At 43.9% G+C, this 72,089-nt stretch overlaps 1 protein-coding gene across 1 annotated transcript; it reads left to right on the top strand.

Moving 5' to 3' along the window:
- The first annotated feature begins 1,380 nt into the window (after positions 1–1,380).
- LOC109511987 (receptor-type tyrosine-protein phosphatase delta-like) lies at positions 1,381–46,046 on the top strand. The gene is made up of 32 exons (XM_019863422.1): positions 1,381–1,601; positions 3,432–3,440; positions 6,142–6,252; positions 9,089–9,100; positions 10,454–10,723; positions 12,439–13,020; positions 13,341–13,486; positions 13,567–13,711; positions 16,172–16,477; positions 17,117–17,310; positions 17,470–17,496; positions 17,740–17,857; positions 18,098–18,685; positions 19,010–19,107; positions 19,955–20,211; positions 21,559–21,652; positions 23,450–23,552; positions 23,596–23,603; positions 25,556–25,716; positions 26,998–27,110; positions 30,676–30,773; positions 32,163–32,286; positions 33,930–34,105; positions 35,146–35,265; positions 35,352–35,506; positions 39,195–39,480; positions 39,940–40,118; positions 40,202–40,328; positions 40,413–40,538; positions 40,894–41,048; positions 41,906–42,041; positions 43,477–46,046. The coding sequence occupies exons 1-32, from the start codon at positions 1,448–1,450 to the stop codon at positions 43,543–43,545; spliced, it is 5,247 nt and encodes a 1,748-aa protein (XP_019718981.1). The 5' UTR covers positions 1,381–1,447; the 3' UTR covers positions 43,546–46,046.
- Positions 46,047–72,089: the final 26,043 nt, after the last annotated feature.

The following is a 72,089-nucleotide window of genomic DNA, read 5'->3' on the forward strand; positions in this document are numbered from 1 at the left end:
TTGAAAGCCCAAACACATCTCAAAACCTGAGGAAATCAAGTGTGTCCTTGGTGCGCCTGGCAGCAAAAAGCCACCTGCCGTCCTAAGTGAACATCAAAAAGCACTTCAATGGGAGAGTTGGCGTCGCCATAGCGCTCGCCATTAAGAAACAAATTTGGCTTTTAAAGGGGGAATTGGCCGTCTTTGCCGTCTCGTTTCTGGGCTGCGCGCTGGTGAAATGTGCTTGAGAGAAGCTGCTCTCAGGAGATGTTTCTTTGTCTGATGACAGAAAACAAACACGGCTGCATCTTACTGTTCGCGTAAATGGATGGCGGTCCGGAAATAAATTGCACAGGCTGGAACAATTGGGTCTTTGGGGTTCCAACGCTGCAATTTGAGAAAAAGTCCACAGAACCCAGTGTTGTCGTGAAGTCAGAAGCAGAGAATTTTCCAAAGAAGCTCAGTTCAAGAAGTATGAGATGGGCAACTCGGGGTTTTAGTTCGGGTTGTAGCAATCCGTGCGTTCGCTTTAAGGTCACAGTTTTGGGTTTAGTAATGGCACAGAATGGCGGCCCGGGTGGTTAGCGCGTCGACCGCACAGTGCAAAGTTTCGATTCCAGCTCTGGCCTTCCTGTGTGGAGTTTACATGTTCTCCCCATGCCTGCGTGGATTTTCTCCGGGTACTCCGGTTTCGTCCCACAAAAACATGCACGGCAGGCTGATTGAACACTCAAAATCACAGGTGTCAAAGTCAAGGCCCGGGGGCCAGATCTGGCCCACCACACCATTTTATGTGGCCCGCGAAAGCAAATCAATCAGGTCGAGGTCCATGACGCTTGCTGAAGTCTGAACCAAATTTCAAATTGTCATATTTAATCCACAATAACAGTCATTATTCGTGACTTCTGATTGTAAAACTAGTTCTTGATGAATTTGTTGTGCGCTGTGTATGTAATATGCGGACGGGATTAAACATTTATATGGTTTCCCAAAATTCATAACGGCCCTCCAAGGGAAACCGGAACTACAATGTGGCCCACTACAAAAACTAGTTTGACACCCATGCTCTAAATTGTCCCCAGGTGTGAGTGTGAGCGCGGATGGTTGTTCGTCTCTGTGTGCCCTGCAATTGGCTGGCAACGGTTCAGGGTGTCCCCTGCCTACTGCCAAAAGACAGCTGGGATAGGCTCCAGCATGCCCCGCGACCCTTGTGAGGATAAAGCGGATGAGAAAATGGATGGATGGATGGATAATGGCACAGAATATACAAGGCCCAAAACTGTGGCTATCTGTTCAAATGCCATTTCAAAAGAAGCCAAAAAAATAGACCGAAGCAGAGCGCACTAATGGTGAATTCGCTGCACACGTTTTAGTCCCAAGACTTGTGTCTCACCTGAGAATTGTGTGTGTATGTGTGTGTGTGTGTCTCCCAGAGGACCAGCTACCTCCTGGTTTCCCCACCATCGACATGGGCCCACAGCTCAAAGTGGTGGAGCGAACTCGAACCGCCACCATGCTCTGTGCCGCCAGCGGCAACCCGGACCCGGATATCTCCTGGTTTAAAGACTTCCTCCCCGTCAATACCACCAACAACAACGGCCGCATTAAACAGCTGCGATCAGGTAGGTTGCTTCTCCGTCATCAAAGATCTTTTTGATGTCATCTCTGTTCCCCTTAATATGACTTTTAGAAATTATTTTTGTAGGTAATGGCATTTTCCAATATTTCCTGTTCTATTCTGAGTTTACCCCAGTGTGTTTCTTTTGGTGTTGTCATTAGACTGTTGGAATTTTGTCTCCCCTCATGTGTAGGCTAAAACCGATTTGGGGTTTTTCTTTCTGCTATGTTGGTGCAGTGTGTTTGTTTCGTTTTTGTGAGTCCATTCTTTTTTGGTTTTGTATTGATGAAAATCTCTTCTCGGAAGTTCTCGTACCTTATTTTGTTTGTCTGTGGTATATGGACCTTTATTGGAAATCCGATTTGAAGAAAGAATAATGGTCTATATAGCAGCTATGTGTTTTATTTTGTTGTTGTTTTAATCCGACATAATCTACACTCTCAGAAAAATCACGTTTAGGGGTACGACAACTTGTCACTGTGATGCCATCCACCCCTGACACCCTTGGAAACGGAGACGCACCTTTTATGGCCTTGGGAAATTTACATCAGGAGTCAGATGAGTCACTCTTTGAAGGTGCATCAGTACCGTATTTTCCGGATTATACGTCGCTCCAGAGTATAGGTCGCACCAGCCATAAAATGCATAATAAAGAAGAAAAAACAGATATAAGTCGCATTTGGCGGGGGGGAGGGGGGATATTCGATTAAATCCAACACCAAGAACAGACATGTCATCTTGAAAGGCAATTCAAAATAAAAATAAATACTAAATGCTAACGTTTCATGACACATAAACAACGAACTGAGAACGTGCCTTGTATCGTCACGTAACCCATTAAGAATGATTCAGATAACTAGAGCATAAAGAACGAACAAGTTTACCAAACCATCAGTGTCACTCCAAATAACGAAATCCAACGAAATATTCATCGACGGTGTCACTTTTGAACAACTCCGGAGGTAGAAGATGCGGTCCTTCCTCTTCTACGTCGCATACGTCAGACTTATCGTTGACTTATCAACACAGGCCTAGAGCGCCCACTTGTGGTTAAATCTGAAAGTAACATGTGAAAATGATATAACGTGTCTCACACAAAAGTCGCTTCAGAGTATAAGTCACACCCCCCAACCAAACTATGAAAAAAAACCTGCGACTTACAGTCCGAAAAATACGGTCCGCATTGATTCCGACTCCACCTTCTGTATCCAACAATGAGTTTGGGAGTACAGTCTCGACTTTTAGGCTGCATTCCCGCGAGCAGTTCGTTTGAGTGCAATTGTTCGGATGTCATTGACTTCCCACGGTAGCCCAATTTCTACAACCATATCAACTTCCTACATGATGCCTTTTTCCCAGAAAGCCATCGACATCCTGTTAGCCGCATTCCTATCAAACGTATCGACGACTCATCGCCCTCTCCAGACCTGTTCACTTCCGATGGTACCCCTGTTCCTACAAACCCATCAAGTGATTACGATGTCCTTATTTCTACCAATCGATGAATTTGCGATGGTACCCGTACTTCACCAAAGCCATCAACCACCTGCGGTACCCCTATTTCTGACAGTGTACTGACCCCCCCCCTGAAAACAACTTGTGTTCTGCAGCATCTGGCAACGTGTGTTTTTGACCACCTTTGTCTTTTTTCTTTTTATTTTCTTTTATTTTTTTTTGTTTCCAAGAGAACTAACTAACCCCGCGCCATGATGATGATGATGATCAAAGCAATTAACGCCACCTCTTGTTAACCAACAACTTTAAGAATATGACCATATTCTTACGCCTATGTCTTTCTTCTCTCTATATGTGTTTTTTTTTTTTTAATCTACAGAATCCTTTGGTAAGTGCTTAGCTCTAAAGCGCACATCACCCCCTTCCACTAATTCTCATGTTTCCAACAAGTATTAAAATGCATGGCATGCATTTTACTAACAGACGACTTCAGGCTTACAACTACGACGAGTACGATTACTCCAATTTAAGAGACACTTCCCTCACGTAGACAGTGCTCACCTCACATGTAAGGAACGGCAGCTTCCACTGAGCTGACACGTTTTGGGTTTTTTTTTCTTTCTTTTGGGGTTGTTTTAAATGTAAAAATGCGAAAGTCACAAAGGGACACATGTTCAGCAAGCACACAAAGGCCTCCAGAGTTTTTCCCCTTTTCACTAGACGGTCTTCAGAAGCTCCTCCATGTGAAAGTTCCTGTGATTTCGCAAATGCTGAATCCTGCACCGAACGTTCTTATTCTCTCTCTTGATCTCTCTCCTGTCTATTTCCTCCAGAATCGTCTATTTACTGTTGAAATTTTCTTCTTCTTCCAACCCCCCAACCCAAAAAAACAAAAAGCAATCCAGACTTCATTCTTGCTGTCACCGCCATCCACTGAGTGCCATCACTCTTCACGTTTGTCCCGTTTGTCATTCGCCATGGCGTTCTCCTCTTTCTGAGTTGTCCTGTTTTGTTGACTCGATTCCATCCATGTCCCCGTTCTGTTCCGCTTTCACAAGCCCCCGTCGTGATATGCTTGCCCTGGCTCCAACAACAACAAAAAGCATATCCAATGACAATTATTATTATTTTTTTTTATTTTTTTGTCAAGCTCTTTCCATTTTTGTTTGCCATATAGCAAATCATGCGTCCCTCTTTTTGTCCAACTAAAACAACCAAGCATTTTTCCCCCCCTTAGCTGTTCTTGCTGTGGAGTCAACGCCCCCACCCCCCACCCCCCACAAAAATCTATTTTTTCCCCCCATTTCTTCTACTTGCTCTCCTCTCCTGTACCTCTACAAAAAAGCCCAAACAACCACTTTTTTGATAAAGTTTCTACGGTGCTTTTTTACTTCTTTCACACCTATTTTTCTGACTTTTCTTGCCTCTTTGGAACTTTTGACTTTTTTTTGTATTTTTTTTTTTGTCTTCAGGCTTTGGGAAAAACAGTAGAGTCGGACGGAGGGAAGCGGATGCATTGGCTCAATTTTTGGCCATGTTGACCCGGGGAGCCGCAGCAGTTTGTTTTTGTCTGGTCAATGTGACACCACACTGCTGATCCCATTGTGGATTTTTATGGGTGTCTTTTGAAACTCAAAAAAAAAAAAAAGAAAAGAAATAAATAAAAAGCAGTGGTTGGTTCTTGTTGGCTCAGGGGCCCAGCATTTTGAATTTTGTCCTCTAATACACCTGTATTTTATTTTTCAGCTAAGGGTTGTCGCAAGGTTGTAAGTTGTGCTGACATGCATTTCTTGCCAAGATTTGCATGTCAAAAACAAACAAACAAACAAACAAAGTTTTGTTCCGGAGGGTTGTGTGTTGGATTTGCCTTGCATTTTCCTGCAATTGCTCTTTTTTTTTCCCCCACATGTGAGCAGCAATTTTATTTTTTATTTTTGCACAATGCTGCCTTTTTTTTTTTTTTTTTTTGGAAAAGTGAAAAAAATACAAATGGCAGGCGATTTGTGATTGAATATGCTAAAAAAAAAATTCATTTCGAAAATTTCTTTCTTTCAATTGTCCTTTCTTGTTCAGCTGCTTTCTTCGACTGTAAACCTCTTTTGTTTGATCCATGTCTCCCTTAAAGCAGTGCCACTCATCCCCCATATTGACCAGTCAACTTACATGTTGTACCCCAGCCCTTGCGCTCGATAAAATTTATCTACCTGCATTGGCATTATAGGATGAGTGTCTTTTCAAACTCATGATTTTTTTTCTGAATTCTGTTTAGTTTTGTAAATTTCTTCCAAGGTTACTCACAGTAACCCTCCAGAGTCGAATGCCTTAAACATGCGCACCATTCGGGAACAAAAATGTGCCCCAAAGTTGTACAGTTTACCATAGAATTATTCTTTCAATTTTGTTTTTTATTACAACAAATTATGATTTTTCTTGAGGTATAATAAACACGTCACAATAAAAACAAATGTAACTCATGATCAATGGTGATTTTCACATTTTCATATCCAGATGGCTGAATTGTACGTTGAAGTCAGCATCGATGTTCCGCCACGGTCTCGTTACATTTTACATCCCCAAAACTAAAGCCGTTGTCAGGACGGCAACAAAATGATTAAATGGAAGCATCATCTCAGAAGACTTGCTCGGATCTTGCCAGACTGCAACAAACACAATAACGTGTATTATTGCTTGCAGTGGACACTGAAAACAGTTTTGTTTTTTTTTAATCAATAAGTTAAACATTAGGGTGCAGAGGTAGGACTGAGCTCATACAAGAGATGCCTTATCATCCTCCTTGCATGTCGGCTAAGAACGTAAAAAAATGGCCCTGTTTGACCCCGGAACAGACGATTTGAATTGCGAATGATGAGAAGGCGTAACGGACGACGGTGTTGGACTTTGGAGGTTCCGCTGTGTGAGTCTTTTTGAGTCTCGCGCACGATGAGGCTAACTTAGTGGATCAAACAAATGATTCAAGAAACGAGTTCAATTCCTTCATATTTCGTCATTTGCAAAAGAAAAGAAATGCTCGTGATGTTTTTGGCACACTTTAATTCTCCTCTGCCATCCTGTTTGTGATTCCCAAACAGGAGCCCTGCAGATAGAGCAGAGCGAGGAGTCGGACCAGGGAAAGTATGAGTGTGTGGCCACCAACAACGATGGGACGCGCTACTCGGCGCCGGCCAACCTTTACGTTCGAGGTATGATAACAGCACTAAAACTCGTTTGTAAATAAAGCCTACGGAAGGCCGCGTTCTATGTTGTAAGTATCTTTTGAATTGCTTTTAATTTGGATTAAGTGATTGATTTTTTTTCTTTTTTGCACTTTTACCCGCACTGATGTGTGAACCTATACAGATTCCGCTTTTTTTTTCCCCAGCCCTTTCCATTACCTGGCCCAGTTGGCGAGAATTGCTCATTGTTTTAACTTGACTTTTTTTTTTTTTTTTTGCATTCTCTTTTCCTCCCTGTTGATCAACAATGAAAGGGCATCAAGGAATTTACCAATGTTTCACATGTTCTTCTTTCTGAAGGCGACCGACCTATGTCAGTTTCCTATCTATTGAATGTTTAATGCTCAAGTACGGACGTTGCCGGTCCGAAAGCTAAAGTGCTTTGCAGGGGTCATGAAGAGGCTCTAATCGACTCATTCGCTGCCAGCCATTTTTCAATCAGAGTTCCCCCATGTTGCCGGCCGTTTGATAGCATTTTTGACTCATCTTTCAGAACCGATCAGTGTTGACTCTCCTTTCACAATAAAACCAAAAAGCTCAGAAAATGCATTTTATGTGAAGAGAAACAAGCAGAACATTGACTTTGATACTTTTTTTTTTTTTTTTTGCTTTTGCGACGTCTCAAACTATAAAATGATGAAAAGCAAACTGGGAAAGGGCCTTTTGGAGGCAAAATATTTTATTCACAGTGACACTAACTCACTGCATGGCTCCGGTTGAACGTTACTCGCCTTATTACACCGTGTTCACAAAATTACTCACTTTATAAATGATCTTTTGTCACGATCGAGACACACACTTTCTATGACCAAATTCATTGTTGTCCTATACTGATTCATACCGTTAAGTGTCAGGTGCCTAAACTTGTCCATCTTACAGCGTGTTGGCATTTCTCTTCCCCATAATCAACGCGATGAGCCAAGACGACCGCTAATATTTATCTTCAATGCCAAAGCCGTGGTGATCTCAAATCCAAAGTGATGCAATGCCGCCATCGACGGGGATCTGCTAGTCAGGATGCTGATTTGCCATTCTGAATTTCAATGAAAAGCTGGGCCATGCCTCCCTATTAAAAATGTCGTTTCGCTTGCAAAAGAAGCTTTCCCAGGCACCTCTCTGCAACACCACATTTTGTGATGTTGAAATCAGCACAGGCTATTTGATGATTAGTTCACAAATTAGAATACGTAACTCTGGCCAAAAACGTAGCCCCATCCCCATTTTTGGCGAAACACAGTGGACAGGTCTGACACAAGAATAACTCTCTTAAGTCTTATGCCCATAACTGAACAGGAAGTCAGCCATTTTTGAGGGGATATGGGGTCCTTTTCTTGGTGTCATTACTGATCATAAAACCTAAATGGAATTCACCCCGCTGTCACATGATAAATGGCACAACTTGAGTTTTCAAGGAAAGGATTCCACACTGGAGTGTTGGAAAAAAAAATATTGCAAAACTGAGAATAAAACGCCAAGACGAGACAACAGTCGAAAGAAAGTGGGAGAAGAAACACAGACGAGACGGTCCCAAAAAGCTTTGCTGCTTTTACGTCACCCACCACCGGTAGTCAGAGGTTGATGGAAGCTATCTGCTACTTACGCAGAAGCGGGTAGCTAGCAACAACTTCGGCTGGCTACTAGTGCGCCTAAACATGTTACGGAGCCGATCCTAAGTCAGTCATCGTCACCTGCATAGTGGCCAGTGAGCGACTTTAGTTTCGAGAATCACTCTCACGAAGGGATGATGAGAAAAAAATGGAGACGCCACACTAAATGCTAAGCTAACCTAAGAGTGACACGGTGAGTGCATCACGTGATTGGGTGATCGAATACGAGACACTTTTAAGAGACGGCTGGCTGGAACCACGTTCAAGGGGATAACATCCAACTTTGAACAGCAAAATAGGAGAAAAATTAATCAGTGTCGAGATTCTGGAGAGAAAATAAAACATGCTAAAGTGAGCCGGAATGGGAAGTGAATTGCGGTGCGCTACGCCATGCGTTAGCAAGGAGGAGTAGCCCGTAAGGTTCAAAGTAGAAGAATATAGTATTTAATATTTAGGATTTATCAGTCATGTTCTTTTTTGTTTTCACAATAGAGTCCTGCCTTTTAACTTTTGAAGTCTTCCCAATAAATGTTCTCAAAATTACATGACAGCAGTTGTTTACCTTTGCTTCTCGACAAGAAAATAAAGTTTGCTGCTATACATAATGTGAATTAAAGAACTAAACACCGGTGAATCTAAAAAAAAAACAAAAAGAAAACCAGCTGATCGTTCATTATATTGTCCTATTTTTATTTATTTTTATTTGTTTAAGCCTTTGCTTCAGGTCCCTGGGATTAACATACCCCCCAAAAATTGCTCCACAAAATTGGAGAGGTGCTCCTCAAAAGAAGTCGCTGATTCACAAAACTACTCTGCAAAGAAAAAAAAAATATTGAAGTACATTTTTAAATATTGAAGTACATTTTAAAATATTTAGAGCCTGAGTTCCGTCTTCTTCCACATCAAACGAGATGAGGAATTCTAATTAAATCACTTTTTGAGTTTTTTAAAGGGATTGTCTCAACACTTTTGTCTTGTATGTGCTGCTCTGACATGAATATGTGCTTTTTCGTACTTAAGTAATATCTAATGTCAGTGATTTGAGATTTTCAAGCAAGGTATAGAGGGCAAAGTCCTTTGAGATGTTTAATCTGGACGCTTGTTTACTCTCCCCCTTGTTTTTCTCCTTTATTCTTTGTGTTCATTTTCTTTTTTTTTTGTGTACCTTCATAAACAATCCTCCATCTCCCCTTCAGAGCTGCGGGAAGGTTGGTGTGTTTTCTTTTTTTCTCCAAATACAGCAACGCACACTGTTCATTCAGAGAAATGCTCAAGTGGTATTGTTATGATTGTTTCAGTTGTCCGCCGGTGCTCCATATTGGTTCGCGCACAAGACCGACATTTGCATCTCATTTGCATGCTGTCAGTGTTCCTGCTTGGCCTCCAGAAATCCAGGAAAACGAGTCTTGAACGGAACGAACGGAAGCTTCCCGAATGACGTTGATGAGGAATATGTACTTGATAGTAATTGGCACTAAATACAAGTGTTAAGCTGTAAAAGCAACCTTGCCCCCAAGAGACTGAGGGAGGGGGCTCCTTGAAAGAATAGCGGCTTATGATGATGAGCCCTCACAAATGTAATGATATTCAAATGAGCGGGATAATATGATGTCTGCGGGGAAGCGCGCGCAACGCCGTCCGATTGGATATTAATTAAATCTGGATTATTTAATAATGGACGACAAAGCGGGGCCGTTCAGTTTGCGAGTCCGCACAGGAAGCGATGGCCAAAGATGAAAGGCAGCAACACTGTTTATTTTGAGTTGAGTGTGCCGTAAATATTTATTTGGGGTGTTTTTTTGTGTGACCCAAGTTTCTGTCTACAGCTCAGCCTGTTTTTTGTTGTTGTTATTTTTGTCGTGAGTTGCATTCTTCCACAAATGAATAGAATGCAAGGATAAAAGTATCATGAAATAAATCCAGTCAAGTATTATTTTACCATTGACAAAATTGTAAGATGTTAATTTTACTATTATGATCATCGTCATTGAATTACTTCATAAGTACTAACTCACTCATGTGAATATGCTTTGTATCTACGTCCATATTTCCTAGTGAGTTAATGACTTCATCATTATGTTGCGCAAAAGATACTCGTGGCAGTATTCAGCACAAGTGTTTATTGTATTTTATATTTGTTTCTACGATATTGTACAGCATACAAGTATAATTGTAATGTAAGTGTATTACTCGGTGACTTAAGTATGAATTAGTTAACAGCAATTTTTGAATCAGAGATGGCTTTGTGTACCTGGTGTCGGAATCAGAGCATTTTTATTTTTTTTTCTGTAGCAACGTTGACCACCATCTCAGATTTAAAAATTTTGTTCACATTTGTCGACCAGTTTTTTTTTATTTTAATGGCGTCGTGTTGTTACTATTCTCATTCTCGTTCTTTTGGTCCTGATGGTGCTCATCACATGAAGTTGCATGCAGCACTGCATCATGGTGTCGCATCGCTCATCAATCACAACGCGTCCATCGCGGATCAATCATCCCGGCGGTCTCCCGCCCGAGGGCCTCTTTTCAAGCGGTCTCCTTGTCTTTGTGTCCCGTGGCAGTGCGCCGGGTGCCGCCGCGCTTCTCCATCCCGCCCACGGACAACGAGATCATGCCGGGCGGCAGCGTGAACATCACGTGCGTGGCGGTGGGCTCGCCCATGCCGTACGTCAAGTGGATGCTGGGTGCCGAGGACCTGACGCCCGAGGACGACATGCCCATCGGGCGCAACGTCCTGGAGCTGACCGACGTGCGCCAGTCGGCCAACTACACCTGCGTGGCCATGTCCACGCTGGGCGTCATCGAGGCCGTGGCGCAGATCACCGTCAAAGGTACTCCTTTCGCCCTCGCCACTTCGGTAATCCTACTCTCTTATAACAACAATGATACTCATACGTGTTACTACTACCACCTATTAAAACGACTAAGTACTGTCCTTATCATGTCATATTTTTTTTTTTGGGTAAGTCCTATAGTCATGTGACAGTCGAAGTTTTGAAAATAGCAGATTGCAATGAATAAAAATATCCCATTCATGAGTCAATCAAAGAAATGATAAACAAAAGAAACCAATCGGTACATTAGTCATCAAGTTTTTAAGTCCGCATCGTATCTGTGGCTGAGCTCGGAGGGGTCAACACGTCGGGTCAACAGTGTCAGACGGCAGCAAATCGAGTTTGGGGGTTTATCTCGCAGCCGGAGAGCAACGCGGGAGGCTTGCCTGACCATTTGGTGTCCTCTGCAGGCGCGCTACATGTTATCCGAGGCGCAATCATATCGGCGCGAGGACAATCCGGCGAGCGGGCGCCACCGCATGCACACAAGGGACAAGCTTTTCTTGTTCCAGAGACATAACAGAGATATTAGTCACAATATAACAGCCTGACAGCGAGGGCTCCCTGTAGCATAGTTCAGGCGGCGTATAAAGACAATCTATTGCCGGTATATTCCGCCGCGTGAGGAATTAAAGCCATAAATTCCACCGCTAAATTATTCAAGTGATAAGCAGCTCCGTGTCGGAGATGAGCAACGTGGTTTCAAACACGCCGCTTCGTACGCACGAGCGGTTGCACGGGGCTGGCCGGATGAACGCTATTTCCTCATTGTGCAGCGGCTTACCGATCACTGCCCAGTTCTATCTTGCAGAGTTTTGTAGCAAGTATTGTCTGTTGGAGAAATCGAGGTGATATCACGGATTTTACGGTTTATAGCAATCAAGTTTTTTTTTTTCCGTGCCCATGAAAATAAAACATGTTGGAGCAGTTGCATGGAATTTTCGTTCTCTGTGGCTGTCATTGACCGCTGCTAACATCACCCATTCATGGATGGAACACTTTTAGTTTCGTTTCTTGCCAGAGGAAGATCCTGACCATTCAGGAGAAGGTTAAAACTCCTGCATGTGTGCATATGGGAAGGACAGACTTACTTTTTGTTCTCTCGCAACAAAACATTTCACTGGAACTCAATACCCCAGGCTAGAAATGGGCGCGGACCGATACTATCATTATCGGGTCAATATTGGCCTTATTGCAAAATATTGGTATTTCTGAATGACGACAGATACTTAAGGCAAAAAATAAAAAATAAAATAAAAGATATTGAACATGTCTCACTTGTTGGTAATTGGAGCCACACTGTGGCCATTTGAGACATTGGCGAATCATCACCTGATTCATAAAAACAGAAAGGTCTTTGTCTACCATGAACTATCGCTGTGTTAATTTTCAAAATTTATGTCACAAAAGTACGAGTCATATTGGTAATCGGTCTCGGTAAGTACTCAAGTGTGAATACTCCCAACTGGTTTCGGTCTGAAAAAAGTGGGATCAACCATACCAAACTACTGGCAATGACGGGCATTTGCAGCACACAACACGAATCAGCACTGGAGTGCATTTTCTCTGCATTTTATGTCTTTTTTTTTTCATTTTCAGTAAGTTTTAATGTGTGTAAAGCTTGTGCGAGGGTTAAAAGAACAGAAACATTCCATCTCGATTTTCACACATTGCGGTTGGGTCCCTGAATGATAAACATTGCATTTCTGCAGCATTGCCCCGGAATCCCGGCATCCCGGTGGTCACAGAGCGCACCGCCACGAGCATCACCCTGACGTGGGATTCCGGCAATCCCGAACCGGTGTCATACTACATCGTCCAGCACAAGTCCAAGTACTCGGAAGACTTGTACAAGGAAATCGACGGCGTGGCGACCACGCGCTACAGCGTCGGCGGCCTCAGCCCTTACTCGGACTATGAGTTCCGCGTGGTGGCCGTCAACAACATTGGCAGGGGCCCGCCCAGCGAGAGCGTGGAGGCCAAGACGGCCGAGCAGGCGCCCAGCACGGCACCGCGCCGGGTTCGGGGCCAAATGCTGAGCGCCACCACGGCCGTCATCAACTGGGAAGAACCGGAGGAAGCCAACGGGCAGATTATGGGCTACAGGGTGTACTACACGCTGGATTCCAGCCAGCACGTCAACCTGTGGGAAAAGCAAATCGTCCGAGGGGCGAACTTTGTCACCATCCAAGGCCTCATCCCGAACAAAACGTATTACATCAAGGTGCTCGCCTACACGTCGGTCGGCGATGGGCCTCTCTCCCCAGATCTGCAGATCATTGCAAAGACGGGAGGTGAGCTGGCTTTCATTTTCCTCTTTGTAAACCGTTTTAGTACAAACATTTTCGTCACAGACACTTGGGAAAGTCGGTTCCGGTTGTTAAAAGGCGCTGGGAGCATCTCAGTCGGGGCTGTCAACAAACGTCATCCGGAGAACTCCAAGAACAAGGAAATGCAAATAGCTTGTTGTCAACTTGCAGTGGAAAACCAAAACGTAGTCTTTTGACTTAATTAGCTGTGATTTATAGCTGTGGCTATTTTGGATGACAAGATGAGCCTCTCTTGAAATACACTGCGGCTCAACATGTCAACGTGGCTTCATTCCGATGTCTAGTTCCTTCCCAACCGACGGACTTTAAGGGCGAGGCCAAGTCGGAAACCAGCATTTTGTTGTCATGGGTTGCGCCGGTCCAGACGGGACAGGAGAATCAAATCACGGGATACGATCTCTTGTACAAGAAGAGGGATGATCAAGACGAGGTAACGCTCGACGTTCGCGGACCCTTCCGCCTGACTCTTGAATCCGCGCCCATATGACGAGCCTTTCTCTCCTTTTTCAGAGGCGAATTAGCTTCGAGCCCACCTCGACGTACCTCATGAAGGACTTGAAGCCCTTCACCACATACGCCTTCCGTCTGGCGGCCCGTAGCAAGCACGGCGTCGGCGCGTACACCAGCGAGATCTCCGCTGAGACCCCGCAAACACGTAGGTCTTCTTCCATATCCGCGGGGTGACGCCTTTGAAATGTATCCTGCCGAACAAATGAATTGGGATGAAAGGTTTACGCCACGGCTGGCCTTCACCCCTGTTATGTTATGGGTCAAATATAATATTTACGATATTGAAATATTATATTCCGATTCTTTTTATTTTTAATATTTTAATATAATCATTATTTTTATTGTCCTTCTAGATCAGGGGTGTCATACTCATTTTGTGTCGCGGGCCACATTATAGTTACCAGTTCCCTTGGAGGGCCGTTATTACTGTGAAACCATATAAGGAAGTCAAGAATAATGGTTTATTCAACGATAGTTTAAGTTATTGGAATGAGGGTTTTGGTAACAAGAAAACTTACAATAGCTCTCTTATATATTACATGTGAATTTTGAAATTGCGGTCCAAATTTTAGCAAGCATCATGGAAGTCAACATTTGCTTTCACGGGCCACGTAAAATGATGTACTGGGCCAAATCTGGCCCCCGGGCCTTGAGTTTGACACCTGTGCTCTAGATTGAGACAAAGGGGCTAAAGCTTGACCGGAAAATATTTCTAGTGAGCGGTAATCTCCTAATCTTGTTGATGCGCCACCATCAACTTTTTAGAGTTGACTACAATAGTTTAAATGACAAATATACCTGAAGCGATGATGTCAAAACACGTCATTTCAAAACTCATCAAATGAACCGGAAGTGGACGTGCGGCAGTTACTCTCTTGCTAATTCTTGCACGAACAACCCAGGCTAAAATTGGCTCCCCCTTGTTCTTTTAATTTCAAAATAGCCTCCTGGCACAAATGGACGACTTTCCGCTTAGACATCTTCTGGCATTTTAAGGTGTTCAGCAAAAAGCTCAAGATACCTTATCCAGAAAAAAAAAAAAAGTGAACATTAAATTGCAAGCATAGGGGTGGAATTGGTGTCCCAAAGAAACAAACAACTCCAGCTGGTCAGAAAGAGTCTGCATTTTAACACTCGGCGTCATTAAAAGCTCGATTCTCGCTTCTGCACCCTACCGGCAAATAATCGTTCCCCTTTAAATGCACGGTGAGCCGACGAGGTTGAAGAGGGCTTCACTCGAGCGTCTTAAAAGCCAAAGGGCACGCGTGTCCCTTCGGAAGCCTCCTCTCGACCTTGCATGCCAAAAACAGAAGAGAGAATGAACTTTCTGTGAAGCCCAGAAGCAAGTCTACGGACACTAAAACCGGCAGATTCTTTTTTTTTTACTGCTTGTGCACAAATGTTTTTATTTATTTCTTCATTTATTTTTTGTGAGCTCCTTCTTTATAAGGAAAAAATAAATAAAAAATGTCTGTGAGGGAATTTAGCTCGAGTATGACTTAACGTTCGGCTAATTTAAACAGCCTGCAAGTTCCTCTGCCCATGATGTCGTTTTTACACTACCCATAGGCACAGACACGGATTAGCTTCTGATAAACCGTTCAGTAAAATTGGTACTGTGGAGGTCAAGCACTGATGTCCGCACACTATCATTAACAAGTGCAATTTGTTGCCTTGGTGACGATGTAGGCCCGCTAACTGCTGCCTGAGTCGTCATGGTAGCAAAAGCCTTTCGTGTCTTGCTTGTTCGGGGTGAGCGGTAGCTGATTAGCATGAAACATGACCGCCCAAAGAGGGTTTTGACCCAAATTTTGTCCTCAACGTATTGAGACAGTTTGGAACAGTTTGAAATTGTGAGAAAATACTTGATATGCCTCCTTTAAAAAGGTCAGCGATGCTATAAAACACTAACGATAAGGGTAATAATAACGGCCTCACAGAAAGATCAAGTTGTGTCGACGGCTATGTGGCGTTTTTTGTTTTTTTTTTTTTTTTTGAGGCGTCTGTTGTAAACGTGAGGTCTGTAAAAGACAAGACAGCAACTCTCAGGTAGGTATGACAGACGTGAACACACGGCTCGATTGTGTGTTGGGATGCATGCCGATGTTTGAGAATCTACTAAACCAAAGTCATGTCTCCTTGGGAAGCTTCTCTGTCGTACAATCAGGCTTTTACCACAAACCAACAGGCTTCGGAAAGGTTGGTGACGAATGCAGTTTTCTCCTTTCCAAACCCATTTGAACGCATCAACCTTTATGTTTTTGGATTGATGGTAACTGCTTGCCAAATTTGCCTTGACCCAGAAGATGATTGTTAACGGTTACGTGAAGTGTGTATCGGTAGCTTACACAAGGCACAGCTGTCCTCTTTCCAACCAAACACCCTCCATTCATCATCAGTTTTGTGTTACACTTTGTGTTTTTTGGTTCATTCCCATCTTTGGTTGTGCGTTGTCCTCATCTTCCTTTATTTTCCTTTTTTTTTCCCCCTCCATCTGGATATTTCGACAATCACCACCACAATCAAAAAAAAAAAAAAAATACCAAAATGAAAACAAACCACGGCCTCGCCAAACGACAACCGCTCTGAAATTGCACAAAAGCAGAGCCCTCCGGCCCGCCCGCAGAAGTCAGGTGCTCGAGTCCCACGTCCACGAGCATCCTGGTAAGTTGGCGGGCGCCCCCGATGGAATCGCAGAACGGAATCATAACACGATACAGCATCCAGTACGCCGCCACCGACGGGGAGGACAAGACCCCGCGTCAGATCCCGGACATCCCCCCGGAAAGCTCTCAGTACCTTTTGGAACACTTGGAAAAATGGACAGAATACCACGTGACAGTCACCGCTCATACGGATGTCGGAGCAGGGCCGCAAAGTACGCCACAGCTGGTCCGCACCGAGGAGGACGGTACGTGTTCGCCAGTTCCAAAGTTCCTCGCCATGACAGCCATAACTAACAATCCCTTCCGCCTGCTTCTCACAAGACTCTTTGGACTTTTGATCGACTTTTTCCCCACCCTCACCCCCCAACGTTTTTTGCCTCAATTTCAACACATGGTATGGCCTATACTTCCGATCCCACCTGTCATTTTTGAAACTTGGGCGGTGGGATTTTTTTTTTCTTTTCTTATTTTTAACAACAGGCCTTTTTTTGTGAAAAAAAAAAAAGTTTTTCAACTGTGATGTGGTTGAATCATTTTTATCGTCATATATTTTTTTGCTTGCTTCATAGCCAAAAAATTCTTGCTGCGCTTCAAGCTTTGAATCGCTTGAAGCCACTCTTTTGGCTCCACACGTTTTTCCCACTCTACCCATTTTTAATGTTTCAAGATCAGGTCAGGTCAGACCTATTTTTGCTGTTCTTTTTTACCCCCTTTTGCCATTGTTGAGATATTGTCGCTGCAAATTTGTGATTTTTTTTTTTTTTGCCGGGGGGGGTCACTATTTTGCACGACGGAAGAAGATTCGAAACCGCGAGTAAATAGGTTGACTGTTATGTTGACCTTTTTTTTTCCCCCCTCCATTCTATCCCATGGTGTCCCCCCAGTTCCTAGCGGGCCACCTCGTAAAGTCGAGGTGGAAGCTGTCAACTCGTCGTCAATTAAAGTCATCTGGCGCTCACCGATGCCCACCAAGCAACATGGGCAGATCCGGGGGTACCAGGTGCACTATGTCAGGATGCTTAATGGGGAGCCCATAGGACAGCCCGTCATCAAGGATATCCTGATTGATGATGCCCAGGTACGCGCACCAAACCCAACACTCTTTGCTTTATCTCCTTTCGATTCACCGACAAATGGGGAAAAATGACTATTATGAATCATGACTTAGCTGAGTGACCGCAAAAGTGATTAATGATTATTGGCTTTATGTGTTGTCTCTTTCCCCACACCCAATCAGTGGGAATATGATGATTCAACTGATCATGTGAGTAGTCCAAACAGATACGAGTCTTCCTCCCACCCCCGTTGTCGTCCTAAGCATGAATGGCATGTGAATTTTGTGCAGTTGATCAATAAGCAGCCTATCAATATATATTAAGACTCAGCCATCCCTATCCTTGTCCACTGGAAGCATGCCTCCAGCTGCGAGAATGTGCCTGTTCTGCATACACGCTGTTAAATACCGATGGGCTCGTCGACACGTCGTTAAAGTCCCGCGTCTCAACAGGAAATGGTCATCTCGGAGCTGCAGGCCGAGACCACATATTCTGTTACCGTGGCGGCCTATACCACTAAAGGCGACGGCGCGCGCAGCAAGCCCAAACTTGTTACGACCACTGGCGCAGGTACGTTGACTTGTGCATTTACATCAGGCGTGTGATGTCAGAAAGTCACGTTACATTGTGTACAATTCGGTACAAAGTATGAATACTGCACCATAATATGCTGTGTTTGGTATCAAGATTGATTGACCTGTTGTTTTAATTTCTGCGATGTGCCCGGGTACGCATTGAGTAAGTCTTTACCGGTCAGGATGAGCTGCAAGAACGTGCTCAGTAACATTACTCCTCTCTCTACCGCCACAGTCCCTGATAAACCTCGGCTAATGGTCAGTACCACCAACATGGGCACCGCTCTCCTCCAATGGCATCCCCCGGCAGTCACCCACGGGCCTCTGCAAGGTTACCGCCTCCGCTTCGGCCGCAAAGACCTGGAACCGTTGACAGTCATCGAGTTCCCCGAGCGGGACAACCACTACACCACCAGAGAGATCCATAAGGGCGCCTCGTACACGTTCCGGCTTTCGGCGCGCAACAAGGTGGGATTTGGCGAAGAGACGGTCAAGGAGGTGACCACGAACGAAGACGTGCCGAGCGGCTACCCCCAGTGGATCACGGCCGACGCCGCCACCACCTCCACGATTCAGGTCAGCTGGCAGGAGCTGCTGCTGGCCGAGCGCAACGGCCACATCGTCAAGTACGCGCTGCAGTACAAGGACATCAACAGCCCGCGCAGTCCCTCGGAACTCTTTATCACCGCCCCCGAATCCACAGTGATCTTGGACGGCCTTAAGGCAGAAACCACTTACGATATTAAAATGTGTGCCTTCACCAGCAAGGGTTCTGGTCCCTATAGCCCAAGTGTCCAAATCAGGACACAGCCTTTGGATCAAGGTATGACCAGTCCCTCAGCCGTCTTAGCTCTTGCTTGCTATGTCCCCTATGCATCTAACAACAAGCTCCGAAAGGCAGCTCTTAACCACAAGAAGGTATTCGGATTTAGTCGTCATCTCCTTCGAGCTGTTTATTACCTCCCATGTGTTCGTGTCTTAAAAGTCAGTCATTGCATATGATGGTCGGTGTTAAGGTAAGAGGACAGTGTTCAGGGTACGGTAGTCTTCTTTTGGGGGTGTTCCGAAGGTAAGTCCTGGCATGGCAAGGGAAGCGGCAAGAGGACGTCACGAGTCTAAATCAGCTGCTCCCCCTTTCTTTTAGCAGTGTTTGCAAAGAATTTCCACGTGAGAGCTGCCATGAAGACGTCCGTGCTGCTGACGTGGGAGATCCCCGACACCTACAACGCCGCTCAGCCTTTCACGGTGAGTTATCTGTTCCGGGAAACTCATGGATGGAGAGTACCTTTGACCCGAGGTGAAAGTTCTGCAGTCGTTGAATTTTTTTTCGGGGGGGGCGGTTGTTTAAATGAACAAGTCTTCTCGACCAACGCAAAGACTGAAGGATAACGACGTAGCGTATTTTCCGCACTAAAAGGCGCACCTAAAAGCCTTCCATTTTCTTCAAAGCTCACAGCGCGCCTGAAAATCCGATGCGCCTTGTGTACGGTCATTACGGTAATATTTCGACCCCAAAATGGCTCCTTGCTCGAGACGTCCTGACAACGCAGAGTTCAAACTTCAGGCGATCGGTTACGCAGTTGAACACGTAAAAAGAGCAGCGGTAAGAGAGTTCAACGTTAACGAGTCAATGTTATAACTTGCTGTTGGTGAAGTGAACTGTGTCGCTGCTTTATTAAATACGTTTCACTGACATCTGACCGTTCTGTTGGCGTTTCCTTGAGTGTAGCTCCATCTAGTGGATGCATTGTAGATTGCGTCTTATAATACGATTCTCCCAGTGTTTGAAAAAAATTACAAAATAGGCCATTCATTGAAGGTGCACCTCATAATCCAGTGCGCCTTTTAGTGTGGAAAATAATAAAAAATAATCATAAAATTTTTCTGTTTCTGTAAGATCAGTTGTCGCCATTGCTAATTTGCTCTAGAAGCCGGTAGCCACTCATATCAAATTTTGAAGAAATTTCCATCTTTTCCACTGCTTGTAAAAAAAAATATTGTACTGAAGAACACATTGCAAATAAATAAATAGTGTTTTAAAACAGAGGGTAAGATAATCCTGCAAACGGAATCTTTCATTCCTTGGATCCAGATCCTGTACGACGACGGGCAAAGCGTGGAGGTGGACGGCAAACTGACCCAGAAACTGATTACGGGGCTTCAACCGGAGACACAGTACTCCTTCCTGTTGACCAACCGCGGTAACAGCGCCGGCGGTCTGCAGCACCGTGTGGCTACCATGACCGCGCCCGACATCCTTCGCACCAAGCCCTACCTGATCGGCAAGACCAACACGGATGGCATGGTGACGGTGGAGCTCCCTTCGGTGCAGACGTCAGAAAAAGTGCGGTGAGTCGGTGCCGCCCGGGAAGCACTCGTTTCTGAGGTGTTTCACTGTGACATCGGTCGAGTTGTTATAAGCCTCGAAGCCCCGGCAAAGTGTCTGATTGCCATTCAGAGCCAGAACGGTTGAGCGAAGGCCAACGCGGGAGCACATCTTATCGTCGACCAATACTTCAAAACCGTGTTGTGATTCGACTCAACGCCGTTTGCCTGCTTCTACCCCATGCCAGTGCTTGAAACCGTCCTGTTAAGTTGTTCTGTTTTCACGTTAGTTTGAGCCACTGCATTTTTTTTTTTCCGAAAATTTTTGGACACCACACGCACGGTGAGTTTTAGAGGTTTTGCAAAGAGAATTGGACAAAACTGCCCAAAGATACGTGTGCCAAACGTGTGGCGTGAGTCGTGCATGACTGCCAGCAAATGACATTGTTCTTCCACTGCAAGGAAACCAATGTCAATTGATTGTGGCTGGATCTTTTGAAGTGTGCTGCTACCATCGAGTGGTGGGTGTTTGAAACGCCAGGTTTAGGATGTGTCATTTAGTTTGTTTTATTTTGTTTTGATTTTTTTTTTTTTAATAAATTCAATTTGAATTTAGAGTAGCTGTGATTCTTTTTATTCATTTTTTTTTCTAAAATGCTTAGTTTTCTAGTTTTTGTTACTTTTAGTATTACTTTTTGTTTTTTTTTAATATTTGGAGGATATGTTGAGTGCCAGATTTAAAAAAAAGAGTCACAACTAAAGTGCAATTCCCAAATGACTGTTTGACCTTCCATCTTCGGTACAGATGTACAGCGATAGCAAATTAAATACATTTAAATATTTAATACAAAATGAACATTTCTGCTATAATTATAGTTTTATTAATCTTCGATGTAGTTTCAGATCGAGTTTTTTTTTTTAAAGCATTTCCATGTTTTATTTCGTTAATTTAATTTTACAAGAACTTATTTTGTACGTTTTCATGAAGTATGTTAACCGTGTGCACACTCGTATCTCAAATTTTACTCGTATCTCAAGACAACCAGTGATAAATTGGCAACTCGTGTCTGAAACAAACAAACTCATCAAAGCGCTCGTATCTCGAGGCATCGCTTGAGTCGCAAACGTCCAAGTGCAGCATAACATGAACTTCAGAAAAAAACTTTCCAGAACTGTACCGAATGTCTTGACTAAATAAGTTCATGAGGTACATTTTCAATGTTTATTGGATATGTCTTTCATTTTTGGATGATGAACCAGTATCGCCCTTCCTGAGAAACGAACGTAACGACTCAGTAGTCTCGCAACTTTGTGAACTTTTCCGACGTGCTTCTGAAATCTTATCTGACCCCGACGTCTTGTCCTTTCCAGGGCGTATTACATCGTGGTAGTGCCCCTGAAGAAGCAACGCAGCGGCAAGTTCGTCAAACCCTGGGACAATCCCGACGAGATGAATTTCGAGGAGGTAGGTGACTTTGACGCACACGTTTCTCTTCAAAAGCCCGCGCATGCAAACGAGGACGTCAAGTAGCCGTTCAAGTGCACTGCAAAAGCCAATCCCCCGTCGTCCTCTTTGCGGCTGTCGCAATTACCTGAAGAGCCGGAAGAGAGCCTCCATCACGATGTGAGGCGACGGACGCGCAACGCACTCGCTGACTTTTATATTTAGCCCGTTTTGTCATTTTGAGAGCTTTGCTACACGATTCCGAAGCCGTGCCTCGTATTTTCACTCCAACGCAAGGATATATCATGTGGCGGGAAGGCTGAAAGCTACCGCGCGCTCCCTTCCATCTGGCATTGGCTTTTACAGCTCGAGCCTCCGGGCCCCGTGTCTGGAGCCTTGACCGATTGCCCAAAAAAGTCGCCGCGCTGTCAGAATTTATTTGTTTGTCAATACTGGCACTCACCTTTTCACAACTTTTCCCAAGGGCAACTAGATTCCGTCGCTGTTGACAGCAGAGATGATTGAAGACATTATCGGGCGGCTCCAACAGCCCTGCAGCCAAAACAGAGCAAAACACACATCCACACAGTCTCATGTGAATGACAGGCGCATGCATTGTTCACACACATGCACGCTGACGATCCATGCACACCGAGTCACAGATGTGAATCCCGAATGACTTGACGGGCGTGATTAGCATAATTAGCATCCTCATGCCAAGTAAATGGACTTAAGCTCCAGGGAATTTCGATACGTAAAATGAATTTGTTCAAAATATATATATATATACCATCGCAATTTTTTAAAAAAGCCAGATACTCTATATTTGGTTATCAACATATTTTGTAAATGACTTTTACTCATTCCCTCATGCTCACATAGATTGGGATTAGGAATTTGGTCATTGTAATTCCTGTAGTTTGAAGAAATACATTTTTTATTCATGGAAAATTGTTATTTTCAATTAAATGTGTTTTATATTGGTCAAATTGAACTGTCTAAAATGCCGAGAAATTTTTTTCCCCCCAATGTAAAAATAATTCTATATATAAAATATAGAAAAATTATATATATATATATATATATATATATATATAGTATCATCAGTCACCTGATGCATGATGCTTGAAAAAGGAATTTGGCAAACATAGTTGTAATACCTGTAGTTTGAAGGAATACACTTTTTATTCATGGAATATTGTTATTTTCAATTAAATGTATTTCATGTTGGTCAAATTGAACTGTCTAAAATGCTGAGAATTTTTTTTTACCCCCAATGTAAAAATAATTCGATATATAAAATATAAAAAAATTATATATGTGTATATTTTTTTTAATTGCAAACACCTCCCTACACATAAAATATTCAATCAATTGACACCAAGGGAATTAATATACTGTATTGTTTGTATAATCTTTTTTTTTTTTTTTTTTTGCAAATTTTATGCAATTTTGAAGATCGTCTCCGATAGAGCGTCCCTCAAACTCACGTAGGGTCGACAAGTGTTTCAGCTCTGTTTTACGCGACGGAGGTTCAAACAATGGCGAGACATGATTGCAATTTGAATTGTTCTCGTCACTGTTGATGTAGTTGCACTCTTTCATCAGCTTATTTTTCCCAACCAAAAGAAGAGATACTGTAAGTCAGATCTGTCAGTGCTCTGCCTTCTGCTATCAGCGTTTGCAGCTTGTGAACAAGAAAGAAGGGGAAAAAAAAATCTTGACAGGCAGATATGGTTTGTTGTGGTTTTCATGTGTTTGCTACAGCACACTCCCACATCTTATCATGCGCCTCTTTTGCTCCCGCACACACTGTAGCTGCTACAGGAGATAAACCGCACCAGCAGAGGCCTCCGGCGCCGCAGACAGGCGGAGCCCAAGGCGTACATCGCCGCCTACTTCCAAGACCTGCCTAAAGATAGTGCTGATTTTTTATTCTTTAATGTCCCGCTTATCCTCATTAGGGTCACAGGTGAGCTGGAGCCACTGTTCTCACTTTCGATGAGCATTACTTTTTAAACCAAGCGGTCTTAACGTTCTCTCCCCTCTGTCAATAGACGCATAATGTGGGCCGCCATTTGCTCCCGGTTAGACATGTTAATTTGAGCCCTTTCAAGATTTGCAAAACTTGAGAAGCCCGAGGGCGAGAAGCCCCCATAAGACCAGAGCTGATTACAAGACCACCTCGATAACGGGGCGTTTCTTTAATTACGTCCCGTCTGGCTTATCTCTTCGGCTGCAGCCGAAGCGCGCGTGTGTGCCCGCGCGTGTATGTAAATGAAAGCGTCAGAAAAGCGGCGTGATTAAGTAGGTAAGATGATGGACGGGATGAGCTTGGAGGGGGGGTGTATACTTCCTTCCTCTTACGGGTCTTCGCTCACCTTGAATGCAGGTGAAATGATAATGACTCGCAGAGAAAGATCTCCAATTCACTTACTTCAGCGTCTATTTTTCTTCCCAAAGGACACTTCTTTACCTAGTGCTTGAGTACGAAATGGCTCAATCAAGTATCGCTTCTGTTTTGACAGTGTTGGGGACAGATGAAAGGGTACCCGTTGATGCCACACAACTATGTGACGTGACCGTATGTCAGAGTCAACTGGAAAACCAAATGCAGTTGTACCTCTAACGTACGAAATTAATTGGTTCTGGAAGAAATTTCTTACCTCGAAAATTTTGGAAGTCAAGACCCGTTTTCCATGTAAATGCCGTAATCCGTTCCAAGCCACCCCAAAATTCAGACATAAATGTTTTCTAAAGCATAAAAATGCATCAAAGTATGAAACATATACATGGTACAATTAGATGGTTGCACAATAAATGAGAATTGTGCAGAATGTAAAAAACAAAGAACAGAGTAAAGAATAAAAATGATGGTCATCTAACCTTTAAGTGAGTCCTCACCGTATTTTGCCCTCTTTAGTTCATGTTCTCTCTCAGAAGTGGTTTTTGCCTGCTGTTTCGTAAAGAACTGATCCAAGGACGTTTGCTTTTGTCAGCTTTTAACAATAAAAGAATAAAAATGATGGTCATTTAACCTTTAACTGCGTACTCACCGTTTTTTGCCCTCTTTAGTTCATGTTCTCTCTCAGAAGTGGTTTTTGCCTGGTGTTTCGTAAAGAACTGATCCAAGGACGTTTGCTTTTGTCAGCTTTTAACAATCCGTAAAACTAGCGGAACGCCTCATGGCCCAAGGGGCGAATGACGAGGACGCTGCATAGACACAGAGCTATCTATATCTATCGACACACAGAGACACAATCGGTAGAAGTTCCTTTTAGCCAATGGGATAGCAGGATGATGCTCGGTAATAGCCAATAGCAGAGCAGCTATAAGTATGTTGCATTCAGGAAACTGAGCTGCGATTAGCAGGCTATACTCATCATCATATCTTGAAATTTCTTTCGTAACGAGGCAATATTTTCCTATGTCGCGTTCAGGAAACTCTGAGCTGCGATTAGCAGCCCATACTGTATTTTTACCTTTCGTATCTTGAAATTTCTTTCGTAACAAGAGGCAATATTTTCCTGTTGAGACGTTTCGTAACTTGAAAATTTCGAATGAAGAGACGTTCGTAAGGAGAGATACCACCGTAGTCATTAAGACAACTTCTCCACCTCGCCTAGGATCATCTTTGAAACCGCCCAAGGAACTCGTTAACGTCACACCATTTCAGAGAGACCGCGTGCGTCTTCGCTGCCACGTAGATGATCATGAATACAGCCTGAATCCTTGATCCGATTCCACACAGTAAATCCTATGCGGTTCTGGTAGATGCTGCTGTTTTTGATGAACAGCAGGCTAAGTGTCATTGTTCATTTTCCCTGGACACTTGTTGCTAGGTAGAATTCATGGGGCTCACATCCTAAAAAAAAAAGTATGTTGTTTCTAAATATGTCGTATTGTGAAATGCCACCGTTTTAGATCATGTACGCCACCAGCCCGTACTCCGACCCCGTGGTTTCGGCCGACATTGACCCCCAGCCAATCATCGACGAAGAGGAGGGTCTCATCTGGGTGGTGGGCCCCGTCCTCGCCGTCGTTTTCATCATATGCATCGTCATCGCCATCCTGCTGTACAAGAGGTGAGGGCTACCATGCAACCACGCTAGACTAGCCGCTTCAATCTTTTCTTCTTCGCAAAGTGGCGCATCAATAGTTTTGTCTTCTTTTTAGGGAAATACACAATTAACAGGTGGGACATTCTGGATTCGTGTTGCAGGAGTCAATAAGTCGCAGAGAGTATGTGCAGGTCATAAGTCAGAAAAATCAACCAAGTCCAGTCACCACAAAATTTCAAGCAATTCGACTTAGAACTTAACAACGTTATCAGTCTTGTCATACAATCGTGTTCGACTATCAGTAAACTAAATTGTCAAATGAATATCGCTTAACTGTCTCTGTTGGTTTCGCCGCGAGAGACGAAGTTGGATGTCAGAGTTGCGTCGCAAATCTCGCATGTCGCCATTCACGTTTTTCAGCAACTCTGGCAAAAGCATAATACTTAAATCCGGTTGTCATCATCGATCAAGGTGGGCTGCCAGGTTTGAACACACTTCAACATTAAAAAAAAAACAAAAAACTTTTTAGCACTTTATCTTCAAGAGCCCGTTTTTAAATGTAAACAGGCGAGACTTGTCAAGTCAACGCACGTCAAGTCTAAATCAAGTCTTGGCCAAGTTTTAGCCGAGAAATTGCTGAAATTGGCATATCAGACTCAACTCTCCCATGTACTGCTGCAAATGTTTCGCACTGAACTTTTGTAGCGTTACACCCCAACCCTCAATCTGATGATTCAATAAGGCGCCGGTTGCGGCAAAAGACAAACGCGGCAATTAGAACCCAGGAGATGACTTTTATGCTCGAACAAGAAGCAATCAGCTGAAAACGCTCGAATGTTTGAATCTTGCTGGCACCTGGCGCTCTCCACGTTCTTTGAAATGGAGCTTGCCACCGCAGAACCAAGCAGTCGCTCTCAAAGTGAGTCATCACTAAAAAGCCAAGACTGAGATACGATTGGTGTCATTTTTATTTATTTTTTTTTTACGTGGATCTCACTTTATGGAGCCGAAGCACTTATGTATTGTTTCGATCTTTCTCTTCTTGCTAACCAATGGAACAGCAAACCCGACAGGTAAGAGAACCAAAGAAGTCAAATCAAAACTTCCTCGCCCTCGTCAAAGACGTTCATGAGTAACAGCCTCAGAAATAAACACAGTGCTGAATCCGAGTCAGCTCACAGCTGCACGATGCGGCTCCTCTCGCGTTACTTGCCACGATAGTCCGATCGCAGTCAACTCTCACGATTCGCCGAGCGTTCTTGGTTGTCGCTGCCTAAACGACAACGGACTTCTTCCCCGCCGCAGGAAAAGGGCCGAATCGGAAGCCAGGAAAGGGAGCCTTCCCAATAGCAAGGAGATGCCCTTGCATCACCCGACCGACCCCGTTGAGCTTCGCCGCCTCAACTTTCAGACGCCTGGTGAGTACTCGTCCGAAAAATAACCACGGGTGAAAAAAAAAAAACACGACCGGTTGCCGTCTGTCCCCGGCCGGCCTTTTACGTTCATGCCGAGTGTTAGTTATGACACGCCCACTTGACCATCACTGGCTGCAGATGATCACATGACATTGCTTGTCCAATCAGTGCTGTGGGAAATTTAGTTCGCTTAGTAGTTCACGTGTGACTGTCGTGATAGTACGTCGTACAGTTAAAAAAATATATATATATACTTATCTCTTGAATTTTTATTTACTTTTTTACATAAATTTATTTTTCACTCATGAAGGTGTTCGGTGAATGTGCATATTAACCGGTTGGGTTTGGTACCTCTAAAAAGGTTAAAAACCACTGAACTAAACCCTTTCAAGGGACGGCGGTTACTCCAGTGGACATCTTATCATGTTATCAAGTTACAGGCTGTGCGAAAGGGTTCACATTCGATCACTATATATGGAGATCAGGACAAAGCATCAGATGCAAGCAGTGGAATATCCTCCCGTCGGACTCGTGGCTCAACCTTTGGACCGTGGCTCTTGGAGGGATTAGTCTGGGCGACTCGGACGTTTGGCGAAGCCTCCTTGAATACTAAACGTCCAAGTACACGGTCTCGGATGCAAATGCGTTGTTTCCTCCAGTGGGAGAAATTTTTACAATGGTGCCGCGCGGGGGTTGTGAAGGTGCGGTTGTGGTAGTTAATCTATGTCGTATTTTTCGTTGTTTTTTTTTTTTTTTTTTTTTTTTTTTGTCATTCCGCCTAAGTGACATAATCTCTTCGCATTCCCACACAATTTCCTGAGGGGATTCTAGTTTTAAGACCCGAGCGAACTGCAGGCAGAGACGATGGCCAAGTGCTGAGCGAAGGGTTCTTGGAGGCGGGGCGGCGGTCAACGCCGACACCTGTTCTACGATAATAATAATACATTTCATTTATAAGCGCCTTTCAAAATACTCAAGGACACTTTACAATCAAAACGAGGCGTAAGCGACAGGCTTGACGGTTTGGGGTCAGTTGGTGTCCTGCAAGCAGGTCAGGGTTGGAGATCTCGGAATGGCGCTGTGCGGCGCGTCAACTTTAGCGAACCAATTTACGGCGAATGCAAATGCGAGGCATTTTATTCCGTTGTTGCAATCGGATTTTGGCTCATGCATGGAAGCATCCAGCGTCCATTTGTCAACGAGGATGATTTTCTCTGGCACCGGCTGCTTTGGGACACACGGGCCACAGCCAATAATGTTGCTTTATCAAAGCCGCCATCTTCCACATCGGCTCATATGAAAGGATGATGAAGTCTCCCCCCAGGCTCATTTTGGGCGAAAAAAAGATGATGCATATTGACGAAAGCTCTTTTCAGACCATTACTGGTCGTCGCACACGTTTCATTTTTTTTTTTTTCTTCTTCTTTCGGTTCCGAGTGATCCCGTCCACCCAAAATTCAAGTCTCCTCCCGGACCAAAAAGCTTATCTCGCTGTGCTACAAAGTACAGGACATACTTTGACTCTCTTTCTCTCTCACAACACACGAGACCACCTCTTTCCCTCCCTTCCCTTGCCGTCACCCCTCATTGGGCGTTTTCATCTTGAAGGATGCTTGAGCGACCGACAGAAATGGTGCTTTCATTGTCACCCGGTGGTGGAAATGGATTTTAAGTAGCAAGCTGCAATAGAAACACCCTTTCAGAGAGATGTGAGAGTGGATGGGAAAATGAGGCCCTGCTTCCATTAGCTAATGCCCACTTGTGCCAGCGACGCGAATGAAGTGGAGGAGGGGAACAGAGCACCGGCGCTCGTGTCACACAACATTGGCCAAAGGCTCGAGTGCAGTTTTCTAGTCCCCATTGTGGGAAGTGCGTATGAGCCCCATCGCCTTGCGCCTGTATTCATCTGTCAGCGTGTCAAGGTCAGGAAAGTTTGAGCGGAAAAAACTTTTTCGCATTACTGTGAGCCCCCTCCCTGTTAATTTGTCGTCTGATATTCACAAATTGATCTATTCCCTGGAAAACTCGACTCTCGAAAATTACCGGTGTCGAGGAAGTATTGTTGAAGTGATGCATCTGGACTGTTTTAAGATTATGTTTGGATGGAGTGAAATTTAGATTCGTTGGAAGTTGCATGCGGAGGATTCTTTTTTTTTTTTTCTCCTTGTGAAATCAAATCATCTTTTTTGCCATGTATTTTTAAGGGTTGTCTTGTAACGTGTTTTAACTCAAACTGGAATAATCGTTTACGGCATATTTCCGGTTTAAATCAGGGCTGCCTTTTTCGTGGCAGTCCACAATCGTACTTTCCCCACAGAGCGCCGTGATGACCGCAAACTAAAAATTGCCTCATCATACGGTATTTTTACAGAAGCGCAATCGCCCCTGCGTTTGATTATTGTGATTATTGACAAGAAATCACAAGTCACTTAAATAGTGGCAATGAAATCTCTGTATTTGATACTTACGACAGGATTCAGAAAAATGGAAGGGCTCTACAGACGATGAAACTGAAGTGAAATTTTATTTTAGTACAGCCAAAATGAAAAGTCTATTTTGCAAGACATGTGAAGTAAACACACTTTATTTGCTTGAGGGGGGGAGGTACACGAAATGATGTGGCAGTCCAGACTTTAACCTCGGCCTTTAAGTTTGACATTCAACCCGTATAATTTCGGCAATTATGAATATTTTCAGGTGGGAACATCAATGACTCACGTTCCTAAATTATCTTCCGTGAATACGGGTAGTTTACTGTACCTCAAACGCCCATGTCTAATTTGTGCTGCTACGGTCGTGACTGCTTACGCCAATGACCTAGCCCAGTGTCTAGCATGACGTCACTAATAATTAACCCATTGAGCAGACACGCAAATCATTTCACCGTCTTGACGCCATGTTTCCACCAAGCGGCACAGTTCAACGCACGACAGACCGTTTCGCTCTCGCTGTGCCCAAATCTTGCCTCGTCCGCATCACCGCTTGGTGTAAACACCGGGCTGTACGCGCTTCACTTGGCCGCTATGACACAGATACTTAATGAGCATTTCCTCCACAGGTGCGCGCTCGTCCGGTCACCCAAGTAGCCTCCATTTGTCAAGTTAGTTGGCCTCAATTACACATTTGCCATGAATTATATTCCCCTTCCCCCCTTCTTTCCCGCCTAGCCTCCTATCCCCATCTAATCCGCTTTGGTGTTAACGCCGTGTCATCGAGGGAGGCGGGAAAAATGACAGGCGAGGAACATCAATCATCCCTGCGAATAGAACTCTCTCTCTCTCTCTCTTAACATCTTCTCCTCCTCATGCTAACTTCCCAACCTAGCTTTCTATGGGAATAGCAACCCTTGTGTGCTAACCTCCCATTGGCCTCCATGTCGTCTCCATTCAAGCATGGCGCACAAACTAGCCTCACTCGATCAAATCTTCCGCCTCCACGCTACTCATGCTTATCTAATCAGTTTGCTTGCGCTTGGGGTTCAGATTTTTGGGAGGTTGTTTTGTTGTTGAAATCCCAAAGGAAAAGCGTCTGCATACAACCGACCTGCACTTCCCTCTTTGACTGACAGGTATGGCGAGCCACCCACCAATCCCCGTCATGGACCTGGCGGAGCATCTGGAGCACTTGAAAGCCAACGACAACCTCAAGTTTTCCCAGGAGTACGAGGTGAGCCGTGATAACGGTCGAGCCGCCGTGCGCCGTCGTCAAATCATCAGAAACGCATGATTGTGGTGGGCATATGCGCCGATTGGCGTTTTGCCTCCAGATGTAATCCCGTCAGAGTGCGGGCACGTCAACAATGCCTGCTGCCGGAAACGGCGTTATGCATGTACGCGGCATGTAGCGCAGCCGGTACGCCTTTTTGACACGAGGTAAACCGCGTGGCAAAAACTGTTTCATCAATATATCAGGGCAGCGGTGTCAGAAAATAAATAAAACATTACAATCGCTTATACAGTCAAACCTCAGTTTTCGTCCATAATCCGTTCCAGAAGGCTGTTCGAAAACCGAAATTGTTCGAAAACCGAAACCACGTTCTTTAAAATAAAAATGTTGACTGAACACGTCTGCTCACAATAGAAAGCAACACGAGGAAGCGTCACTTCCTCGTGTAAGGAAGGCGAGAGGAGTCAAATGGTGCATTCAAGTGCGCTCAGTTCGTTCGAGAAACGAAATTTGTTCGTCATCCGAGGCATAAAAAAATTGAAATTTTCGGTTGAAAACCGAATTGGTTGAGAACCGAGACGTTCGAAAACCGAGGTTTGATTGTATTAATAACGTCATAAAAAGATTGCCTTTACAAATAATTGTTTGTTTAGTATTTGATGCTGATAAAAAAATTCACTGGGTGTATGTATGGATATACACGGAAGGGAAAGGCGTTCAGAAAACTCCACTAACAACCCTGGCTAAATTTAACTGGTACAAATCTTGTCAAACTTCCTTGACATCAATACCTATTTACAAAACAGACAGGGCATCCTAGGGCATCATTTTCCTCTACAGAGCACAAAAAAATTCAAGCAGTCTAAGAATACTAAGGTATTTCACACAATAATACCAAAAAAAAAAAAAACATATCACAAAAGAGGATTCTGGCTGAGAATGAATTTAGAGTGCAGTAATGTCTGCTATAAAAGTATGAAATGAAAGTCTGAAAAAAAATAACAGGGATGTGGAATTCAGTGCAATTACAGCTTTTGCATTAAAAAAAAAAATTAAGAGGTGATTTTTTTTTTAAGCAAATTGCTGGTGATAGAGAACTCATGGGAATTGGTTGAACCACAAATATGCATGTACTTACTGAAACTTTATTTCAGTAAAAATGAAAAGATTTTTGCTTCTATGGCTTTTTTTTTTGAGTGACCCTTATTCCGAAATCTTTTGTCCGAGCTAAAATCGGACAAAAGTTGGGCATAAATGCCCCTTCAGTTCACATAGCATCAGAGTGCAGTGATGTCTAACTGTTTGACTTCTTCTTTGGCTTTTTTGGGGGGGGGGGGGGATATGATCCTGTCTTACTGACGGCCAAGGTTGCTTGCTCTTTTGCCACAGTCCATCGACCCCGGGCAGCAGTTCACCTGGGAGCACTCCAACTTGGAGGTGAACAAACCAAAGAACCGCTACGCCAACGTGATCGCCTATGACCACTCGCGAGTCTTGCTCTCCGCAATTGACGGTACAACGCACCCTTCCTCCATCCTGCTTCATCAAAACATGACCACACTGTACTTTTTTTTTTCTCCTCCCCCTTCTCCCTCCTCACACCAACATGTCATTTGCTTTCATGCGGCGGGTTGCTCGCGGGGAAATAGATGGCTTTTTGAAATAGGCAATTTTCCCCCGCGCCTCGCTGAGCTCGGCACTCGAATACGATTGAACAATCACCTGCAAAAACCTGAGAGATGCCAGTAAGTTGGATTTCTCTCCGGCGCCGCGCCGCGACTATTTTTTGGAATCACGCGCGGGAACTCAAGATGCGACATATGCAGATATAGTTTCAACAGATGCCGACAGAATAATCACCAAAATAATCATGAACGAATACATGCGTACCAGGGAGTTCCCTCAGCACATTCCTAACGACGGGAAAGTTCTTCACTCCATTTGGATTGTAGTCTTTAAGCTAAATGAAATGCGTCCGAGTTTTTTCCCGGCAAACCCGTCGGGCCATTCCTTACTATCGACTGTGTAATGGAGTTTCAATCAGTCACATATTGTTTTTTTTCTTTTCCTCCAGCTCATAAGCAGACAGAACAAATGACATAATTAATGCAAATCCTGACTGGCAGACCGGCATGAATGCATCGGCTCGCCGAACTAAACATCTATTCATTGTGCTATTAAGCAAAACAAAAAAAATAATGTTTGGGTTTTTTTTTTCTTTTCAGTTGTGAATTACAGCGTGCTTAATTGTGTCTTTTGCCTTTGTCCGTCACTGAATATATGTGGACAGCAAAAAAAAGTGACAACATAATAAAGAGATGTGGCTTTTTCACAATACTTTTTTGTCTATCCGCTAAAAGTTACCTGGGAGGAAAGAAAGGGAGGAGGGGTTGGGGAAAGAGAGATTGGGAGGAGAGGGGGGGGGGCAGCCGAGGGAGGGGGTGATTCTCCGAGACGTGGCGTCCATGCAGATGAGACTTATCTTGGTGGAGCATGTGTGCGCCGAGCCCCGAAACTGCCAGTCCTGAAGCATTGACTGGCTGTCAGCTCTGCCTCTTTGCGCTGGATTAGAAAAAAAAAAAAAACTGTGCCTTTCATTTAAAATAAGCAAAGGGATGGAGGAATGGAGACTTGTTTTCCTGCACAGCAATTTTGCCACTTTTACACTTTGCGTAAAAAAATAACAATAATAATAATTTCGGTGCACCTCCAAACAGCCCATTTTCTACTGGAAACATCATTGGGCATTTGGATTTGTCCTCATTACGTAGATAATCACGCTTACTTTAGATTGACATTGACTGAAATGTGTCTATTTGGTGAAAAATACGCATTATATTATATCAGATATTTACGGATAATCCCACTGAAAAAGGGATCACGATAAATCACAAAGAATGAAACCAACCATCTTTTTTTTTCTTTACTTTTCATTGAACAATTGTACTGTATTCTATTTTTTTACAGTAGCACTGTTATTTTTTTAATGTCATTTATGAACAGTGAACAGGATGCATTTAGCCGACTAACTGCATTTCTACATATGGACAAATGTTCCTCATTGAATTCTCTCCTTCCAACAAACGTCCCTGCAATCTGCTCTTTTGATTGCTCCTTAACCACCTCAACGTTACTCCACTCCCACCTCCCATCTAGGCATCCCGGGCAGTGACTACATCAACGCCAACTATGTGGACGGCTACAGGAAACAGAACGCGTACATTGCCACGCAAGGCTCGCTGCCCGAGACCTTTGGGGAATTCTGGCGAATGATCTGGGAACAGAGGAGCGCCATCATTGTCATGATGACCAAGCTGGAGGAGCGATCCAGGGTAGGGCACGTCACGGTCTTTATGTTACACGGAAGGCCTCTGCCAAGGCAGTGTCGAAAGAGATTCGGGTTCGTGATTTTTTTTCCCTTTGTAATGCTGGATTGTTGGATCCAAATGACCATCCTTGGTGGCTGCCTCAATTGAAGCAAATGCCAATCAAACTTGATTTTGAATATGATTATGCTAATCTCAGCTTTTTTTTTTCCCCATAAAACGCCATTAAGGGATACCGTATTTTCCGCACTAAAAGGCGCACCTGAAAGCCTTCCGTTTTCTTAAAAGCTCACAGCGCGCCTGAAAATCCGATGCACCGTGTGTATGGTCATTACGGTAATATGTCAACCCCAAAATGGCTCCTTGTTAGAGACATGCTTACAACGCAGAGTTCAAACTTAAGGCGATCGGGTTTCGCAGTTGAACACGGAAATAGAGCAGCGGCAAGAGAGTTCAACGTAAACGAGTCAATGTTATAACTTGCTGTTGGTTAAGTGAACTGTGCCGCTGCTTTATTAAATAAGTTTTACTGACATCTGATCATCGCTATAAAAATCAGAGTGTAGTGTAGTGTCGTGTTCTGTTGGTATTTCCTTGAGCGTACCTCCATCTAGTGGATGCATTGTAAATTGCGTCTTATAAAGCGGTGCGTCCAATATATGAAAAAAATTACAAAATAGGCCATTCATTCAAGGTGCGCCTCATGATTCTGTGCACCTTTTAGTGTGGAAAATACGGTCGTGTGCGGGCCAAAGGAATTACAATTCACGTTCGCCACAAAACATGGACGGTTAGTGTATGGACAAAGAAAGAATTATAATATGGTATGGATTTGGATTTGGATTCTTGTGTTGCCCAGCCTTGGGTGGAGGTCTGCCATCAAGAGTGGCATCCAAATTTGTTGGTTGATTATCAGTTTTAATCCGGAGTGATTTCTTCAAGAACATGGAAGCTTTGGATCTTTCTTAAGGACGAATCACGTCAATTTTGGTTTGGATCGAGAAGCTACTAATGTAGCGTGTGCTCTAATGTGACTTTCGTGGCAGGTCAAGTGTGATCAGTACTGGCCCACCAGAGCAACGGAGACATACGGCCTCATACAAGTGACTCTGCTTGACACGGTGGAGTTGGCCACATACTGCGTCAGGACATTTGCACTTTTTAAAGTAAGGGCGCTCCATTGCTCCTTTTATGAGGTCTACCATCAATGGGAATTGGACTCTCATTGACCTGCTGGCTTTTGCTCACGTAGAACGGCTCCAGCGAGAAGCGGGAGGTCCGGCAGTTCCAGTTCACGGCCTGGCCGGACCACGGGGTGCCGGAACACCCCACGCCCTTTCTTGCCTTCTTGAGACGGGTAAAGTCGTGCAACCCTCCGGACGCCGGGCCCATGGTGGTGCACTGCAGGTAGCGAATTCTGTGCAAATGACGAAAATAACCTCAAGCATGAAATTGATTCCCCCCCCCCGACCCCCTTTCAGTTTGCTGGAATGAATCTATGAATACGTATGACAATGTATGAGGGGTTTTAATCATTTTAATGGATGAACTCATTAGCAAATAAAATCTCCCAAAATCACTTCAATGGTAGGTAGATGAACCCAGAAGTCTCATTTTGTGTTAAGAGGTGCGCGCACGCACACACACTCGCTCACTCACTCATTTTTAACATCCATCTCGACATTTTCTATCGCCCTTGTCCTTCTTAGCTTGCCCGATCTGAGACAGCGGAATTCTCCACCAGCCAGTCGAAGCGAATGTTTAACCTCTTAAACCAGTGTTTTATCAAACATAAGACAAGTGAAAAAAAAAAACTACCTCAATTAAAGGTTTAATAACAAACATTTAAAGACGAAATGCAACTGAAGTTAAATACAACAGTGAACTGTAAATAGGGAGTTATTGTTTCGGATACCACAAGAGGGAGCCCTGTTGGAAAACTTGCAAATACCAAAGAGCGAAGTCGGCGGAGGTTCGCTGTTTATCGGGACATGATTACCTTTCAGAGCATTTCTATATACTTGCTAATTTGGTCTTGGAAAAAAAAAAAATCTTAAATCCCATACGAAGCAGCCCCCTGGGCTTTCTCCTTAAATCTTTTCACATGACGGTGCAAGAAGTCCCCACACGAAGCAGCCCACTTGGTTTCTCAGCAAACCTTTTCAACATGACGGTACAAGAAGTCCTGGTGTCATTCCCCTCAGCCAACATCTGCCCCCACGCGCTGCCACAAAGCTTGCACAGATCTGTCGCTGCGCTGCAAACATCTCGCGCATTTTCAGATCCACGAGTGCCAGCCAGCTTTCTCCCCCTCGGGTTCTCACATCTTAAACAAATTACTCTCAACGCGACTCCATCAATGTCCGCACTCCTTAGCAGGGTGCCGCTAAGAGTGTTTGGTGTGTGAACGCCCTCAGAAGAAAGAGAAAGTAGACGCTGCAGTTAGAAACCGATGTCAGAAAGTGACAAAAGAGGGAAAGGGGGCTCAGCGCGGATTTGGAAGTAACACGTTGCGTCGTTAATTAGCGACGTTTGCTTCTGATTGAACGCGCTAACTTTCCACAGTGGAAGAGAATGCGCGACTTCATGTAGATGGGAGCTTTTAATTCCAGCGGCTCCCTATCAGACCGAAGAGGAAAAACACATCCCATCCGTCCGTCCTTGATGTTTGAATGCAATTTTAAAAAGATCAATTTTTAATTTGAATGCCTGCAAAAAAAGGAGCAATCTGAGTGTTGTGCGCACGTCCCTGGAGTTGACAAGAAGATTTGGGGGGGGTTCTGTCACGCCCAAGCTGTAAAATCCGCTCTGATGATGACAAAATCAACAAAAGCCAGTCCCTCGGCTGGTTGATTCAGTGTGCAAATCGGAGCTTTGTTCAAACACGACATGTCACATATAATTAAGGATGCAACATTTATTTGGTAGAAACTGACGGGTTGAGAAAATGATTCGCTAATATTTAAAAGTGTGAGCACGTTATTACTTCCCAGCGTCCTTCGAAGATGAACTTGTCTTAACAATGCTCAATCGTGAACGATTGCGTTTATCATTGTTCTGACGGAATTTTTGATGCCTTGCCGATTCAAATTGAAAGGTATCCATACTTTAAGGTGGGTGGTCGGACACCCGCGGCTCTTTAGCGCCGCCCTAGTGGAGCTTTTTCAAAAAGGTTTGAAAATGGAAAAAGATTGGGGCAGCGAAATATATTTTTTGTTTGAATATGGTTTCTGTCGGAGGAGAAATGTTCTTAATATTTTCCAGTGCTGTAAAAATGTGAAGAATAAATATGAAATGTCAACATTTCTGTCAGGGGAAGATTTGCGTCATAGCCTGCGACACACGTTTCTATGAGCCGGGCGGGATGCCAGGCAGGTGGCTGTTGTTAAAAAAAAAAAAAAAATTAAATGTACAATTCACCGAGGGTACTGGCAAAGAATGGGAATCTGGATGGCCGAGAGAAGCATTTTTAAACCGTACACGTGAGCTACAACAGTGAACACGCCACAAAAATGCGTCCCTCGTTCATCTTAGGGGCCGTTACGGCTGTTGCTCATTATGGCATGTGTGTTTAAGTGCGCGCGTATGCACATTTTGGGTTTCCGACCCCTGCTTTAAGGTTACTCAACACGAGACACCAATATATATTTTTTTGGGGGTGGGGGGGGGGTTCAAACAGAACCTTGGAACGAATGGCGTTCAAGTTCTTGCAACAGTTAACCGCACAAAGTCAGCTCACCCCGATCCGCTTGGTGTGTGCGTGTCGGTCCGCTTGGCACGCTCGCTGACAGCAAGAGATTTGGTAACAATACATATGTAATTGCTTTGGCTGCTCTGCATCCTTTATCTTCTCGCGGCTCAGTGCAGCTGGATTTTACAGTGCGCTTCCCCTCCGCTCGACCCCCCCCCCCCCGCCCACTTCCCCCATTCCCTCAACTTCTGGAAAGCACATCAGTCTGACACTTAATGTGTGTTAACGTCCAAAGCAGCTGGCCCGACTGGCTGAGAAGCCAGTGTCAGGTCATTAGTGCACTCCCGTCTGCCAGCTCCCCGCCGACTGCCAACAACACTGATGCCTTATCTGCACTTGTCAATAAAAAGAATATAGCACATGTTCCCGGCATTCCTTGCTCTTATGTTCAACAGCACATTTGCTTAATATATTCTGCGCCTCCGTCTTGACATGAAGCTAACTGACAGCGTGTGTGTCCCCCCCCCCCGCATCTCTGCCACTCTGTCACGCATTGGATCTCAGGTCATCACTCTGCCGGGGACGTGGTTTGCGCCGCAACGTGTTTGCAATCATGAAAAGTCGGGCGCGAATCCCGCAGGGGGCTGAGAAGCGTCTCAGCCCCTGCGGGTTGATTTGCGCTTTTGAATAGTTTTGCATTTCATTGCCACCTGATTCTTTTTGTGCTCTAAAGCGTTGAAAAATTGTCACCGGAAAAAAAAAAAAAAGATCCTGTATGATAAAAAAGTTCAGTCGCAGTCAGCCTTTTTTCCTCAGTGATCATCAGATCATTTGTTCAAGCCAATGACTCCCACGCGCGTCTTTATTCCATTCGCCGCATGGCACATTAGGCAAACTTGGCCTCCGGCGGCCAACTTTACTCCCTTCCGAGTTGGCGCTCTGCTCGTTTTTCTTTTCTTTCCTGAGCAAATGGAAAAACAAATGCGCCATCGCGAGGCGGAAGCGCAAGATCAAGGCTCCCACCTCGCGGGAATGTCAGCGTCACGGATCGAATGACCTATTTACTTTGGCTTGCGAGGGCTCCGAACTTGGCGAACGGGATTTAGCGTCACCTCTTTGAAGTGCAAGTCCTGAGAACTGCAGTTTTTTCCTTGTAAGATCAGTCCTGATGGGTCGGAAAAGCACAGGTGGCATAAACAAGACTGCGGCAAAGCCAGAGACCACCTCGCCGTTGCCAAATCCCCATCACCACTCCGTGCCACTTCAAGTTTAATTATACCCAGCGTCAAATGGTCAGACCTTTGGCGAGGAACATTCTCTGCTTTTTCATTAGCCCTCTTTCGGAAAATAATTCGATCTGTGACAACGTGAATGTAACTTTCTCTTCCCTTGTCGCCTTGACAGCGCCGGCGTGGGTCGCACGGGTTGCTTCATTGTGATCGATGCCATGCTGGAGCGAATCAAGCACGAGAAGACCGTGGACATCTACGGGCATGTGACGCTGATGCGCGCCCAGCGTAACTACATGGTGCAGACCGAAGACCAGTACGTCTTTATTCACGACGCGCTGCAGGAGGCCGTCAACTGCGGCACCACCGAAGTGCCCGCCCGGAACCTCTACGCTTACATCCAGAAATTGACGCAGATAGAGGCCGGAGAAAATGTCACCGGCATGGAACTTGAGTTCAAGGTTGGTTGTCCCGATGAAGGTGCAAATTCTGCCGCTCCAAATTACTTCCTTTGAACCCTTAACATACTCTGCAATGTTAGCGCCGGAAAAACTTCAAAGCGTTCCCTTGGAGCCGAAGTTCTTTCTGGAAAAATTTGTGCCGACTGTTTCGTCAGTGACTCCTACTGTATTCCACATTTTCGCACGGGAAAATATGCCACTAAAATTAGCACAACTGCAGACATTTTAAAGCCCATGAGACCATGATGCCTATTTTCTGGTATAGTTTGTGCAATACACCTCAGGATTTTTTTTTTTCCCTTCTCTGGTTTCCCTTACAGTCGATTCCCAACGTTGGTACACATGCAGGGTTTTCCCCACAGCATATATCTGCCAAACCAAAGGGCTCGGGCAATATTTTCTGTTGTATCGCATCCCTCCGACCATCTGCTCTTTTCGTTCCTCTCTGTTCAAACGCAGCGTTTAGCCAACACGAAAGCCCATACGTCGCGATTCATCAGTGCCAATCTGCCGTGCAACAAGTTCAAGAACCGCCTTGTCAACATCATGCCATACGAGTCCACGCGCGTGTGTCTCCAGCCCATTCGAGGAGTGGAGGGATCGGACTACATCAATGCAAGTTTCATCGACGGCTACAGGTAAACGTAGCGTGACCGCGTTTCGACTCTCGGGCTATTGCCGCTAACCGAAGAGATGCTCATCCCACCTGTTGTCTTCTCAGGCAACAGAAGGCCTACATTGCCACACAGGGACCACTGGCAGAAACCACAGAAGACTTCTGGAGGATGCTCTGGGAGCACAACTCTACCATTGTCGTGATGCTAACGAAGCTCAGAGAAATGGGCAGGGTATGCTTACAATTTTTTTTTAAAAAAGACCTGTGAGTGCACACCATGGGCCGTTTGTGGATTCCTTGTGCTTGTGTCTTCCAGGAAAAATGCCATCAGTACTGGCCCGCAGAGAGGTCAGCCAGATACCAATACTTTGTGGTGGACCCCATGGCCGAGTACAACATGCCGCAGTACATCCTTCGGGAGTTCAAAGTGACAGACGCCAGGGTAAGCAGACGTTGCCGTAGTGTCGAGTGTGTGTTTATCCCAAATTAAGAGTCTTTTCAGCATAAATGTGGGGAGCAGCTCAATGCAGCCAGACTTTCTAATTCCATCAAAGGCTTACCACAGATAAAATGGCACAAGCTCCCTTCTTTGTACTGCATGTTATACTGGCTCCTCAATGGGATTGCTGTCCTTATCAAAGGGATACAATGTGACGAAGTCATACACTGGCAGTCAGCTTAACATCAAACAAATCACCATCTTTTTTTTTGGCACATGCAATGACAGACACCATTAATACGACATCCGCTCCCGTGTGCAAACTGTCCACCTCCATGGCCGTTTTTCTCTCTCCCAGGATGGACAGTCACGAACGGTGCGACAGTTCCAGTTCACAGACTGGCCCGAACAAGGAGTGCCGAAATCCGGGGAGGGCTTCATCGATTTCATCGGCCAAGTACATAAAACGAAAGAGCAGTTTGGCCAAGATGGGCCTATCTCGGTCCACTGTAGGTAAGTGAAAGTTGCACACGAGGTAGACCTTTTACTCTGGCAGTATTCAACGGGATTCAACAACTTCATTGACAGAAGGAGGAAATGACTAATTCATAGACAGCATGAACCGGCTACTTACCGTATTGGCCCGAATATAAGACGGCCCTGATTATAAGACGACAAGTTTGAAAAAAGACTTTTTGAACACCAAATTAATTTTTATACAGAAAATAATTACAGTACATCTGAAACAAATGATTATAACAATATATTTGAGAGAAAAAGTATGTTATTTTGCATCATTCAAATCTTAATATCTGAACATTTAAACATGTCAACTAAAGTGCAATTACATTCGTAATTGAATGGCTTCTGGTTTTTGAAATGTAAATTACATCATAACTTCTCCTCAGCTGCCGGTTAACCTGGCTGATCTTCGACCCACTTTTCTCCAGATTGTCGCTACGTTTCTCAATTTTCTGTTATCTCTTCAATCATTTTCTCCTCTTTTCTTTCTTACCGCTATTTTTTATTTTTCTTCTTCGTGCTACCGCTATTTTTATTTTTATTGTTCGTGACAAGGGTTCAGTTTGGCCTGGGGAGTAAGTTCAGCATTTGCTTCAATGATATCTGGCGCCATCTAGCGTCATGAATGAGTATAATGTCTAGACCCCAAATATAAGACGACCCCCACTTTCTTAGTCTTATTTCAATGCAAAAAAGACCATCTTATATTCGGGTCAATACGGTAAGTTGTGGCACCGGCAAACCCTCGTACAAGAAAATGCCAGACAACCAATCCTGTCTCTGAGCCGTGGTACTTGTGGCTGTGTCTCAGCGTCTCCTTGCCTGCCCGTCTTTCTCCCCTTGCGCAGCGCTGGCGTCGGTCGGACCGGCGTCTTCATCACCCTGAGCATTGCCTTGGAGCGAATGAGATACGAGGGCGTCGTCGACATCTTTCAGACTGTGAAGATGTTGCGGACACAGAGACCAGCCATGGTGCAGACAGAGGTACGACCGCATATGGCGAGTCAGCCCTTTGTCACGTTGCCATAGAATCCCGACCTCGGCATGTATTCAAACACTTAAGTTCCACATGTACACCACAGTAAGTCTTGCAGGTGGAATTCTCATCCGCATAAAAAAAAAAGGAACAAAGTGGACAACTGAGGACATTTAGCAACGTATCCCAATCCCATTGTCAATATCAACGAACTGCAGTTTATAAGTAGTTACGGTCTTTAGACCCGTATCTCACCGAGCGGTGAATAGTTTGCAAATGTGTGCGCCCTTAAATGAATGTTGAACCTTCTGCATGCTTTCAAGCCCTCCCCTCACTGAAACTAACAAGCAGGACAGCTCATCACAAATATCTACCGCCTCGTGTTTCCATGCATTAGTCAGGAACGCAGTAAACAAAAGGAGCACATCCGGCATCCCATTCCGTTGTCATTGGTACACATAAATATCAGGAGAATGAATTGTCTTGCTCTGGCCTTTCGTTACCCAAACAGAAGGGTGGCGGGGTTCAGGTGACAGCTTTTGAAAACCTGCTACCCTACGGAACTGAATTGTCCCGTCTTCTAGTTCTGTCCTTCTAGATCACGGGTCGGCAAGCCAAAATGTTCAAAGAACCATATTGGACCAAAAAACAAAAAACAAATATGTCTGGAGCCACACAAAATGTAAAGCCTTATATTAGCCTTACAATGAAGCCAACGCATGCTGTGTGTATTTATATTAGCCTGCTATCAAAATGACTAAGTTGGCTACAAATACACAATGAGCCTTCATGATGAAATGCATTTTTCGCTGCAGTGCATCATGTTGAGCAGGGCTGCCCAACGTTTTTTCACCTAAGATCTACTTTTCGATCAACCAACCTCCCGCGATCGACCTGTTACCGCGCACGCACGCACTTACGCATGCATGCCATAATGACCCCTAAGATGAACGAAGCAGAAAAATTAAGTTGACACGAGTTTGTGAAAAGGAAATTATCGCCTACTTTGGGTGAGACCTGACCTTTTTTTTACAACAGCCACCTGCCTGGCATCACGCCCTGCTCATAGAAACGTATGTCCCAGGCGATGACGCAAATCCTCATTGGCAGAAATGTTTAGATGTAATATTTATTCTACACATTTTTACAGCATTGGAAAACGTTAAGAATGTTTGTGTCATGTTCGTCCTCGGACAGAAACCATATTAAAACAAAAAATATCTTTCCCTCCCCCATCTTCTTCTTCCATTTTCAAACATTTTTGAAAACGCTCCAGGGAGCCACTAGGGCGGCGCTAAAGAGCCGCAATGCACCTCCGGATCCGCGGGTTGCCGACCCCCATTCGAGATCTACAAGCGTGTCTGTCACAAGCATGAAATGTTGCCTTTTGCAAATTCATCTCCAGTGCCGAAAACTCTTTGTTTGTGTTTTTTTTTCCTTCAGGATCAATACCAATTCTGCTACAGGGCTGGATTAGAGTATCTGGGAAGTTTTGATCACTATGCAACGTAAAGGACTCAGCATCAGAGGGAAAGGTGGAAAGGAAAGAAAAAAACCCAGTTGCGCCTCTCTTCTGAGCCATAAATTACTGCTTGAGAACGTAAAAACTCCTTGCAAACAACTCATTAAAAGTCGGATGTGTGACATGATACTGCCACAGACAAAAAAAAAAAAAAAGATTCCCTGGAGGACCAAGTATTTCCCCAATTCAAGCTTAAACTGGCCTTGTCACCACGTGATGGAATCCGGACCATTGAAGCACCTCGTTGGATTTTTTTTGGGGGCTTCAAGGATTTATTTGGGAGCAAACGAACCCGGCGGAGAATGAGACTCGAGCAGGGTGAAAGCATTATGAAAAGGCATCAGAGGAGCATGGAGGGGAACTTGACGCACATTGTAAAGAAAAATAAATCACAATCACACCCGTCGGGAAAAGCCGGACAATGCTCGAATGGACCCTGACATTGAAGTACTCGTCCTGTCTCAATGTTCATCATCTCAAGTTTGCGAGGGGATATACAAAGAAAAAAAAAAAAAAGATCTATGGAATAAATCAAATGATTAATTTAGTTTTTTAGGACTCTATTATACAACCGATGTGATTTTTTTTTTCTTTTGAAAATGTGTAAATGTCTTTTTTTTTTTTTTTTTTTACACTCTGAAAGAAGAATATCGATATCATACAAATGTTCCCTTTTCTTCAAGCTGTTTGTGCATTTACAATTTTGGTTTGTAGCACATGGATTGACTTAAAGAAAAAAAAAAGGCTGAGAGCCAGTCTTTGCCGCGATTGTTTTTGATTTGCATACACCTCCCATCCGATAAACTGGGGCTTTGTGGAATCAACAGGGATGAGCAAAGTATGAAGTTGCTGCTATGAATTATCTGAGTTCTTCCATGTCAGGATGATGAGAAGGATAAATGACATAAGTTCTATATATCTATATATACATCTATACATATATAATCAGATGTGAAATACCAATCATATTCTAAATATAAATTTGAAAAGAAAATGTCTATTAGCCGGTGAACGCTTCTGAATGGTGTGGGGAAAGTGACGTTTCACTGGAATGCACATCAATAGGACACCATTCTGATTCAATGCATCTTTTCTCGTGCAATAAATGATGTGTTATTAAGTCGCGACACCCGGCTCCCGACAGGCGTCACGTGGAAATGTACATCAGCCGCCTGTCACCCACCGCTCCATGCAATTGGGCAAAGTATAAAAAAAAAACAACGCCGTGTGTTATTTAAAACCCTTTCTCGAGTATTCCTTTTCCCATTTTGCATTTAGTGCCTTATATTTATGCCTGTTTTTTTTATACCATTTCAGTGTATCTTTTGAGTATTCAGCTTATATGTCAATATATAAATATATATGTGTGTTCATTTACACTCATATTCGCAATGTCACCTGAGATTATATATGCAAGCAACATTTTGACGCTCATTCTGTCATTTTCAGTGGCCTTACCGTGGCTGGGTTGGTGCGACTAGTTCACGGACCTGGAAGGAAAATAGGAAAATTCAGCTTTTGAAGAGTTCACATTTTACAAAAGGAGAACGAGGAGAACAGTGTTGACGCTGTCAATCATTCAAAATGAGGGTGACCTCTAAAATGGAGGTTATCCGAGACAGATTTTGAAATTCCATACATCCACATGCATTCTGCGTTGGCTCGCAAAGCCAAAATAGTCAAAGCAAACGGAAAAAAAAAATCATAATGGATAAAGACAGATGCCACTCAAGTCCGATCATGACATTTCTGTCACATTTCAAAAGTCAACGGTGAAGCAAATGAGTGAAGAAAAATGGCTACCGAACAACCCTCCTGAGAGAGCCTGACAAGACAAAAAAATAAATAAATTGAAATTTCATCAACACAGACTCATCACAAACATCGGTATTTGAGCCAGTAAAATTATTCACGCCGTTATTTTGTTAATGGTGCTACATACATTGTAGATGGTGCACTGGGGGAGGCAAACTTTTTTTTTTTTTTTTTTTTTTTTGGGTGCGATAGATAGCTTGCAAAATTTCTGAATTTTCTGACCATATTTTTCAACACCGTCAGAGAGTGAGGTGGAAAATGGGTGGACCATCATAACTCAACAAAATTCAACCCTTTTGGATCCAAAATTTGGCACACACATTGACATGAAAAGAATTGACATTGATTGGCATCTTTGACCACAATTTTTTCGCTATTTGTGTTGGCTTCATGGATGTGCATTCCAGATCTTTCTTTCCCTTACAAACACAGTTACCTAAACTTTTTTTTTTTTGGTTAATTTCCAGACAAAAGTACTGTTATGATGTAGTGGCTAAAGTTTTTTTTTTGTTGTTTCTTTGTTTGTTTATGTAATTTGCATGGTCAAACCTTTGCAGGATGGCCCAGAAGTCGGCCCGGAAAGGAAGATTTGCACTTTCTCTATCTTTGTACTATGCACTGCCCTATTGATTCTAGACCCAATAATATATTACTTGAACCCATTACGGAAAAAAAAGTCTCCTTCAACATTCACTTTGTGTGTATGTAAATAACACAAAAAGGTATCAACTATTTAAAAAAAAAACAAAAAAAAGGCAAAAAAAAAAGTTGTGAAAAACAAAAAAAAAGAGCATCCAATCTGTTGCTGCAGTTACTCCAGCAATGAGTCCAGAAAATTCTGCCGCCCCGCCCCCAAGATCACATGTTCAGCTTGGAGTGTCATTAACAGAAATAAACGTTGTGTTCCTCTGCTCTCTCTATCTATCTCTCGTCTGGATGCGTAGACTGAAAATGAAGTCATGAAATTATTTCCAAAAAAAAAAAAGTTGTTAAAAAGTTCATACAATTACCTCTGATTAGTTGTAAGCGTAAATTGTTTCTTTTTTTTCCTGAATGAAAGGAGTGCTTTTTATTTTCTTACTTAGGTCACACTGGTGGAGAAAGAAGTCTGTATGAGAAATCGAAAAATTCACATTTGTTATAAATGAATTCTATTAAAAAAAAATGTCTGTGTGATGCACTGGCGTTTCACTCGATTCCCTTGATCAGGCATCAAAGGTTTTACAATTTTAAAGTTGCCCGTGTGTCTTTGCAGTGTTTCCCAATCTTAAGTGAGCCAAGACATATTTTACTTTCGAACAATGTCACAGCACACAGCAATCCAAATAATCACAGAAATTATATGGAAGACAGTGGTACTTATGAACGTCTCTTCATACGAAATTTTCAAGTTATGAAATGCCTCAACAGGAAACTATTGCCTCTGGTTACGAAAGAAATTTCAAGATACGAAAGGTAAAAATACAACATGGGCTGCAACTCACAGCTCCGAGTTTCTCTGGACGCAACATTCTTATAGCTGCTCTGCCATTGGCTATTACCTGGCATCTTCCTGGCATCCCATTGGCTAAGAGGGACCTCTACCGGATGTGTCGATGTGTGTAGACAGATAGAAGCCTATGCAGCGTCCTCGTCACTCGCCCCTGCCATGAGGTGTTCCAATAGTTTTACGTAAATGTGAATCACCCAGTGTTCCCCACACGGGCGATCGTTCACGATGCTGATGATTGCCTTGGACGTTTTCGAACGATTGTGAAAAGGATCAGTTCTTTCCAAAACGCCAGACAAAAACCACTTCTGAGAGAGAACATGAACTAAAGAGGGCAAAAAAAAAAACGATGAGGACACAGCTAAAAGTTAAATGACCATCATTTTTATTCTTTTTTTCTTAGTTTTTTTACATGATGCACAACTCTCATTTATTGCGCAATAATCTAATTGTAACATGTATTTGTTCCATATTTTGATGCATTTTTATGCTTTAGAAAACATTTCTGTCTGAATTTTGGGGGTGCTTGGAACGGATTAGGGCATTTACATGGAAAATGCGTCTTGACTTTTCTAGTTAAGAAATTTCTTCCAGAACCAATTAATTTTGTAAGCAGAGGTACCACTGTACTAAAACAGCAGCCGACCAGGAACTAAAAATGGAGGCTTTCCCACTGGTTTATACAAGAACACTGCACCTCGTCAAAACTGATCTTTCCGTGTGACAAAAGGAAGCCCAGTCTTTGCTTATTTTAAGGAGGAGGAAGAGGAAACAAGATGTGTATTTCACTGTTCAGACACCAAGTGCGCTGTATGGATGAAGGCTTCCTCCATTGTCCCCTTGCCATTACCTGGAAATAAGTCCGCCGAAATAGCAAAAATAAAAAAAATAAAAACACTCACCAGCCCTTCTCCTATTGGAAACACTTTCTGTGCCGCTCTAAACTATCTATTCAGATATTTTCCAAACCGCTTATCCAAAAGTGTTTGAATTGGAGGTGACTAACTGTCGCGGAAGCCGTCTGAGCCACGCAAGTGCCGCCCAGCAACGCTCCATTCAGTGTCACCCGCCTCTCACCGCATACGCAATGAATGGAGTTGACGACGGCACACTGCAAAGTTAAGAGTGAAAATGGCAAACAATGGGTTGGCCAGGCCTGCTCCCGCATATTAGTTTCAAGTTTTGCTGAAATCAAAAAAAAAAAATTGGAGCAAAATCTGTTTTTGGAAGAAATGACCCTAAAATGACTGGCTCAAACCAAAGCGACAGCCTTTTTTCTTTTTCTTTTTTTTTTTTTTGTTGCGTCTGGAGTTCCAGTACTGACACTCAAATGTGCTGTTTTTCCAGTGGGACCAGCCAGTCCAAACATTCTACGCTTGTCATTTTCCAGCCCGACTGCTCATTCCTTCATGTTTGCCTAATTTCTTCTTCAGTTCTTTCAATGACCCGACAAGGTTTGGACTGGAATGAGTTGACGTTGAAGACTGTAATGTTGTGACTGCCTACGCTCACACTGTTTTTTTACCCACGGCCTGTCACAGCTAGCAAGACTCATCTTAAAGTTGAGCACTGAAGCAGCTGAGCAAACAGACATTCCGCCCGTCGCCAACTCTTCCGGGCTGGACTTGAGCTCCAGGCGACGCGGTGAACAAGTAGAGCGTCTGAAATGGACTGCAACGGCTCCACGAGCAGCGTCACCCCGGGGGGTGGGGGCCTCGTGCCACCGCGTCGGTGAAGGCAGCTGCGTCGTGGAGAGACGGGCGTCGTGCCCTGCGGCCAAGTGATGACGAGGGTAATGGTGAGCCGCACAGGGATCCTAAATGGAGCGAGCGACCTTACGCCGAAGACTGGCAACGGCAGATGCGAGCTGACTCCTCCGTCAGATTTTCCCGCACACGTCAATTTACTCGAAAATACAAAAGAGCAGAAGGTCAGGTCAGTCAGCAGCATTAGAAACATGACTGCTGGACGAAAGGACGTTCCATTGCTATCCAGGTTTCTAGGTTCGGTCGGTTGGTCAGTGGGTTGGTTTGTCATGCAGACTGTAAGATAAGCTTGTTGCTTTGGTAGGACTAGGATCTGCTAAAATTATGGTTCAAGACGTACGCAACTACAGTCTCTTAGCCCATCAAGAGGTAGGTGGGTAAGCTGATTAATATGGTTGGAGGGTAGATTGAAAGGTACTGTATGTAGGTGGGCAGCCTGGTAGCTTTGATTAGCCAGTTATGAAAGTAGGATGATCGTGTCATTCGTAGTTTAGCTAGGTGTGTAGGAAGAGTGTCTGCGATGATAAGAGGATAATGCATGTGTGTACAGTGGTACCTCTACTGACGAACGTCTCTTCATATGAAGTTTTAAAGTTACAAAACGTCTCAACAGGAAAATATTGACTCTTGTTACGAAAGAAATTTCAAGATACGAAAGGTAAACATACAGTATGGGCTGTGCCTCACAGTTCCGAGTTTCCTGAACGCAACATACTGATAGCTGCTCTGCCATTGGCTATTACCTGGCATCTTCCTGGCATGCCATTGGCTAAGAAGGGCCTCTACCGGATGTGTCTATGTGTGTCGAGAGATAAATATGTGTCTATGCAGAGTCCCCCTCATTCACCCCCAAGGCCATGAGGTGTTCCGGTAGTTTTAAGCCATTGGAGGATCACCCAGAAAACGTGTTCACCAGTCGGACAATCGCTCACTATGCTGATGTTTGCCTTGGACATTTTCGAAGGATTGTTAAAAGCTGACAAAAGCAAACGTCCTCGGATCGGTTCTTTACAAAACAGCAGGCAAAAACCACTTCTGAGCGAGAACATGAACTAAAGAGGGCAAAAAATGATGAGGACGCAGTTAAAAGTTAAATGACCATCATTTTTATTCTTGACTCTCTTCTTTGTTTTTTACATTAGGCACAACTCTCATTTATTGTCCAATAATCTTATTGTAACATGTATTTGTTACATATTTTGATGCATTTTTATGCTTTAGAAAACATTTATGTCTGAATTTGGGGGCGTCTCTACTTACAAAATCTTCTACTTAAGCAATTTCTTCCAGAACCAATTAAGTTCGTAAGTAGGGGTACCACTGTATTTCGGTCAGTAAGTGTTTAGGTCAATTGGTTGCTTCGTTTTGGTAGGCCGATTGGTTGCTAAGATAGCAAGGCTCGGTCGCTACCTATGGTCGGCGGTTAGGTACGTATGTGCGTAGGGTTAGGTAAGTTGGTTGATCAAGGGGAACCTGATATGAGTGGAATGCAACAGATTTTGTCAATACATGAATGACTCAAGTGGGATGAGATAAATCGCCTTTGGGAGAAAGCAGAATATTACAAAAAGGTCAATTGTGCGTACAAAACAAAAGAACGGATCCTCTATACATAAAACCTTTATTTCCCACTTTGAGAGGCAAGCGAACCCATGGTGACCTCAAGAACTGACGAGAAAAAGGAAAAATATACAATATATAAAGTAGGCTACTTGGAAGCAATTGCACATCAATTATCCTGTCAAGCCGGGGTGGAGTTGTGGGGGAGCAAGAGGAAATATAATTTACGAGCTCCCCGTCAGTTTTTTTGATGTTGTTGTTGCAAGCTAAAGCAATAATACACCTCCACTTGAAGCCGCAGCCTTTCCATATGCCGCCACCTCACCGGGTGGATAAGCCCTATGTGTTTGGTGACCTCAGAGGACACAGTGTCAATTATTATGGGCTATGGCTCTGTGCTGGACTTCATTCCCTTATCAAAATAAATGGCCAGGGCAGCAGAAAGTGAAAGGCATGAAACCATTCAATATTCTTAACCAAAAAGGGCACAAACAAATCCATTAGGACAAGGTAAATGTGACGCTTCGGTGCTCTTGGCCCATTTGAATGGTTCCAGTCAAACCTGACAGGAGCCGAGTTTTCTGCAGCGATGATTTCCAACCAGGGTGCCGTGGCACACGAGTGCGCAGTGAGAGCTCCTCAGAGGTGATAAAATCATGAAGGGTTACTGGAAGTACATCAACGAGGGGAGGGGGAGAGCGCCCTGGATTGAACACATACTTTACAGCAGCTGTGTCATAACGCAAAGTGGCTGTGACTAACCCACTCATGGGGAGATTCAAAGGCAAAAGATTCATCAGTGAAAGCTTTAATGCACCACCACAGCAAGAGAGGCCTCGGCATTAAGCGATGGATTGGAAGGAGTGTCAAGAAAAAAAAAAAAAAAACAAGAAAAAAAGAGTTCAGATATGGCTTTTGTGTTGTCGCTCCAATGGAAGGCTCCAGGGACGTAGCGCTCACGTATGTTGCAGTGGAAGCTAGCAGACCAGTCCGACGTTAGCCGAAAGCTGACGGTTTGACACTGACCCCGATTGGCGCTGGCCTTAATCGATTCATATCAGCGGTGAGGAACAAGTTTCATCGCCAGATTATTACGCCCAATAACATGCCCGAGCAAAGCAGTTTAGAAATACTAAACGGGCTGCTACCTGGAAATAACTTACTCCTTGCCATCGTGTGATTCAATAAAACGGGTCTGAGAACAGTCCGCAGGGAGCTAGCAAAGCAGAAAAAAAAAAAAAAACCGCAACGGTTGACTGCTACAGCTCAGGGCCATACAAGAGCATTTAACTAGCGCAGATTAACTACTGTAGTCCCACTGGTGGTCTACGTGTCCTGGTGTAGCGCCTCGGGGATGGACGATAACAGCGAGGGACTGAGGGAGGGGGGGGGAGCTTGCACAAGTGGAATTAAACGGAGGATAGCTGAGAATCGAGCATCCTTGACTAGCAATCTTTACTGCACTCGAACATGCTGTAATGCGTTCTGAAAGTCCTGTCCTGTACCCAAGCATTCTATGCTGTGCTTTGCTGTCCTAGCTGTATACTGTGCTGGAGCATCCTGGCCCAAACGCATACACGTTGTGGGCTTGAGCATACTACAGCCATGCTTAAAAATCACGTGCTGTTGCTCGAGCATGCTATGCCGCAATGCTCTGCTTTGTGCCCAAACATTCTGTCCTGTGCTTGAGCATCTTGCACTTCAATCCTGTGCTGCACTTAAAACATTCTGGCATCGTGTACTGTGCTCTGACAAAACAACAGTCTGGTTTCAGATGCTGAGGCAGCAAGGTGAAAGCCTTTAGCCCCATCGTTACTATACGTGGACCACTCTCGCACATGAACAATTAAGAGCAACAGTGGCCTATTTGAATTGATGCATACCCCCCCCCCACCCCAGGTTGTGATCATTAAAATGTGCTGTCGTGTACTTCATTGTGTCATCGTGCTGTGGCACCAACATGGCCGACTGCAGAGAGAAGGAAAGAAAAAAAAAAAAAAAAAAAAAAAAAGACAGATGCAAATTCAACTCACAGTGCCCAAGCACAAATATGATCTCATTCTATGGATGATGTCGTTTTCCAATTACCTTAATGAGGACAAGATGGGATTGGTTGTGTGTGTCCAATATGGTGTCATTCTTTCAAGAGGACTGCCCTGCACTTCCATAAAGCTGAGTCATCGTTTTTGCAGATGAGGTCAGCATTAAATGCTACAGCGCCAGCGGTGACTTGGACGCCAGGACTCGTGCACCAGCGAAGCACTTTGTACTTTAGCGCCGTGTACTGTGCTTACGCATATTTTACCGCACTCTACTGACTTCACTTGAGAGTTCTGTACTAGCACGGTGTGTTGCTAACAGGATTGTTATCATTTAGGAGTTTTCATGATACCTGGAGTTATTTTTTTTTGTTTCGCGTTTTAACCTTGTTGTTTAAATCGGTTTTAATTCGGTTTGAGAGCAGGTTTGTTAGTTGCGTTTTAGAAAAAATTTTGTTTTTTTTTGGGGGGGGTTAGCTTTTATTCGTTTCAGTGTTTGTTTTTTAATATATGGAGCATTTGTTGAGCGCGACTTAACAAAGGTCATTAAGTATTGTGCGATGATGTAACGACTGTTGGACCTTCCTTCGACTGCACAGAGGTACACAAATAGCCAAATTAATACGTTTAAAATGACCCTTGAAGTCTCATGTATGATTAATTGACAAAGACGAAAACTGACATTTTCTCGATCATATTTAGTTTTAGTTCATTTTGTAAATGAAAGACGTAGTTTAACCCTTCTGTCCTAAAACATCCCATAATGGGAGTATTGACAAACAAACAAAAATAGATCTTCATGATTTATGAACATGTTGAAGGCGCTAACTTGTCCATATTGAATATTCCAAATTGAAGGTTTTATTTTTATGTATATGCAAATGATAGCTACTTTTACCCATAGCACAATACTGCTTTTCATTGCTTTTATTGTCCATAGAGGGCACCAACCTAAATAAGTAAATAGAAACTATATATGTATGGATAGGTCTGACGCCACTGAACATTTTGAGTGGTCGCAAGAAAAAAAATATTCAGAAATGACTTTGATATTACACCTCAAAGCTACCATTCCAGTTTGGAGCCTTTTTTCCGATGTGTTGTTAAAAAAAGTCAACGCACAAGGGTTAAGTGGGCTTACTTTTTCCAAGAGCATTTTCGTCCTTTTTTTTTTTTTTGAATTAACAAAAATCATTTTTCAATGTTCGCTTTAGTTCTTTCTATAGCAAACTTGGTACAAGTACTATGGCCAAGATTAGCTTATTGCACCCAATTCTACGCTCCAATTCGAGAATCCTGTGACGCGCTCGAGCATTCCTCTATTACGCTCTAATATTCGGCAATGCACAAGATCATCTTGTCCTGAACTTTAGCGTTCCATACTGGGCTGTGCTAGTTCGTACTGTGCTGAAGCATCCTTGACTGCAGGCGCATCTTAGATTAGTGTCTTATTTACTGCACTTTAATAGGATTTGATTTCATAAGATTGTTTTGGCCTCAGATTTCTGGCGTGGTTTGCAGAAATGCCTTCTTTTGGCGAGAACGTAACCCGTTTTGCCCGGTCTCCTGGCTCAGTGTCTGTGGGGAGATTGTGGCTAAAAATACACAGAAAGAAAAGTAAAGCAGTGGCGTTAACAGACGATTAACACGAAGAATTATCAGACGAAGGAGATGTCACATCATCTTAATGCCGGCAAGATTACGGCATCAATTCCGCGAGATAACACCCGCATTGGTATCCAAAGGAGCAGCGCAGGCGAAAAGTCAGCATGACACTTGAATAACTAAAGCAGCCTGTGCGATAGTTTTTATCAGTTCGCTGAAGGCCTGCAGCTAAATTTAGAGTTGATACAATTTTGCTTTGACTTCATAACATCACCACAGCGACAAATTCTCTTCAGAGTGATCGTGTGGTTGCTGTATACTCATGTCAACGGCATCCTGTGCTGTGCTCGAGCATTCTTGAATGCTTTTGCGTATTCGTTGGCTATCCTTTGCTTGAGCATTTTGGACTGTGCTTCGAAGAGGCCTATGAGTCGGCGGGCGCTAACGTTCTCCTTCGTTTGTACTTTTCCAGCCTTTCTTTACCAATAAGAGTTGGTTTTACATTGTATTTTGTGGAGTTTGCATGTTCTCCCCAGGCCTGTGTGGGTTTTCTGCGGGTACTCCGGTTTCCTCCCACATTCCAAAAACATGCATGGCAGGCTGATTGAATACTCCAAATTGTAAGACAGTTCAGAATGTTGCCTTTACAATTTGGATGGCCACCGTTTGACCCTCTCACATATAGGGGGGGTGGGACATTAAAAAAATGTAATTATAAAAGAACAATCACGTTTTGCCTCAGGCCTGCTGAGTGAAAAATGCTGACAAGTAAAATCAGCGCTGAAGAATCCAAAGTGGAGGTTTTTTTTCTTCCTTGTTTTCTACATGCCTGAAAGCTGTGGTATTAATGTTGAGAGGAAATGGGTCCCATGTGCTCGCTTTCATCCCACACAAGGTCAGCAACTGCTTCCACTCGGCGTGTGGCGTGTTCCCACGTTTGGGTGACGCAACATCGAATTGTCGTGAATCCTTACGTGTCCAAAGACGCACCTGGATGGGTCAAAATGTTTTAACGTTAGAATAAAATGTTTCCAAGACAGTCAGTGTAATATATATATATATAGATAGAGAGAGAGAGAGAGAGAGAGAGAGAGAGAGAGAGAGAGAGAGAGAGAGAGAGAGATTTTATTGTCAATGTCTTTCTCATCTGGGGAATCTACAACTCTTCCCTCACTTAAGTTGCAACTATTGGTCAGGTTTTACACTGTTCCGGAAGGATATCCGTCTACGTTTGAAATGAGCAGGTTTTTCCATCAATGAAATTTTGAAGTCTCGGGCAACAGAAAAAGGTTCTTTGCTCAGACCTAAATCGTTGACATGCTGCTCCAAAGGCCATCTTGTAAATGAGCCCGTTAGCACAGGCAGCTTCATCTTCTCCTTCTCGGCTCCCGGTCCTCCTCTTTTACCACACGTGTGCCTTGAGGGGCTGCGCTAACAACATCTAATTTGACACTCTTTTCTGAGAGGCGCCCAATTTGGAGCTTCCTTAAGCTGCCGTTTAAGTAAACAGCCGCCAACAATGTGACTAATCAGAAAAGCAGGAGGCAAACGCGGGCAGATGCGCCTCCGCATTGCAGATGAAGACACGCCGGCGTCCAATCAATCGGCAATTAGCGCCGTTTCACCAGCAGCTGTTACGGAGACACGCTGCTATTGAGCCCAGCGCTCCTCCCCTTTAAAACTTCACGTGCGCTATCTGAAAAGTCTCCGTCACATTTTGACTTCTTGATATACTTGTATGATGACGAGGACTGTTTGAAGTGTTCACATTTTAGCATGGTTGCACTCAGCATGGTCACATTAAGCATTATTGTTATTTTCATCATCGTTATTATTGAACTTAGCATTGTTGCCTTTAGCATGATAATGTTAGCATGGTCACGTTTAGCATTATTATTTTCATCATCGTTATTATTGAACTTTGCATTGTTGCCTTTAGCATGATAATGTTAGCATGGTCACGTTTAGCATTATTATTTTCATCATCGTTATTATTGAACTTTGCATTGTTGCCTTCAGCATGATAATGTTAGCATGGTCACGTTTAGCAGTATTATTTTCATCATCGTTATTATTGAACTTTGCATTGTTGCCTTTGGCATGATAATGTTAGCATGGTCATGTTTAGCATTGTTGCGTTAAGTATGGTCAAGAACTCAGCTTTGACCTACTTTAAAAAATATATATTATTATTATTATTTAATACAATAATTTGGGGGCAAGGTCTCCATGTCCACACGTACGTATGTAAGAGCGAGAGTGAGAGAATGAGTGAGCGAGAAAGAGAGAGCGTATTTATGAGAGTGTATATGTATATATACAGTAGTTATGTGTAGAATGCTGGCAAATGTGGATTTTATTTTATTTTTTTTTTGCTGTCATCTTTTTCCCGTCCCCCACTCTCCCGCCCGTCGTCCCTTCTCATCGTGGAGGAATCTCTGAAATGGAATTCCTTATCAGGCTCACCCGGGAAAAGTATCAAATAAGAATTACGGTGTCAGCCGACTGCCGACGCGCTACTGATTTGAAGATTAGGCCCTCTAGAACAACGGAAAATGGAGCTAGTCGGACCAAAGAACTCTTGTCAGGTTAGTCCAGTTTCACCCTGTTGCAGAGACTGTGGATCGGTGTTAAAGATCCTTGTGTACATTAAACCAGCACTGGGGCATGACGGAGAAAAAGCCTTTGGTCAGACGAGTCCGGTTTTTATGTTCCATTGGCTGTGGATTAATGCTAAAGATCCTTATTTGACATGACATTAAGACTGCACTGTTGCGGAGCAGAGAAGAGTTCTTTCGTCAGAAAAGTCCAGTTCACGCTGTTACGTACTGTGGTACATATTTCGAAGAACAGAGACTGAATTGATTGTAGTTGTTCATGATGGCCAAGACATATTCCAACTTTAAAACTTGGACTCTCGAACTAAGGACAATTTTTGGTCGGACAAACCCAGTTTTAAGCAGGGGACTCCAGTATACTCATTTTATTGACACCTCTCGTGAGCAATAAAAATGTCATCTTTTAGACCAAGGAGCCATTTTTTGAGCAAAATGTTCCATCAAATTGACAATATTTGGACTGTGAACCAACGGAAACCGAGTATTTTGGTCATACGTGACTAGTTTTAAATCGCTCCAAAGGCCAAACTCTAAATCAGGCTTTTTTTTCCATGAATTGACTTTGGTCATTCTTGATCAAAAAAAGATACATGCTCTCAGATGCCTCTTCTTTGTATAGATGTGTCCAGATTTTCTTCTGTGCCAGAGGGGACGGGTAGACATTCTCAAACATCACATTGGCAATCGTTTTTTAGTCAACTCTCCCTTCATTTGGAACAGTGTAATAGATCATGATTGTGTTTGTATTAGAAAGATGGCAGAATGTGACATTTGATGTTGATAAGAGCCAAACACAGAACGCCATGCCAAACCAAAAGGAGGGGGGAAAAAAAGGATTGATGGGAGCCGGATCCTCCCCTGATGTCAAATGAGGGCTGCAGAATGCGCAAAGCTTCACAGCCCACTGGCTTCCATCAGGGCTGCCGCTTCATAATGAGGCCATTGTTTGCCGTTTGCGGGCTCATCAAATTAAATTGCAAGGCTCGCTGATTCCGCAAACAGGTTTTTTTTTCCTCTTATTTTCCTCATAGCAACATTGGAAGAAAAAAAAAATCATCGCCTGTACAAAAGAGGAAAAGTGTAACAACGTATACCACGGTCAAATTTACGATGCCTGTGTTTAGTACAAATAAAAATACAAAGTAAAAAGATCTAAACCAACGTACAACCTGATATATTATATTGATATCATTGTGTTTGTTCTGAACGGCAGATCAAAAAAAAGGCATCGGATGCTGTTGTGCCTGCGGGAATAAACTGAGCCACCATAAGTGTGTTCAGAGTTAACTAAGAGGCTTCAGTCTGCTCGATCGACACCACATTAACCTTTAAATCCATCAATAGACACCACAGACATTGCGGGCGAGTTTATTCCGCGTTGCCGTTTGCTCTTGATTTATTTCAGCTCGCTTGACACCGGACCCTGCGGTCAAAGGGTCCTCCAATCTACATGTATCCCACTGGGCATCTTTCTATTGCTAGAATGCCATACGACCTCCAAAGTCTCTAAGAGAGATGCGTTTATGGCTTCTCCATTCTTTTTTTAGGCCATAAATATATATACACATATATGCGTATGTGTGTGTATTTTTGCTGAGTTTCCATTATTTCCTAGAAGGGGTGTGGGGAATTGAAGATTAATGCAAGAAATGGTTGATGCCACATAAAAGACGATTGGAGCGGAGTCGTTGCCGCGGTCGCCAATCTCGACGTGTCATCACATCGCTTAATTTCACACTTGGCTTGAGACTTTCTGATGTAACGCCATGGCCATATTGCCGCGTCCGGTCCAATCACGCTCACGTATTATATTTGATGAACAATACGGAAATAGAATGTGATATTTCAGAATAAATTTAATATTTGAAAAATATCAGGAAAAAAAGTTTTGGGGGAATGCCTTTGCCGCTTGCATTACATAATGGCTTTTGCTGGAATCGAGGCCCTGAAGATAGTCCATCTGCCACTCGATTCCAAATGTGTCGTCATTCACTACATTTGCTGCGTATGCAGTTTTGCATGAGGAAAAGATCCGGTTTTCAACAGAGAAAAAAAAGTGAGCATTAGGAATGACTTCCATACTCATGGACCATAAACATGGGAGCAAACGCAGATCAATGAGATTCTATTACCGTCCTATCTCATTTCCCCACACCTGAATTGAAAATGGGCTGGAGATGGATCGCGTCATTACCAATTCCTGCCGATCCACAGGAGCTGCGGACGATTGTGCGTGTGTGTGTGTGCGTGCGCGCGCGTGGACGAACATGTAGTTGGAGATGTGTGAGTTTGTGCGGCAAGCAAAGAGGTGAGTGGGAGTTCATGCCACTATCACAAGCATTGCCCATGCCGGACAGGCTCGGGGAACGTTCACTTTGGTCCCAGATAGCAGTGGAAAGAGAAGGCAAACAACACTAGGGAATTGTAAAAAAAATGTGATCACTAACCATGATAAGCAAAAATGACAAATGCTGACGGTAATAAAATACCGGTATACTTCGTAATTTATTATTTTGGGCTGGGTTTGAAAAAAAACATTGATGAATCAAATCGATATTTCTTTTTATAGCTCGATATTGATTCATAAAAGCATAAGTGAATCCTTTTAATATGTCTTTTAACCATCAATTCATGTGACTTCTCGCGTCACCCGCATCAAAAATAACAGAAGCACTGAAATCAGCGTCAACAAGCTTGAAGGCAGATGATTGGAAGATATCTGGTTTGAAAAAAATGAAAAATAAAGACAGCATTGAAATGAAATTTTGTCAGACAGTCACAGGAACGCGATAACTGCAGGGGTCGGGAGTTCTGGTTCCTTGAGAGCCAAATCCTAAGGCTTTGAAAAACACCCGATCGAGTAGGGTTTCAAAACGACTCCGAGCTTTTTAAAAATTACCACATCCAGAAAGATTAAAAACACAACCTTGTACAAAAGGTAGCTGTTACTCCATTGTATGAGTGGCCACACGTGCGTACACCGATTAATTGTACTGCCATCTAGTGGAAGAGCATGTCATCGGCATCCATAAATGAACAAAGGATACATTAGCAGTGCATAATCATTTTCAGATCAATTCAATAAAATTGGATAATTTCCACTCCGCACGCTCGATCTCTCATGGCACACAAATGTCCCGAGGCGCGGTAGTTGGGAATAAATGTTAGTGTGTCATATCAGTGGAGTAATTGAACACGCATGAATGGTGATACAGCACATAATGCTCCAAAACAATGTTTGAGATGTGGCGGAAAAGTTGGAAATGCATTTCAAACACAATCAACATTCACCCCCCCGCCCCCCTTCACAGTACCACTATCCCAGGCTTCTCTCCCAGTGCTTTCAAACTCTCCTGGAAGCGATTCTACACCCACCTACATCGTCACAAAAATCTTAAATGTCCTCCAAGTCTTCCAAAGAGATCCCCTTCATTAAAAAGAAAAAAAAAAGGCAGTACAGACGAGTCTGGAAATGATTTCATCACAGCCATGTTCTTCTCGGCCTAGAAGTTTCAGACCAACATGGCATTGTTGGTAGCCATGAGTTGTCCTGCCACAACTCTTCACGCTCTGGGCAAAGCAAACACCAAAGGATCCCCTTCGGAGACGTGCGGGTTGCCTATGTGTTGCATATTGACGAAGTTTTAAACAGACCGTTTTTTGGGGGCCACCAATCCAGAAGTTTTTGACACTTGAACAGTGTTCCGTTGATCTACAATGTCGGCGGAAATTCAGTTCAACTGGACTGCGGCGGGGGAGCGGGGAGACTTTGGGAGGGGCCTAACGAAGAACGATACAGTAATGGCTGAATTATTAGCATTTTCTCTTGGGATTACCACGCCAAAGTTAGCTTCTCAGCTGTTATTTGTGTTGCGCCCTGCAACATGCCGAGCCACGGGTGGCGCCTCCTTGAGACATCTGTTACATTCCCGCTGTATGATGCAACAGTGCAAAGGTGCCAATCAAAACTCAAATCGTACATACTGTATGTGCCCTAAAATAAATATCGTGATAATTATGAAAAATAATACCGCACGCTGATTCCCTTAACCAGGATTTCATTCGTTCCTCCTACATTGCAGCCAATCAACTGACCCAAACGGGTCTCAGACAGTGTGAATACTCGATAGTTTGAATTTGCACATCGCGAAAGTAACGTTGACGAGAACAATGATATATCGCCCACCCCTCCGCATACATGCGGCCCAGGACTGGAAATTCTATGTAACAGCTCATCAACTATCTTGACTTAACATATTGACTTCCACCTACAGCTGATATGTCAATCTCTGATCCTGTGAGAGAAAAAAAAGGAATAAGAATAATAATAATAATACCGGTATTTAAATAACTGCCGTTTGACTCCATTCTCATTTTCAGTAAAGATCTCATGTGCAAACGGTTTTCATGATCACTCCTCTACTCCCCACTTTAACTCTGCTTTTGTTCTCTCTGCTGGCTCCGGTTCGCACGTTGCTCCACAACCTTATTTCACTCCCTCTCTTGTGACTTATTCTGCCCTCCAGTGCTGCTCTTTTGCTTTTCACTGGTGCTATCTCGCTTCCACAGAGGCCAAGTAGAAACAACGTTCCGGAGCTGGCTTCCAAAGCCTGATGCCACGCGAAGCGGCCAATGCGCCTGCTGCTGTGCCGCCAGAACGTAAAGTAGAATTGTGACCGCCTGTTTGACTTTCATATTCACAGCCTGCCAGCTATGAGTGACTGACAAATGACGGCTAAAATGCAAGATGCTTTCACACCAGCTCAAGATGGCAACCGTATTCCCACATGGAATCTTAAGTTGTCAAACAGAACAAATGCATGCAAACGCACCTCCTACTTGTTCATTTCACAGGCGGTTAATCGTTACAAAGATTATTTAGCGGAATTACCGCTCGTGCGGCCCAACGACGGAAGTCGACCAAGAGTGGTCCGTTGACGGGCCAGAGAAAGACTCATGAGACAGAGATCAGCTCATGTCTGCACAGCTTTGTTAATTAAGAGAAAACACACGACAACATTTTTACGAGATGCGTTTCATCAGATATACTATGACTGGATTGGGTATACTGTAATCTGTTCCGTGTCGTCCAAACCAAGCGTCCTTGACAAAGTTTTCTTCTCCTATGGCCACTATTGTGCCATTTAGAGTGATTCCTCACTTATCGCGGTTAATGGGGACCGGGACCCAGCCACGATAAGTGAAAAACTGCGAAGGAGGGTTTGCTCCCCCCCCCCCCCACCCCCCAATCTTTTTTGTGTAAGTGTATGTTGGCACTAGCATGTTTAAAATATGTAGGCCGTATTTATACTTTATATATCTGAGACAAAGACTACAGCAGTACACGTATTTACTTAAATCTTTAATTATAAAACCTAAATCAGTAATTAACATTCATCAGCATTGCCTTCTGAGAGAGGTGAAGAGACTTGTGGTGGTGGCATAGAAGGCACCTCTCCTTTTACGCTCTGACGGTGTAGCTGCCGTTAGCCTCTTGCTAGCTCCTGGCCAGCTATCCCCGCGCATCCGATGTGTTTATGATGAAACAATTAATCGGTATTGATGAGGAGGAGGCGAAGAGAGACATGTTGCTTTCGGACAAGCCCAAACTCTCTCTCGCACTCGCTAACACCCCCCCCCCGGTCGCTATGGTAATGTTTCCACGAGCCTTCAAAATAAGATAGACCGCAAATACAAAGTGCATGAAAAATACGACTCACCATCGCCGCATATTATGCAGACTGAGCTTGGTGCGTGGGAATCTCCCATAGTGATCAATCCGTATTTTAAGTGGAACTCCTGACACTGTCTATTAAATGTAGCCTTTTTTTTTAAGTCGTAGGCTCCTCCTCTGTCTCCTGGCTGGGCCTTTCCCCCTTCCCAAAGAAACTGTTTTTTACTCATTTTGCTAGCTCCTGGGTTTCATTTTAGCAGTAACCTATCACGTGACTGAGAAGCGCGCCTTCACCTGCGTCAAGAGTGACATTTTGTAGACAGATGTAACAGAGGATCCGGTAATTTTTCAAAATAAAACATCTTTCAGATTCCGAAATGAATAAAATGTAAGTTATGTATTCTTTCTCTGCGGCCCGGTACCAAATGACTCACGGACCGGTACCGGTCCGCGGTCCGGGGGTTGGGGACCTCTGCAATACAGGCATGTACAAATCCTCTGTGTCGTTCGGCATTTTTTTTTTTTCTGAATACAGCACTTTGGAAAAAAAACGCGATGTACTAAAGCCGCAATAAATGAAGCGCGATATAGCGAGGGATCACCGTATTGACTGGAACCCGCGCGCCCATTGTTGGGGTGTCATGATGCCGCCCTCCTGCTCGAAATCCCTGCAGGCTGTCAACGCAATCCCGTTGTGCAGCGTTAGTCTCTGTGGAGGGTATTGGCGTTAATGCTGACAAACACCGCGGAGTGAGCATCATTTAACTTCACATCCATTAAAGTCCGTGCCAATAGTCGGTGGCGACATCGCTCACTGACAGGGTCACTTGGCATCAGCGGTAATAAGAAGAAGTTAAAAAGGTTTAGCCGGTGCATACTAAACAGTTTTTCCCTGCTTCTGCGGTCAAAACTCTGTCCCAACCAATGGCAAACATTTCATTTCAGTCTTGCAAACCTAATTATGCCTTATTGATGTGACTGGAGGGCGCTCGCTTTTTGATTCCCAATTTACGAGTTAAAATGATTTCACGCCCCCTTGGAAGTCAGGTAGGAAGACGCTGATTTCCTTGTCACAGCCAATAAGCAAATTGACACTGAATTAGAGGAACCCTGATGGATGGGCGAGACATTTGAATTCAGACATGAAATATGAATACCTGAAAATTGACACACTTACTGACCTGTTTCCCATGTGCGGAGCATCAAGGTTCGCTTTGAAGAGACAGCTCCGGTCTCATAAATATGTCATGGAAGCAACCTATGACCAATTCCGAGAGTGACGCGGGGGCACCGATGAAACTAACGCAGCTAATCTGCACGATTTTCATGCATCATTAAAACATCGGTCCAGAGGTGCGGCGAGAAGGTCATTTCAAAGTAGTATGACGTCACCGTCTCGCGGCTAACTCAAGACTTTGTCCTGCTGCTATGAATCATTCAGGATGACCACAGCATTGTTAAGATCCCGACAACATTTGACTCAAATTCACCCTTTTTTTGCGGTAACATGGTCAGACTGTGGCTCTGTCGCAGTAGCCAAGCGCATCAAGTGGAAAACCAAAGTCTTAAATTTCAAGCTGGCAGCAAGCACATGCCGTCATGAAGAGGAAATGAAGCAGCGGTGGAAACGTTTACATTCAATGATTTGTGTTTGATGAGATGTGTGAGAATTCAATTTTTTGGGGGGGTGGCGGGGGGGCAAACTTTTGATAGGCCTGACATTTGAGGACACATCTAAATAATCCAATAATTAATGAATCAGGGCTTGGGGGAAAGTCCTAAAATGTTGTGGTCACCAAGACATTCGCAATGAGTCTTTTCTTCCAACTTAACCCAAACCACCTCGGGAAGGCCCTTTTTTGTTCCAATAACTACGCCCTGGTGTAAAAAAAAAAAAAAAAGGAAACAACAGACTAGAAGAAGGAAATTGAATAAATACTGTAGATAGTATAAATTTATCTCCAGCATAAAACTGATGGAGCACAAAGTTTGCTGTCACGGTCTAAGGTCTGAAATTTGAAAAATAGTGGGCAAGCAGCACCCCGGTGTTGCTCGCTTCGGTCAAGCCAACAATTAAAACTAGCAAAGAGAATTAGCACAGCCTAAGTATGTCATTAACTGGCAGGGACGAGGAAAGGTGGCATCCAAAGATAGGCCTCAAATCCCGCCCACCACCACATCTCACGTAGGTGGTTGCCGATCAAGCGCGGCTTCTTGGGGAGAATAATCCACAAAGGATTTGGCACGTTCTTGATATGGGTCAGACACTCGCACATTTTAAAGCTTTTTTTTTTTTTTTTTTTTGGGCGCATGAATTTCGAATGACAACGTTTTGTGCATTTTACGCTAAATCGTCCTCAAACACAAAACCACGACGCAAAACATAAATGGCACGCTCAGTCACGCATACTACAGTCCTACGGCATTGTACAGTTGACATAGTATGTATAAGCCATTCATACGATACACCAAGTCATCTATTAAGTCATACGAGCATAAATGCAAAGTCAGTATCACCAGAATTACAGTGCTACCAGTGCAAAAGTTACTGCGGAGCCCTGAATACATCATGCATTCCTACTGCAGTGCACAATTTGCGATTGAACACCTAGTTATCCATACATAATGCACACGTCAGGCATATACTGTACTCGACTTTGCACATTGCAGACTCTATCTATTGTACATTTTCCGTACAATACATCGAGTCGAATTATTACAAGGCAGTCGACACAATTGACAATTTACAATACTGTAAATCGGCATAAACGCATGCAGTCTGCTGTGCCGTTGTAGTGTTGACTGAGAGTAGCGGATAAGTTTAATCGATCAGCATAAATATTGCATAAACACTCGGCCAATCGCAATACAACAGTACGATTGTATTGCACTGCACACTACAAGTCTCATTCATTCCATCATACGATTTTTCATTCCGAGATACATGGTACAGTTTTGTTGTACTGCATTTCAGGCACGCGGTCGTTCGCGAATAACACTTCGGAATTATGTTAAGTGTTAGTTGTAATTCTCTGCAGAGGCAGTGGAGTACAAAGTACAAGAATCATTCCCTGCTCACTCACGATAGGCAGAGGTTTAGCGGACCTTTCAGGGAAGGTTGGTATCGTATGGCTTTGTGGTCCAAAGGACAGCGTTGGCTCCCCTCGTCTCTCAGACTCAAACGTCTTTGTGCTGCATATTATTCTAAACATTAAGAGGTTCAAATGAAGAGGCCAATGTGTATCACAACTCAACTCAACTCAACTGTATTTATAGAGCACTTTAAAACAGCCATTGCTGTATTCAAAGTGCTGTACATGGAGCAAATATCTTATATACAACAATAAAACAGGAAATTAATAACGAAGACAGTAGAAAGCACAAAACAGTAAAACTAAGATCAAGTCTGAGGCATGCTGAGTCAAACGCCAAAGAATACAAATGAGTTTTGAGACGAGTTTTAAAGATGGGCAGCGAGGGGGCGTGCCGAATGTTCAGTGGGAGGTCATTCCAAAGAGAGGGACCAGCAACGGAAAAGGCTCGATCACCTCTGAGCCTCCGTTTAGTTCTTGGTACTTCTAATAATGTCTGGTCCGCAGACCTGAGGCGGACCAGCTGTGTAGGGGCGGATGAGCTCAGAGAGGTAAGGTGGCGCGAGGTCATTTAGAGATTTGAAAACAAATAAGAGGAACTTGAAAATAACTCTAAAATGTATGGGGAGCCAGTGAAGTGATGCCAGAGTAGGAGTTATGTGCTCCCTCTTACGAGTACCAGTCAAGAGGTGAGCAGCAGCATTCTGGACCAACTGGAGACGCTTCATGGAGGATTGGCTGACTCCAAAGTAAAGTGCATTACAGTAATCCAGCCGGGATGTGACGGAGGCATGAATGACTGTTTCAAACTGCGATTCATTCATCTAAAAACCAGCACGCACATGACGTAATCGCAAAAAAAGCATTAACGCCGTTCTCCTGAGTTGTGCTTGGAAGTACTTCGTTTGTAATTCGGATAATTCTATTCTGTCCATCGTATGAGTCAAAGTGGATGTGAAGCCATTTTCACAGTCGCGTTCATTCGGAGTGCATCAGAATCTAAAACGCCCAGGCGTCCTTCAGATCTCAGTTTTGTGCCCGATTCACGCTTGCGGCCTCACAATATTTCCCCGAACTGTGTGGGAAGACGATTGGGTGAATCGTACACGGTAGCTTGGGTTGGCACTTGACGACACTCTCGAGTGAGTCCTTTTGCATGTTCGCAGATTACGGCATCCGGAAAATGTGCGTCTGGAAGTACGAGAAGCGGAGAGCCACTTTGATGATGCTTAGACAAATTGATATCGTCACAATACAGGGCTGGGTATGAAAGCATTGTAATTAGCAAACAATCATGCTGTCAGAAAGTACTCATACTTTCCCTCGTGGGTTTTTCCAAACGGGAACTTAGTCAACTGACTTCACCACGATTTATCATCTGGTACTGCAGTTATATGCCTGTAATCACAGCTTCAAGACAGAGTTCATTTCTGTCCCTCAATGAACAACTAACCGCAGGTTCTGTTGTGGCAATATTTTCTCGACTGCCATAGGTGTGTGGGAAGCAATACTCGAAAGAGGAGACACACACACGGTCTCTTGGACTGGGAGCTGCTGTCACACACAATGAACGTGAGCCACCTTGTGACCACTGCGAAAACTGCTGTCACAGTACGAAAACAACCTTGGACTATGAGCCACATGCTGCTTCACCAAGTCGGAAGAAAAACAACATTTGAACACACCAAGCAGCGTGTTTGGGTACATTTCTTTGACCGTTTCCCAACTACATCAGAGCGTCAAGCCATCAAAACAAACCACTTCCAGATTTAGAAAAATTGCAGGGAATGACAACGACAAAATCTAAATGGCAAAGTCACAGGTGATATTTGATTATTGGGGGAGGCTTCTTGGGTAGGGCAGGTGGCACAACATAGACATGGCTGTTTGAGAAAGATAAAATTCTGGTTTACCCGAGTCACCGGAGGCTACAAAAGAAATAAATATTTCAATAAATATATAAATTAGTAGGGCCATTTGTGGGATGGACGCTGGCCAGATCCGGTTGTAAACAGATACACAGAAAAATAAATAAAGAAATAAATAAATACAACGGCTTGCCAATACGGTGCCCTCTGTCATTGACAAATAGCAGCTTATTTTACTGCGAGCTGCAATGAGCAGTGCTGTTGCAAAGCAATCGATAAATCCATCGCCTCCACTCTGTACAGCCACCATTCATGATTGATTTCTCCGGCGGACTTATTGATTCACATGCACCTCCATTGCCATAAGTTTTTTTCCCTAATTGCACGAAGAAGGAAAAAAAAAAAAAAATCATGTTGATCGCTCTTAAGTCGGAGTGGATCTTGTCCAATCTACGCAAACGTACTTTTTGCATCATTTTGAGTCTCACTTGGCCTCTCTTAAACAGCTCGAATAGTGTCGAGAGCCGCAAAGGGTGGCCGCATCTTGTGAAATTGTCTTCACAGAACACATGACTGTATTTTTTTGTCTTGGTCGAGCAATGGTTGGAGTCACGTTACGCGGTACGTTTGAGCGAGCCATTTTCACAGTCGCGTGATATGAGCATAAAACAGGCAGACTATTAGCTGGAAAATTTACCTGGCAGCTAATGAATAGCGATTTAACACCCATCTTCAGACTTCCTGCATACACTCGTTCTGGTTAAGCCCGCAAGAAAGAGCGTGATGGAAATTTGGACTGACAGCAAGGACTGAATAGGCGAGGAAAATCGGGAGACAAAAGGAATGAACTATCCCAGATAAAATGAGGCAGAGTCTGCAAAGAGAGCGCAAGGGTGGTGGGTGTGGAGGGCGGCGGGGGATAGAGGAGATCTCTAAGGCTCATTACTTCCCTCCTGGCATGCGAAGTGCTGACCCAGCATCACTGTGGCCCTCCATCCTTCCCTACGCCCTTCAACTCTGTCCGCTGGCAGGCGATCGAGCCGCGTGTTTGCCCAACCATTAGCGCCGCAGTGGCCATAAAACAACGCTGGATGGTCGTTATGCAAGAACTCTTAAAGGTGGCCGATGGCTACGTTAACGGGTAAGTCAACCCTTATATTTTCCTTATAAAAATAAGTTTCAGGCAGTCCCCACTAGTCTAAACACGGCATGGTCATTACCTGTGCCCTCAGCAACTGGAATGTCATTTTCAGTTGACAGAAAGTGGCAAAATGGCCGCCCCCTGAGATGGCTAAAAACGAGAGGATTTTTCTGCTTCATTCTTATTCCACAAACGCAATATGAATCAGAATGCTGTGTTCAGACTCGTGGAGGCGGATAGAACTTATTACTGTAAAGAACATTTTGGGGTTGACTTCCCTCTAACAAATGACTACTTAGCTTAATTTAAATGCTGTTTGGCTTGACTTGGAGGATTTGACCCGCCTTTGGTAAAATGATGCCCCCTGTGCCGATGGCTTGGTCAGTGCAAATTCACAGTGGCACGCTGCTCATTGCAGCATCCGCCGACGTGTGAACTGAGATCACTCCACGCCGCTTAACACTTATTAAACAGGGCAGCATTGACTAGAGGCTGTGCGCAAGTTTGACGACGAGGTGTGAAAGCAAAAGTGAAAAGGGGAAAAATTAACGCAGTCAAAACAAAAAGAGCACAGAGGCTCGAACTGGCTAGATGTGTATGACTTTTCAGATTTTTATTATAATGCCAAGTCAACATTTGGACTTCGTTTAGAGTTATTCTGACATCATATTGCACTCAAACACACCCACTCAAATCCGATTGTATCCTTCTCAAACATGATTATATTTTGGATGGATGGATGCTATTGAGGGCGGCCCGGTGTCCAGTGGTTAGCGCGTCGACCTCACGGTGCAGAGGTCCCGGTTAAATTGCAGCTCCGGCCTTCCTGTGTGGAGTTTGCATGTTCTCCCCGTGCCTGCGCGGGTTTTCTCCAGGTACTCCGGTTTCCTCGCACATTCCAAAAACATTGCATGGCAGGCTGATTGAACACTCTAAATTGTCCCTAGGTGTGAGTGTGAGCGCGGATGGTTGTTCGTCTCTGTGTGCCCTGCGATTGGCTGGCAACCGGTTCAGGGTGTTCCCCGCCTACTGCCCAAAGATAGCTGGGATAGGCTGCAGCACACCCCATGACCCTTGTGAGGATAAAACGGATCAGAAAATGGATGGATGGATGGATGATGTATGCTACTGAAAATAACAATCTAGTTTAGGGTATGTATGCTGAGACATACTGGACATATCGGACTGTAAGACAAATTTCTGGGTTTGCTGAAAGGAAGTAACTGAAGAAACTGTAGCGGCATAGATGTTGCAAAATTAAGCTGTAAAAATTCCTTCCAGGGGGCTGACGTGATACAAAGCATTCTCCGTGTGGCAACAAGCAGGAAAGCTCAAGGGCACAAGAAATATTTTGGACAGTGTGTAGCTAGCTTTATAGAGAAAAATAAAAAAACCCAATTACGACACAGAAAATTGTTTTGAATAGAAAAAGTCAAACTGAATTAAAGAGCAACAAATTTGAGTCCGACTGTTAAATGTGAGGGCTGAGTCCTGAAAAATCATCAATGAGAAGTGATGAGAGCTGATTACGCGTTAATCATTAGCCCTGACATGACACCTCCGCATCACGTACTCACCCTGAAGGGATCAAGGCGACCGCGTTCGCGCCGACCAGGGTTGATGTTGGCGATGAGCGCCATGGTCACATCTCCCTCCAACGTCCAGCCTCCATCTGCATATTCCCAGAGTGACACAACTAGTTAGCTGGGTAATAAATCAAAGCCCGGCAGCCCAATTTGGCCGCCTAATGTAATTAATAAGTGCTAAAAGTGTTTAAGTGGCCCATGATTTTGAGATGCCACTTTGAGGTGAACTTTTCTTGCCTGTGGGAGACAAACATGCTGCCGGTGTTGAAAGAGAAGTTGGAAGTGAACTGCCGACGTGGCCGCACAAGACACACTTTTAAAAAAAACTTGCTCAATCTGTCACAGACAACTAGAAGCTAGCGAAAGTCTGTACATACGAAGCACTTATAAATACCAAAATTGGGGTAACCGATAGTAATCCGGCTATCAGCTAGATATTTTAAAACGACATTATTCTGTCGACGAATCTGCTAAAAGTGATTTTGTCTTCAAGTTTATGGCAAAATGATGTTCCATTTTGTGATATTTATTCTATGACTGAAAATAATGACGAGTCTCTTAAATAGTGAAATGTTTATTTATTTTTTTTTCCATACATCGATTATGTTTCAGTCACTCGTCTTTAACATGTCAGTTAATCGAAAAAAATTATCGCTTATTGCAAAGCAAATCCGGATGTTTGCAAACGTCTCATTTTGATTCAACATAAAGATCATTAGTCTGCTTTCATGGAGACCAACAGAAAAATGGAAATATTTACGGCCGGAGGTTGAAATTGGAGGATGTGGACAATTAGAGGTTAGTCGATGAATTTGATCATCGATTTGTGGTTGATTAATCAATTACTTGTCTGACGTCTAGTTGCAGATGAGCACAAGGGCATCTCAAGGGGCATCTTCTGAAGAGCATCTTGTGAACTCCAACAAACATGAGTGACTCCTGTTCTGTGCACAAAAGGAGGAATGACAACTCAAAACAGGATAAGCATGGAGGTGACACTCTTTGTGAGCAGGTGCGAGGTGAAAGGGAGGAATTGGAGCCAAGGGAGAGCGCGATGCGGCTCTTGTCAATGAGTGGATTTATGGGAAGGGAGGTGGGCTAATTGACGGGTGACGCAGAATCAGGCTGGCGGATCACATCCAGAGGCTCGTGATCCCGACTGGATTTGGCTAACGTCCCTCCCGCTCCCGTTCGTCTTGCTTCGTGGGCTTGTGGCTCAGATGCGGCGACCCTGTTGCCAGCCGCTGGAATCGGGATTGCTGTCCATCCAGACCTTCATCGAGTGTCGATGTAAAACGGAGGAGTGTGCGAGTGAGTCTGAAGGGGTGGCTCTCAATTCCCCACCGGATTCCCTCAGCTATGATAACAAAGCTTTGGATGGTGGAGGAAAAGATGGCGGTGGCAGATATGAACAAGGCTGAAATGAGTTTCTGGGCTTAGCTTTTTAAAGATAGACCAAAGCTTGAGTAGAGGGGATGCCAAGGTGATGATGCAACCACCAAAGACGCCCTTTTGTTGGTGAACAGCACATCGGAGCGATAAGACGCGACAAACAAAACAGACGTCTTAATGAATGAATCGGTCAAATAGGAATGGTGTAACTCCAGAAACAATTAGCAGGCTTCCTTCTTGATTCATCTTACCAACACATGTTGGCCAATTCTATGGTCTGCTTCTCTGTCAAACAGATTATTATTTTAGCCTGTCAATTGAATGACCATACAATACAAAACAATACATCTTTATTTTTGTCGCGCTTCCACACAGCTGCAGCTGTAACAAAGCGCTTTACAGAACAGTTGGCATAAAATAACAAAATAATATTACACAACACATAACATAAGACACAGACAGCCATGCGATCTTAACCACTTTTCCTGCATACGCTTTGTTGTGAAGGAAATGAGGAATGAAAGTGTCCTTTCACCAGTGGATCAGAGACGTCATTCTCAAAATGTGCACGCGTCTGCTACAAGCTAAGTTTGAAAGCAAACAAGAAGCTGTCGCGTCCATTGACGAAAAAAAGAGATTGGCTCACTTCTCCTGTCCCATGTAAATCCGCTTCAATTCCAAGCAGCGACTCTCAGTTCCAAATACGCAGCCGCGCTCCGCGCCGACGCTCCTCTCTCTTCATCATCGGCTCCACAAGCCATCCATCCAGCCGCATCAACGCAGATTGTCCAACAGCGCCGACATCTCCGCTGAACAAGACGGGGCTGTAAAAAATGCTGCCCACCACAAGCGCAAAAAACACAAGCGCCCCGGGGCTGTCCGGCGGCGT

The sequence above is a fragment of the Hippocampus comes genome, unplaced genomic scaffold (assembly GCF_001891065.2).
Source record: "Hippocampus comes isolate QL1 unplaced genomic scaffold, H_comes_QL1_v1.1 scaffold754, whole genome shotgun sequence".
Taxonomy (NCBI): domain Eukaryota; kingdom Metazoa; phylum Chordata; class Actinopteri; order Syngnathiformes; family Syngnathidae; genus Hippocampus; species Hippocampus comes.

Coding starts and splice junctions, on each gene's coding strand:
- LOC109511987 (XM_019863422.1), top strand. CDS start 1,448: ATGGGCCCACAGCTCAAAGTGGTGGAGCGAACTCGAACCGCCACCATG. Junction 10,724..12,438: donor GGCGCAGATCACCGTCAAAG/GTACTCCTTTCG, acceptor GCATTTCTGCAG/CATTGCCCCGGAATCCCGGC. Junction 41,049..41,905: donor CCTATCTCGGTCCACTGTAG/GTAAGTGAAAGT, acceptor CCCCTTGCGCAG/CGCTGGCGTCGGTCGGACCG.